The 72,089-nt window shown below is 38.6% G+C and overlaps 1 protein-coding gene and 3 long non-coding RNA genes across 4 annotated transcripts; 2 read left to right on the forward strand and 2 right to left on the reverse strand.

Moving 5' to 3' along the window:
- Window positions 1-21,916: 21,916 nt before the first annotated feature.
- Window positions 21,917-24,280, forward strand: LOC129421814 (uncharacterized). The gene is made up of 5 exons (XR_012359174.1): window positions 21,917-22,162; window positions 22,259-22,416; window positions 22,762-22,836; window positions 22,950-23,108; window positions 23,251-24,280. It is a non-coding gene; the product is annotated as an uncharacterized lncRNA (long non-coding RNA).
- A 10,707-nt stretch (window positions 24,281-34,987) lies between these two features.
- Window positions 34,988-36,784, reverse strand: LOC141350829 (zinc finger BED domain-containing protein 5-like). The gene has a single exon (XM_073856636.1). The coding sequence runs from the start codon at window positions 36,782-36,784 to the stop codon at window positions 34,988-34,990; it is 1,797 nt and encodes a 598-aa protein (XP_073712737.1).
- A 13,517-nt stretch (window positions 36,785-50,301) lies between these two features.
- Window positions 50,302-54,642, reverse strand: LOC129424709 (uncharacterized). The gene is made up of 3 exons (XR_012358979.1): window positions 54,440-54,642; window positions 51,148-51,288; window positions 50,302-50,778 (listed from the first exon to the last, which is right to left on the reverse strand). It is a non-coding gene; the product is annotated as an uncharacterized lncRNA (long non-coding RNA).
- A 9,993-nt stretch (window positions 54,643-64,635) lies between these two features.
- On the forward strand, window positions 64,636-66,553 carry LOC141351031 (uncharacterized). The gene is made up of 4 exons (XR_012359175.1): window positions 64,636-64,724; window positions 65,470-65,538; window positions 65,843-65,996; window positions 66,478-66,553. It is a non-coding gene; the product is annotated as an uncharacterized lncRNA (long non-coding RNA).
- Window positions 66,554-72,089: the final 5,536 nt, after the last annotated feature.

Consider the following 72,089-nt stretch of genomic DNA (forward strand, 5'->3'; position numbering starts at 1 on the left):
CATATGAGATGTTAATTGCCGTTGTATAGCCTACTCTCGTCTATAATATGGAAATCACATAGCAATGTGGTATACTGCAGTTACCCTGCTAATTTTAACATGGAGATAAATAAACATTTGCAAATCTGCTGATTTGATCCATTCATGTCCTGACCACCAGGCTAGAGATTTTAAACATCCTTAATCCACACTTACTAGTCTATCAAATAATATCACATGATCTATCATTATTTTTTGCTAGTTTTACTAAATTGTGTTTTTGGTTACCTGTGCAGTTGCATATGGAGTGTTTTATGGAGCGCTGCATTTAAAAATCTGTCATTCCAAAGTGAGATCTCAGTGTGTATTATTCATTGATGGTATAAATTAAGCCCTCTCAACAATTTCACATGCCCCTTAGTAATTTCATCCTGCAGCCGGGCCTGAACAGCATACATGTAAATTACATTTAAATCTTAATTAAAGCATTCATAAAAAGCCTGTATAAAAAGATATGTCTTAAGACGTTTTTTAAAAGTCAACAAGCACTCGTTATTGCGAACATCAAGGGGAAGGGAGTTCCATAGGCAGGGGGCAGCATAACTAAAAGATCTGGCACCCATGGTAGTAAGTCGAATCCGGGGTACCACAAGAGAAATTGAAGATTAAGATCTAAGTGCACGTGAAGGAGTGTGAACATGAAGAAGTTGTGTAAGATACTGTGGTGCAAGATTATGAAGTGCCTTATAAGTGAGTAGCAAGATTTTAAAATCTACTCTATACTTTACTGGAAGCCAGTGTAATTGCTGAAGAACCAGAGAGATGTGAGCAGTATGAGGTGTTCTAGAAAGAACACGAGCTGCAGAATTCTGAACCATCTGAAGCTTATGCAGCAATTTGGAAGGAATACCTGTGAAAAGAGCATTGCAGTAGTCTATACGTGAAGTGACTAGTGCGTGAATAAAACTGCAGTATTATTATTTGAAATAAAAGGGCGAAGACGGTTAAAATTATGCAGATGGAAATATGCAGTCCACGTAATATTATTTACTTGTGCTTCAAAGGACAGTGTGGTATCCATGATGACACCCAAGCTTTTAACCTGTTAGGAAGGACAGATTGTGTTATTATCAATGGTGAGAGAGAAGCAGTTAGGTTTAGACACAACATGTCTAGTGCCAACCAACAAAGCCTCAGTCTTATTGCCATTTACATTTAAGAAGTTTGCTGAAAGCCAATCTTTAATTTCAGACAAGCAGTTTGATAAGGATGCTGGAGGAAAAGAACCAGTGGGTTTGGCAGACAGGTAAAGTTGGGTGTCATCTGCATAGCAGTGAAAATTAACACCATATTTCCTTAAAATGTAGCCAAGAGGGAGCATATATATAATGAAATGAAGTGGGCCCAATACAGAGCCCTGTGGTACACCAGTAGTGACTGTTGATATTCTTGAACTAAAACCTTTTAATTGAATACGCTGACTGCGTCCAGATAAATATGACCTGAACCAACACAGAGTGGTGCCAGCAAAACCAATAGAAGTAACCTGTCAATAAGTATCCTATGTGAAATAATATCAAAGGCAGCGCTCAGGTCAAGAAGGACAAGGATACTTAGAATCCCAGAGTCAGCTGCCAACAGTAGATAATTGGTTATTCTGACAAGAGCAGTCTCAGTGCTGTGGTGGGGACGAAAACCAGATTGGAATTGTTCAAACAAGTCATTATTAGAAAGGTGTTCATGAATTTGAATTGCAATACACTTTTCCACTACCTTAGAGATAAATGGTAAATTTGAAATTGGACGAAAATTGTCAAAATTTAATGGGTCACCTCCTGGTTTCTTAAGTATGGGTGTAATAATAGCAGATTTAAGAGATGGAGATACAAGACCAGAACTAAGACCAGTTCTTGCCATGAATATAGCCATAGATACTGGAATGGCATTAAGAAGGAAAGGAAAACATGGCTATTTAGCACTGGTTTCCTGACATGAGCTTTACACCAGGGTTTCCAAAACCTTTACACCAGAAACCCTTAGGGGCGGTTTCCCTGACACAGTTTAAATTAATCCAAGACTAGGCCTTAGTTATAATGTGACATTTAAGTAGTCCTTACAAACAAACAAACCTTACAAAAAACAATACTAGTGTGCATCTTCAGACAAAATAATGGCACTAATATATGTTAAGATATGTCAGTACATGTTTTTTTAAATTAAGCCATCTCAAACATGTATTTTAGTTTGGGACTAGGATAAGCCCTGTCTGGAAAACCGCCCCATACAGACTTAATTAACCCCAAAACCACCCCCAAAAACTCGACACATTAAAATGTTGTACTTTTTGGGGTACAATATTATACCATACGGGACCTATTGTGTAAATTTATTGTGTACCAATTTGTATACTAAACATTAGGGATACAAAACATTAAACTGTACCTTTAAAGGTACACACTAGGTCTCTAAGGTACAGTAATGTGCCCAAAAAGGTACAACATTGTATTATATTTAGTATACATGTGTAAATAAATCTTAGGGTACCACCCCAGCAACAGAAAGGTAAGGGTTTTAAAACATTTTTCTGACAGTGTAGGGATTTTGCAATTTTTGACAGAACCCTAGAACCTTTTGTGAAACCCTGTACCACATAACTCACAGGTTTTGTATGTGGACTGCATTCTGATCCATACATGCTGAAATTAATGTATTTGTCACCGGGTGACTTAGGGCGGAACCGAAAATGGAGAGGAGAGGTTCCGCCCGGACAGAATTTTTAAACGCACCCTTCACTTCCTGGTCTCCAAGGCAACGCAAATTATGCAGAAACGAGCCACAGGTGCAGCACATTAAAGTAGCAGCTCTGATTGGAGGAAGAGATGAGGACGGGCCACATAAATGGAGCTGTAGCAGCACACAAGGGCAGAGTTGTTTCGGGCATGAGCTCCTTTTTATTGCCTAGGGCAGACTGAACCACACGCCCCGTCCTTGGAAGAGCCGGAGGGTGCCGTTGATCCAAAAGAGCACTTATAGCAAGAGGAAAGAGTGTGGCAGCCAGGAGAGGCGAAAAAGGACGGGGCTGTGAGTTAAAGGAGCACTGCACAGGAGGCTTTTTTTTTAAACGTTGATCCGTTGGTTCTGGTTGGTGTGTGTTGAAGCGCTGTGCTGGGCCGTGTTGGTACACTGCTGGTGGCTGGCTAACTCTCTCTCTCTCTCAGGTTGCATTAGTATACTTACGAAGGCATCCCGAACCTTAAAGGTTGAAAAACACGGAGTATTTGGTGAATTGAGACCAAGAGAAAATGGGGATTGAAACCGACATTGTTGTGAGTACCAAGTGCAAGTTGTAAATGCCTTGTGTATCGACCTAGCTGTATGTTAGATTCCTCCAGGAGGAAGAGAACGGCCCTACCCCTATTATAGCGTGGTGGGTGAGCCGAGTGGACGTTTTACTGAAGCAGTCACAACGACGACACCACTAGCTGGGCCGCATTATCCATCGCCAGACCTGACTGAAGTGAAGTAAAGGAAGACGGGAGTCCTTTTTGTGCACTGAGCGTGGTGGGTGAGTCTTTGTGCTGTGAAAACCTTTAAGTTTGACGTGGTGTTGTATATTGCTGTGGGTTGCTGTGGATTGCTGTATGTCTTGTCTGACAGACACCCGCCTTCACGCACTTCGCTAAGGGAAGACCAAGAGGCTGCTGGCCTTAGCTTGACTCAACCCTGCATATGTTGTGAGTGTGTTTCAGATCTCAGAAAGTAGCACGGTGCTCCGGGACGATCCTTTCCCGCCTAGACATTTGGTGGGTGGTGCGAGCGACAACGAAGAGCTGGAGAAGCAGCAGCATTGTGAGTACGATTTGTGGCTATTACCATTCAATACTGTAAACTGTGCGAGTTTTATTGTTGCAGAGAGCGAGGTGAAGTGATTCTCATCGTCCCGTGGCCTCTACAAAGGGGCGCCCCGTCCAGAGTTCGAACGTCTGACGGCAGCGAGGAAAAGGGAAGCGCTCGGCCCGGTGAGACGTTGAGTTATTCCACCCCCCTGCCACCGCACAGCCGTCGAGAGGGTTCGCCCCCGACGCCATGTAGGGACGACTTACTCCATCAGACGTTTCGCCCAAGCGGATACCTGTGAAGGAAAAAACAGAGAAAGTGAATAACCTGAGGAGAGATCGAAGAAACCTGTACTTACGGTACGCTGTGTCCAGCAGAGAAGTGAGAGCCATTCAAAGCCAATTAACTGTGCTTCTGTGTCCAAGTTGATACCTGTGAAGGAAAGAACAGAGAGAGTGAATAACCTGAGGAGAGATCGAAGAAACCTGTACTTACGGTACGCTGTGTCCAGCAGAGAGGTGAGAACTATTCAAAGCCGATTAACTGTGCTTTGTGCCTAAGTTGTTACCTGTGGAGAAGAAAGAGGAAATACTGAGTGACTCGATAAAACATTGTGAAAGTGCGAGGAAGAGCCCACACCAGGGAGACCCAGGTACACAGCCTAAATAAAAATCCACAACACTCATTCACTTTTGATTCTGCCTCCAGGAGGACAAAGGAGCGCGCCACGGGTAGTATAGACCAGGTTGTAGCCTGAGTCCCACGCCCCCCCCCTGGTCTTCAGTGGTCCAGGACATCCCGTTGCCCCTTGTTCCCTGTCCGTGGCCCACCTGGAGGGCAGAGACGGATATTAGTTTTAATTCCCCCCTCCCCATTTCCCAAGAACATTTTAAATATTTAATAAATCAATAAAGATTATTTTTATACTTACCTGTCCTTGTTGTTGTCTGGTCATTGGGTTGGCTTTGGGGACCTCCTCGAGGTGGAAGTTGAAGAGGGGCGTGGCTTTAGCCTATTGACAGCCAGCCCCTGGCCGTGACATATTTATTACTGTTTGTTGTTGATATGGCAGATATTATTTTGTGATTGTGACATTAGTTAGATTTCTGGATCTCATAAAACCTCAAACATCTGCAGCATGAACATAAGAATATGAATCTGTTTCAAAGAAATCTTGTGATGTAAGGATGTACATTAAAAGTAGAACAGCAAGTATAAATATAGCTGCATGCAGCAATTGCGGGGTCAAGCACCTTCAGCGCAATGAGGACCCAAAGCATAGCAAAAACCACACGACGCAGCAAATGCGCAAAGGGTAGAAAGCGCGCTATACAGAGCCCGAACCCGAAGCAAAGCAAATGCAGAGCAGAACCACTGCAACAACAGAAAAGATGGCAAAAATATAACACGTGTGGAAAACCAGACAGGTCGAGAAGAACGTGTTAAAGGGAACGCAAAAGGAAATCTCAATAAGTGAAAGTAAGAGCTGGGATTCGAACCCATGACCTCATGTTCCCAAAGCACGGCACTAACTGAATGCGCCACTGAGTAAACGATTAAACCACTGAGTTGGTGTGTCCAAGCTATAGAATACAGCTTTACAGCTATAAACATTGATATCCAGCAATTACCAAAAGTGTAGAAATGACAACAGAGAGCACAAATAACTGAAATACAATGTATAGTATGAGAATCACAAAACAAAATACCAATGCACATGGGATTTGAACCCATGACCTGAGAATCTCATGGCATGTCATTAACCAGATGTGCAACTCAGTTAACACAGCTCAAGGGGCAGCAAAAAAACAGCTGAGGTGCTTCAAGGATTGACATGTGCCAATCAACACAGATGCAGAACTGACAGTGCAGAGCAGAACTATCAGAAATACAATGTATATGAGAATCAAAAAGCTCAAATGAGATTGAAGACAAAAACATCATTCTGTATAGTAATGCTATACAATGTAATATACAGTCACATTAATTTACTATGACAAATAGACAACGTCACAGGCACAACGTCACAAAGTCAACTTTGGAGTGGTATTTCTAAGAAAGAGAACAGAATATCAAAAATCTGTTCGGTCATTTCTGTGCGGATTGCTCCAAACATTATACAAGCAGTACCTGGCATAAAATAAACAACATTTGTAAAAGGAGTAGCGAAAAAATCACCTACCATATGCTTTACAATAACACATGAACAGAATGTTGGAAAATGACAAACGAGGCATCGTTGCAATCGGCATAAACCAGTGAATACAATTTCACAAAGAAATTAATATCAGACAAAGTATTCAGAAGTTATAAGCAGTTCCATAAGAACTGTTATAGTTTATAACCCCTAGGTGGCGCTGTACTCTGACTTCCCAGGTACCTTCAGAACATCATGTCGAAGCTCCTTACTAATTTTTGCGCGGATATGTCCAATAGTTCAAAAAATATAACAAATTATGTGAAATTTCAAAATGGCGGACAGGCGGTTCAGTCAAACCCGGCATAATACACATCGACAGATGCGGCATGAGGTAAGCAATCCATAGACATTAAGATCATAATTTTCTGACAAACAGTTCAGAAGTTATGGGCAAAAATAGCCTATTTTATTATCTCATGACCCATAGGTGGCGCTGTCACCAAATTTGGCATGAACCCCAAAATTTCATTTCAATTGATCAAAGAATGACTGAGCTACAGCTTCAGAACCATTTTTGCGTCAACCTCGTTAAGTTTGTGCATTTATTACTTTTGAACAAAGATAAATATCAAAATTCGGTTCGGTCATTTCTATGCGGCTCACTCCAAAGATCACCTGTGCCAAATTTCATAACAATTGTACCAAATTTGAAGGAGGAGTAGCGAAAAAACAAAATACTGTACATTTCAAAATGGCTGCTACTGTAATGGGTGGAGTCTTACTGTAAGGTATTAAAAACAACAAGCATGAGGAGAGCAATCACGTGTACTAAGTAGAATTTTCATAGATCAAACAGATCTGCAGTTATAACCATTTGAACATTGAATTTTTGCACTGCTGGTGGCGCTATAGAGTTACTGCTAGAGACCCCATTTTTGGCCACCTGACTATTTATGACCACCACTACAACTGTGCCAAATTTCATCATTTTCCTACATACGGTTCATAGGGCTGCCATAGACACCAATGGCTAAGAAGAAGAAAAAAGTACAATTCCAATAGGTGTCTCAGCACCTTCGGTGCTTGACCCCTAATAATACTAACAATTCCAATAGGTGTCACAGCACCTTCGGTGCTTGACCCCTAATAATACTGACAAATATAGCTGCAAGCAGCAATTGCGGGGTCAAGCACCTTCAGCGCAATGAGGACCCAAAGCACAGCAAAAACCACACGACGCAGCAAATGCGCAAAGCGCAGAAAGCGCGCAATACAGAGCCCGAACCCGAAGCAAAGCAAATGCAGAGCAGAACCACTGCAGTGCGGAGCAACAACAGAAAAGATGGCAAAAATATAACACGTGTGGAAAACCAGACAGGTCGAGAAGAACGTGTTAAAGGGAACACAAAAGGAAATCTCAATAAGTGAAAGTAAGGCTGGGATTCGAAATTCATGACCTCATGTTCCCAAAGCACAGCACCAACCGCACGCGCCACTGAGTAAACATTTAAACCACTGTGTTGGTGTGTCCAAGCTATAGAATACAGCTTTACAGCTATAAACATTGATATCCAGCAACAGGGCTGGACTGGGACAAAAATTCGGCCCTGGCATTTTGGCCCAAACCGGCCCACACTACATATATTTACAAATACCACCCATCTTTGCACGCCTTTAAGCAATAGCAACTCCAATTCCATAAAACAACAAACACTTCTAGAACGTGTTATTTATTAATGCAGTAAAACTGTATAATCCACATGAATCCTTAAACAAGCTTCATCCTTCAAACATTTGTAAACATTTTTGTTAGGTCCTAAAAACACTATTCACTACACACCGTAGCCTATAATAAATAATGAACACAACAAAAATATTCCTATCTGATTAACTGTCATATTATATGTTGATTACAGTTTTTCTGAATTGCTAAAACACTAAACCCCAATCTCTGAACCAAATTCATAGCGGCCTAAACACATTCGTCATGCACTCTTTTGGCTAAACTCTAAACAAACTTCTGAGTAAAACACACATTTTACACTGCAATGAACTTGTTTTATAAATGCTAAACACAGGCAGGCTGCTAAAGATGAACACAACTACAACTCAGTTGTCATCAAGCAAACACAACAACTCAAAATTGTACACGCTTTTTTCTAATGGTATTCTTTACCAATTGTGTGGATTGTAAACAGTCTGAGAGGCAGATGAAGAGTACCCTATGATGAAGAACAGGACACCAGAGATGGTGCAATTGGCAAAATTTGCCATTGAATTGCTGACTTTTAACAAAATACAAGTGCTGCTTACAGTAATATTAAAAACTGATTATTACTTGCAGTACTTACAGGAAAGTATTCACTACTACATTCACTGAACTAAACTTGTGTGATTACAGTAATAGAGCTTTTTAACATTATCTGTCAATTGTGTTGTTATATACAATAAACATATATTTTGTCTGTAAGCAGATGTCCTGGATTGTTTGATTTTGCTTGAAGAGAAATGACACGTTTTGAAACAGACAATCAACAAAAAATCTACGAATTAGATACACTCTCGTAGTCACTAACACAGTCTCACTTGACCATTCGTCAATATGTGACGCGGAGGGTATACCTTTCGCGTCATTTTTTGACGAACTGGGGACTTCAATACTATTACGTCCGTTGCATTCTCTTCTCCTATTTTCTTACCATTTTCGCGTCGGTTTAGGGTTAGATTACGCAAAATTAAACCGTGTACGCGAAATTAAACAGTGTACGCGAAATTAAACAGTTGTCACCTGGCGTTGGGGTTAGAAACAATTGTCACCTGGCGTTGGGGTTAGAGTTAGGTTTGGGTAGGGATGTCATTATGTAAATCTAACCCTAAACCGACGCGAAAATGGTAAGAAAATATGAGAAGAGAATGCAACGGACGTAATAGTATTGAAGTCCCCAGTTCGTCAAAAAATGACGCGAAAGGTATACCCTCTGCGTCACGTGTTGACGAGTGGTCAAGTGTCGTGAAATGTTGACTGGGTTGTAGTCACAGAGCAAAGAGTGCAATTATTTTGTTGCAGCTTTATCACCATAATTGTGTGTTTTTGACTTGGTTTTATCAAGGGGTATCTATCTAAACTTGTGTTTTGAAAGCAGTTCTGCTTACCGCAACTCACTTCTCCCTCGTCTCTCTCTCCCTCTCCTCACTGACATTTTGCGTGCTGGTGCTGCCAGTGCCACGCGCCACCATCATCATCATCATCATCACCAGCGACGCGAGTTGAAGAAAACAGTTGTGTTATTTTCCAGCGTCTGCCTGAAGAGTCTGTTTCTTTTTGTCGCGCAGTTTTTCTGCACCTCCCTTGAGTTTTTTCTCCATCTCTCTCTCTCTATTTTGACACGTGAACTGACCGACGTTGCACGCTCGCTTGCACAGAGACCAAAGCGGTGATTGGGCCAGCTTTATGTCATTAAAAAAAATAACCAATTGGCTGCTGCTTAAATGTGAGTGGGCCGGTCTATTTAGGGTAAAAAAAGGACGATGACTGGGCTGGTCCGTCATTGGGCCAGCTTAATGTCGTTTAAAAAAAATAACCAATGGGCTGCTGCTTAAATGTCAGTGGGCCGGTCTGTCTAGGAAAAAAAAGACGCTAACTGGGCTGCTCAGACAAAAATAGTATGAGATGGATCGGCCCAAAAAGTACGTCGGCCCACCGGGAAACTGCCCGGTCTGCCAGATGGCCAGTCCGCCCCTGTCCAGCAATTACCAAACGTGCAGAAATGACAACAGAGCGCACAAATAACTGAAATACAATGTATTGTAAGAAAATCACAAAACTTAAGTGAGAAAAAAAAGTTAAGACAAAAACCCCTGCACATGGGATTCGAACCCATGAACTCAGGTTACCAAAGCACAGCAGTTCCCGCATGCGCCACTGAGTAAACGATTAAACCACTGAGTTGGTGTGTCCAAGCTATAGAATAGAGATTTAGAGCTGTAAACATTGATATCCAGCAATTACCAAAAGTGCAGAAATGACGAGAGAGAGCACAAATAACTGAAATACAATGTATTGTATGAAAATCACAAAACTTAAGTGAGAAAAAAGTTAAGACAAAATATCACTGTACATGGGATTCGAACCCATGACCTCAGGATCTCATGGCATCTGGTTAACCAGATGCGCAACTCAGTTAACACAGCCCAAAGGGCAGCAAAAAACAGCTTAGGTGCTGCAAGGATTGACATATGCCAGTCAACACAGATGCAGAACTGACAGTGCAGAGCAGAACTAACAGAAATACAATGTATATGAGAATCAAAAAGCTCAAGTGAGATTGAAGACAAGAACATCATTCTGTATAGTAATGCTATACAATGTAATATACAGTCACATTAATTTACTATGACAAATAGACAACGTCACAGGCACGGTCAACTTTGGAGTGGTATTTCTAAGAAAGAGAACAGAATATCAAAAATCTGTTCGGTCATTTTTGTGCGGATTGCTCCAAACATTATACGAGCAGCACCTGGCATAAAATAAACAAAATTTGTAAAAGGAGTAGCGAAAAAATCATGTACCAAATGCTTTACAATAACACATGAACAGAATGTTGGAAAATGACAAACGAGGTATCGTTGCAATCGGCATAAACCAGTGAATACAATTTCACAAAGAAATTAATATCAGACAAAGTATTCAGAAGTTATAAGCAGTTCCATAAGAACTGTTATAGTTTATAACCCCTAGGTGGCGCTGTACTCTGACTTCCCAGGTACCTTCAGGACATCATGTCGAAGCTCCTTACTAATTTTTGTGCGGATATGTCCAATAGTTCAAAAAATATAACAAATTATGTGAAATTTCAAAATGGCGGACAGGCGGTTCGGTCAAACCCGGCATAATACACATCGACAGATGCAGCATGAGGAAAGCAATCCATAGACATCAAGATCATAATTTTCTGACAAACAGTTCAGAAGTTATGGGCAAAAATAGCCTATTTTATTATCTCATGACCCATAGGTGGCGCTGTCACCAAATTTGGCATGAACCCCAAGTTCATGGTCCACATGAAGTGTACCAAATTTCATTTGAATTGATCAAAGAATGACTGAGCTACAGCTTCAGAACCATTTTTGCGTCAACCTCGTTAAATTTGCGCATTTACTACTTTTGAACAAAGATAAATATCAAAATTCTGTTTGGTCATTTCTGTGCGGCTCACTCCAAAGATCATCTGTGCCAAATCTCATAAGAATTGAACCACATTTGAAGGAGGAGTAGCGAAAAAACGAAATACTGTACTGTGACAGAGAGCTCTGTCACGGACTAAGACAACACTATTACTGACACGCACATATGTAGATATATATCTATCCAGTTTCAATATGCATTCAGTCTTAGCTGCTCTCGGGTGCACACGGGGGTTTGCTAATTATCTTGGTTCTCATACACACCGACATGTCCATGGTTATACATAAAATTCGCGTGGCAGATTTTTATTAGGAATACAAGGAAAATGCACACACCAGATGAGTTAAAACAAATGTCTTTATTTACTTATCTGAATCATTGTTAAGAGGTGTCTGTTTATGTTGGTAGTGTTCGTCATGTCTTCCGGGTGCAGCGCTTCCTGGGTATGGCAAGCACAAGGGACAAAACGCGATATGCGTCTTAGGGGTCCTTAAATGGAGGCGTCTCACGTGGCGCCTGCGCATTCCGCTGACACTGGGCTGTTCTATCTGTATGTTTGGTGTGGGTGAGTCATTGTCTATATAGAGACAAAGTTATTCTCAGTATAAGATAATAGGGCATACAATATGGTATGTTGAATACCTACCCATAAATATGTATAGATATTGTGATGTGTATGTAATTTCAAAGGAATTATAAATGATTTGTGTATGGTAAAATTATTATGTATTTACCTGTTTGTCTTTTTGGTTGGTTCCAAGTGGGCGGAGTCTTGTCTTTATAAGGGTGGCTCTCACTCTTTCTGGAGAGAGTTGGAGATGGTATGCTACTGAGGAGCAGTAAAAAGTTATGCCAGTTTTTCCTCTGAGTAGTAGGAAAGTGGCAGCCATTGTGCTGTGTAAATAGCTTTATGTATCTTCTTTAGTATAATTTTTTTTTTGTTTGTTTTGTTTGTTTTTGCAAATAATCTTTGGGGATTTTTGGAAAATAAAACACCCTTGCACTAAGGTACCGAAGTGTCTGAGCCATCATTCCTAGTGGAGGAGAGCGGTGTCACTAACACGCCTTATCACAGTACATTTCAAAATGGCCGCTACTGTAATGGGTGGAGTTTTACTGTAAAGTATCAAATTCAATAAGCGGTATGAGAGCAATCACGTGTACTAAGTAGAATTTTCATAGATCAAGCGGATCACCAGTTATAACCATTTGAACATTGAGTTTTTGCACTGCTGGTGGCGCTATAGAGTTAGAGCTAGAGACCCCATTTTTGGTCACTTCACTTTTCAGGACCACCTCTACAACTGTGCCAAATTTCATCATTTTCCTATGTACGGTTCATAGGGCTGCCATAGACTCCCATTGGGGAAAAATAATAATAATAATACTGACAATTCCAATAGGTGTCTCAGCACCTTCGGTGCTTGACCCCTAATAACAATAGGTGTCTCAGCACCTTCGGTGCTTGACCCCTAATAAACAGCACATATGGACAGATTGGATAAAGACACTTCATGTGTCATTGTATACCAAATGGCTTTAAAACATACTAAATGGTAATCTTTTTACAAACTAAAAAGTGGCAAACATTTTCTGTAAGGGTTAGGTTTTGGATATGGCTTGGGTCAGATAATTGTGAGGGATTGCAGGACAGATGAACCCAAATGCAGGCGGTGTCGGGGAAAAACAGAAAACACTTTATTTTTACAAACACAAAAACCCACGAGGGGGTACACAACATGAAACATTAAACTGACAGATACACTAAGACTAAGACTAAGACTATGACTATGACTATGACTATATAGCTAGACTTGAATGTACACGAAACACGAGCACACAACACAACACAATGATCCTGCACAGAACTAAAGAAACACTGACATTAAATAGAACAAACCAAACAAGATAACGAGCGGGGAACAGGTGATGGGAATAAGTAATAATTAACAATAAGCAGGAGGACGAGGGAGCGGGGACAAATGACAAGACACCGGAGGTACATGCCCAAACACAAAAACAAGGCATGAACCTCCACACAAGGCCAGGGACTGCCAGAACTCTGCCACCATGACAAAATACAAATATAACAAGACTTCAAGGCAGAGTCCTCACAGTAGCCCTCTCTCAAAGGACGCCACCTGGCGTCCAAAAAGGGAACACACAAGACAAGAACACATGACAGATAATATACAAGACTAGACTAAGAACATATCAGAATAGGACATAACAAAAGGTGCCAAAAACAGGATAAAAAACCAAACTAAATCATACACACATAAGTCCACGAGATACTAAACAGAACAGTCCACGGGGGTTTGGGGCGAGGACGCAGCTGGGACTGCGCGGGCTCCGGCTCTGGCTGCGCGGAAAGCGCGGGCTCCGGCTCTGGCTCTGGCTGCGCGGAAAGCGCGGGCTCCGGCTCTGGCTCTGGCTGCGCGGAAAGCGCGGGCTCCGGCTCTGGCTCTGGCTGCGCGGAAAGCGCGGGCTCCGGCTCTGGCTGCGCGGAAAGCGCGGGCTCCGGCTCTGGCTGCGCGGAAAGCGCGGGCTCCGGCTCTGGCTGCAGATGCGCCGGCGGCGCGGGCTCTGTCATCCCGTGAGGTGAAGTAACCCTCACAGCGGCCAAACCGAGGAATGGACCGAGCACGGCGGCAGACCTCTTGAGGAATGGCTCTGGCATGGCAATGGCTCTCCAGAGCGCATTGAAGAGTGCTGTGCGTGTCTTCTCCGTCAGCCAGTAAGGAGTTGGACGCACAGCAATGGGCAGCAGAACCGTGACTGGAGGCGATGCGACGGACCCCGACACCGTCGCTGGGTTCAGTTTTGGCAGGATCATTCTGTGAGGGATTGCAGGACAGATGAACCCAAATGCAGGCGGTGTCGGGGAAAAACAGAAAACACTTTATTTTTACAAACACAAAAACCCACGAGGGGGTACACAACATGAAACATTAAACTGACAGATACACTAAGACTAAGACTAAGACTATGACTATGACTATGACTATATAGCTAGACTTGAATGTACACGAAACACGAGCACACAACACAACACAATGATCCTGCACAGAACTAAAGAAACACTGACATTAAATAGAACAAACCAAACAAGATAACGAGCGGGGAACAGGTGATGGGAATAAGTAATAATTAACAATAAGCAGGAGGACGAGGGAGCGGGGACAAATGACAAGACACCGGAGGTACATGCCCAAACACAAAAACAAGGCATGAACCTCCACACAAGGCCAGGGACTGCCAGAACTCTGCCACCATGACAAAATACAAATATAACAAGACTTCAAGGCAGAGTCCTGACAATAATACAGTTTATAAAAGTCATTATGAGGAGTCATCATGCATGGATATGTTTATCTGACTCTATTCATCGAATGTAATCTACCCCACTGATCATAACCACATTTAGTAGAAATGCCAATCGCACAGAGGGAGCAATTCAGTGTTGTCACGAAAAATACACAGATGAAGAAAACCACACCAACATGATCATGTTGTTGACTGAATAATCTCTCAATAATAATGTCCTAGCTGAACACACACAACACCTGTATGGAGAGACTCCCAAGTGATATTATATCAAATATGTATTTATTAATGATAGATTTCATTTGCAAGCAGATTACCCTTACCCGCCAGTATTTGTGTTGTAGGACTCTCACTTCTATGATAATTTTTGGGCATTATCTGCATGCAATTTCTGTTCTTGAGGTAAATCATGTGCAAATGAATTGTTTTTTAAAGGATTATATTTCCGTTGTTGTTTTATAATATATATTGTAATATTGTATTGTTAAGTTAATATTTATTTAGGCTCCAGTGCTTGTCCCACTCATTATTTCAACATCAGCTGAAACTACAAAACATTTACATAAGACAATAAAACCTGGGCACACATTGCCCAAAATGTGTGTTTATATTTTAAATAATTTAAATAAATATTCATAGTGACAGAACAACAGTAAGAGGACAGCAAGCAGCAGGTGAAGCGTGTTTGTCACTCACAGTGTATACATTTGACCAAATGACAATAATACCAAAGTGAATCTTCATCCTCCACCAAAAGTATCTCAAACAGGTTTTTATTAAACTACTGGTTATGTACCTTTACTGGGTAACCTTTTGTCTTGCATTAGGCAGTAAGTATCTTTTAAATAGTAATCATTTGTGTTGTTTATTGTGTTTTTGTTATAGTTCTTAAATAAAACACATTTAGTTGAAAGCACCAATTTAAAGACACACTGTAAATGTTTTTACTGTTAAAACTTGTAGCAAGGTGTATTCTTGGTTTGGTTCTTGTCTGTGTAGTTTGCATCTGTGTGCCAGACCAAAAGTGTTAAGTAGAAAACTTTTAACAAAAACATACTTTGCTTACTGTTTGCTTGGTGATTATATTTCAGCTGTGTTAAACTAAGTGTCATGTTTGCTGGTTGGATGATGGAGAAATATGGAATTATAATGATTATTCCTCGGCTTATAGTAAACTGTCTGATGCTTTTGTCTCTTATGATATATTGATAAATCAGCCCATAACTGTTCATCAAGCCACTGTGGTTTCTGTGGTTTTGCTTGTGACCTCGATCACAGATGTGGTATGAGTCCAGCATGATTTACTCTCTTTATATGGATCATTACAGAATTTGAGATGTCAAGCAGTTCATCACTAAACATTTGCTTTTATATACAGAATGGGAAAGCTCAGACTATCTCAACAAAATTTAAAATGAGAACTGTAAGTGTTGTAAAACTCTTTAGTTACATTTTCACTGAAAACTCATAGGTCATAAATTATATAATTTTTTTATGTCAATCATCTCAAAGTTCAAACACTTTTGCAGCATTGGTGAATAAATGGTACCTTGAAGATGTTGTGACATTAACACATTTACAGTTCAAAAGGATTTATGTTGGACGTTGAAATTTACAAAGCAAAGTCTGCAATATTAGGACACAAACAACAAATGAGAAACACTTAAGCCACAACAAAATTGACAGTTTTTAACTTCTGGCAATATGAAACTTGTATGTTGATCAATATTAAAATAGATAAAAACATAAGGATATTTTTTATTTACTTACATTAAAGCCATGGCAGGCTCCCCTTGTTGTCAACATCACAGCCCTCATGAAAATTAACAATTATAGTAAAGGTGTAGTAACCATGGTTAATTTTTGTAAGGGATTTTCTGAAGCTGATTCTGAGATATCTGAAACTATTTTTGGTTCCCGGAAGAACCGTTCAGTCAGAGGTTCTTAAAGATAACCATTTCCTATCTTTCAGTCTAAAGCAGAGGTCCCCAACCACCGGGTCGTGACCCTGTACCGGGTCATGGACAAGTTGCCACCGGTTCACAAGAACGTCCCGAAAAAAATTTGTATAATAGCCACGTAATAGCTTAATCGGGTATTTTGTACTTTAAGAGCCGACTTCAAATAACAAATCATTTCTACTTTTTAACAGGGCCGTGCTCTCTCTCTCTCTCTTTTTCTCCGCCTCTCTCTCTCTACCAGTGCATCAGCGATCACATTGCTGTCATTAGAGTTGAGCATACAGTACTTCTAAAACACAATCGATCAAAGAATTGCGGAGGTATGACTTTATGAATCATTTGCAAATGTACGTCGCAAATGATGTACATATGCTGAGACGTTCAACTGTGTGACAGCGCAAATATGGAGATAATTTTATCTCATTAATAATTCACGCAAAAAACATGATTCACACATGCGTAGACTATTTCACATGCATGAAATCTAATTCACATACACAAAAATATATATATTCGCAAAAAAACGATGTACATACACAAAATAAAAATTAATATTCATAAAATATGCTTCACAAACGAAAAAAAATTCACAAATGTAGAACTGTGTACGAAGTTTTAAATTTTGAGTTTATCATGACTGTGAATGTACAAATCGTCTTTTTCGTGTGTGAATTGCTTTGAATTCGTGTGTGTGTTTTTTTGAGACTTTGGTGGCAGCGCGCTTCTCCAACGTGGGTCACTCGTACGCTTTAGCCAATCAGATGCAAGCTTACCATTCAACCAATCATAACCCGCTAAGAGCGCAGCACTCAAGGGGCTTAGCATTGCACACCTTTTGCGCAATCAACTGAAATGAAGCTTCACGTCATTAACCAAGCATGGCGAATGAAGTGCGGGATATACGTGTAAGTTATTACTTTATTTCATATTGTTTCATAATTTAATATTGCTAAAATAACACACATTACACTCGCTGTTTACAAAAGATTCCCGCGATTAACGTGAATGACGGTAATCGTGTTGCAAGACAGACTGTCTTACCTAACAGTACACTCTAAAAAAATAATCCGTAAAAAAACCGATAATGTCCTGGCAGAAAATTACCGGTACCTTTTCCGTTATGTTTACAGACATTTCCGTTTATTCAAAAACTGAACATTCTGTAGATTTATAGAACACTGTCCGTAGATTTACAGAACATTTTCCGTAGTCTTTAGGGACACTTCAATCCGCCTATGAAACGCAACAATGGTGACAATCAACAACAAAGCTTCATGCCGCAATGCATGCTGGGTACCAGGATTGTAGAACACTATTTCTTAACATTTACTCTCACCATCAGGGGCGGACTGGCCATCTGGCAGACCGGGCAGTTTCCCGGTGGGCCGACGTACTTTTTGGGCCGATCCATCTCATACTATTTTTGTCTGAGCAGCCCAGTTAGCGTCTTTTTTTTCCTAGACAGACCGGCCCACTGACATTTAATCAGCAGCCCATTGGTTATTTTTTTTAAACGACATTAAGCTGGCCCAATGACGGACCAGCCCAGTCATCGTCCTTTTTTTACCCTAAATAGACCGGCCCACTCACATTTAAGCAGCAGCCAATTGGTTATTTTTTTTAATGACATAAAGCTGGCCCAATCACCGCTTTGGTCTCTGTGCAAGCGAGCGTGCAACGTCGGTCAGTTCACGTGTCAAAATAGAGAGAGAGAGATGGAGAAAAAACTCAAGGGAGGTGAAGAAAAACTGCGCGACAAAAAGAAACAGACTCTTCAGGCAGACGCTGGAAAATAACACAACTGTTTTCTTCAACTCGCGTCGCTGGTGATGATGATGATGATGATGGTGGCGCGTGGCACTGGCAGCACCAGCACGCAAAATGTCAGTGAGGAGAGGGAGAGAGAGACGAGGGAGAAGTGAGTTGCGGTAAGCAGAACTGCTTTCAAAACACAAGTTTAGATAGATACCCCTTGATAAAACCAAGTCAAAAACACACAATTATGGTGATAAAGCTGCAACAAAATAATTGCACTCTTTGCTCTGTGACTACAACCCAGTCAATATTTGACGACACTTGACCATTCGTCAATATGTGACGCGGAGGGTATACCTTTCGCGTCATTTTTTGACGAACTGGGGACTTCAATACTATTACGTCCGTTGCATTCTCTTCTCATATTTTCTTACCATTTTCGCGTCGGTTTAGGGTTAGATTTACATAATGACATCCCTACCCAAACCTAACTCTAACCCCAACGCCAGGTGACAATTGTTTCTAACCCCAACGCCAGGTGACAACTGTTTAATTTCGCGTACACTGTTTAATTTCGCGTACACGGTTTAATTTTGCGTAATCTAACCCTAAACCGACGCGAAAATGGTAAGAAAATAGGAGAAGAGAATGCAACGGACGTAATAGTATTGAAGTCCCCAGTTCGTCAAAAAATGACGCGAAAGGTATACCCTCCGCGTCACATATTGACGAATGGTCAAGTGAGACTGTGTTAGTGACTACGAGAGTGTATCTAATTCGTAGATTTTTTGTTGATTGTCTGTTTCAAAACGTGTCATTTCTCTTCAAGCAAAATCAAACAATCCAGGACATCTGCTTACAGACAAAATATATGTTTATTGTATATAACAACACAATTGACAGATAATGTTAAAAAGCTCTATTACTGTAATCACACAAGTTTAGTTCAGTGAATGTAGTAGTGAATACTTTCCTGTAAGTACTGCAAGTAATAATCAGTTTTTAATATTACTGTAAGCAGCACTTGTATTTTGTTAAAAGTCAGCAATTCAATGGCAAATTTTGCCAATTGCACCATCTCTGGTGTCCTGTTCTTCATCATAGGGTACTCTTCATCTGCCTCTCAGACTGTTTACAATCCACACAATTGGTAAAGAATACCATTAGAAAAAAGCGTGTACAATTTTGAGTTGTTGTGTTTGCTTGATGACAACTGAGTTGTAGTTGTGTTCATCTTTAGCAGCCTGCCTGTGTTTAGCATTTATAAAACAAGTTCATTGCAGTGTAAAATGTGTGTTTTACTCAGAAGTTTGTTTAGACTTTAGCCAAAAGAGTGCATGACGAATGTGTTTAGGCCGCTATGAATTTGGTTCAGAGATTGGGGTTTAGTGTTTTAGCAATTCAGAAAAACTGTAATCAACATATAATATGACAGTTAATCAGATAGGAATATTTTTGTTGTGTTCATTATTTATTATAGGCTACGGTGTGTAGTGAATAGTGTTTTTAGGACCTAACAAAAATGTTTACAAATGTTTGAAGGATGAAGCTTGTTTAAGGATTCATGTGGATTATACAGTTTTACTGCATTAATAAATAACACGTTCTAGAAGTGTTTGTTGTTTTATGGAATTGGAGTTGCTATTGCTTAAAGGCGTGCAAAGATGGGTGGTATTTGTAAATATATGTAGTGTGGGCCGGTTTGGGCCAAAATGCCAGGGCCAAATTTTTGTCCCAGTCCAGCCCTGCTCACCATTGTTGAGATTTGTATCCAAAGTGTTGATATCTCTGAAGCAAAAACCACAGCTGACAGATTTACAGCAATCTTATTCAATACAGTGTGTTTTTAGATCGGCATAGAGTGTCACTTTTATACATTTCAGCTCATCATTTTTATTGTATCGTTTCATATTTAAATGTTAGGCAACATTACATAAAAACAATCAAGCTTAGATGACAACATAGACAATTCTCCTTCCTCAAGCAACAAACAAGTTGTAATTGCTACAAGCAAAAACACTGTTGCAATGTTAAAAGAGTAGAGTCAGTTCTGGAAGGTCAAGGGACAAAAGCCTAACTAAAGGGAACACTAATCTCCATAGTGGTGACTTCAAATGAATCTAAAACAAACACAAACTGTAGATTTAATGTGATAAATGTTGTGGTAAATATCCATTTGACTTACACGTCACATCAGAAAGAAGATTTGTCTACTAAATCACATATGTCAATGCTGGAATAGTTTAACACTTGTATCTTAATCTGACAGCATTTGTTTAGAAGTTAAACATCATCCATGTTAGAAAATAACTGCAAGCAAGTTGTAATTTTAGGTTTCAAACAGAGATGGTGATAGAGAGGCAAAAGTGAAAGATTGCAGCAGGAGTTATTGTACCCATAATGCAACATGTTATTAAAAAAACAGATAAATGCCTGTAAAACATAAATACGGAAAATTCCTTCATATTTACACAGTACTTTGTCCGTTTTTTTTACGGATTCTTTTTAGAGTGTAAGAAGGAGAAGTGTTTTTTAAAGTTAAATCAACAACTTTGAGAGTACGTTAAGTATTCTCATCTCATGCTAAATCCTCGTCTCTGTTTCTGACCAGTTAATATTGATCTTTGTATTATTTATCTATTTATTTAAATAGTAAACACTTACATTTTAAGCAGACGTTTTTGTGGGTTCTACATCTGTGCATAGACAGGCTAAATCTGTTCATAAGTGGACAGTAGCCTAGTAAAAAGAGTTTACATGTGTCATATTTAGAATCAGTTTACATATAACATTGATTCTTAATTCTTGATATTGTTTAATGTCATTTATTCACCGATTGTATTAAAGGACTCTCGTCGTATAATACTGTCACAGAGCAGTTGTTCTTGTGTTGCTGGGACAGCACGTTGTTGCACTACTCAGAGCTTGGCATCAGTGAAGTTCACATCTGTACTGAAACGGTTGTGAGCTGACACAGACCTAGAACAATGGTAATTTTTATTTAATCTACATTTTACTGTAATGTTGTATTCCAAACTTTGCTGTAATTTTTATTAATGTTAACATGACCACTGTGTGTTTTCTGTGTATTTTCAGAGGTTCTGTCTGCAAGACCCAAAGAAAGGAAGCTTGTCAATTCTTTGGTGGATTTTGGCTTTGGCAGAGTTTAGTATGGAAGTGTGCTGTCATACCAGCAGCAACAACACGCAACCTTAATCGCTATCAAGATGCCCCATAACTACAACCTCTGCAACTATTTGGCTACAGCCTTGACACATCTGTTGCTTGATAGTTATTTATATTTACATGTTTACATTTCTGAAGTTAAGGTAGTTATTTACAGTATATTACATACATACATTACTGCAATGTAAATGTTCGAAGTCATTTAGTTTTACATTCATGCAGTGCAGGCAACACTGTATGAAAGTTATTTACAGTATATTTAAATACATTACTGCATTGTAAATGTTCAAAGCCACATGTTTACATTCCTGCAGTGCATGCAACACTGAATAAAAGTTACTTACAGTATATTTTACGGTGGCCCTGTGGTGCAATTTTATTTACAAGATTTAAAACAAATTTACAAGTTTTTTTAACAAATTTACACGTTTTTTAACAAATTTACAAGTTTTTTTTAACAAATTTACAAGTTTTTTTTTTAACAAATTTACAATTTTTTAAATAAATGTACAAGTTTTTCAACAAATTTACAATGAGCGAACAAAATTACATGTTGTAAAACAAATTTACGTTTATTACGGAAAGGGTAGGTACAATACGCTGACGTCACGCATCCGGGACTCCGGTCACGTGGGAAGAAACCCGGAAGTATCGCCGTGAATCACATGAGAGTTGCAAATGCGATGTTGTGTATTAGGCTGTACATCATATTAACGTAAAGAGAGTGATAATATATATCCTTTCATCTATTCCCGAGTGACTCAAAGGGATATTGGACCTTATTTTCAGGTAAGTGAAATAGCTTTAGTTAGCTAACGCTAGCTTTCTAAGTTGCACACGTTTCGGATGGCAGTTATCAAAATAATTCACTGACTTTCTCATTAGATTACAGACAACACGAGAGGGTGCTCCAAACTTTTTAATCAGGACTGCATTGTTTGTTCGCTCCCGGGGTTACATAGACTGAAACGGGGAAGCGTGACGAGTTTGTTTACATGGTGCTGTAAACTCCAACCCAGGAGGACACTTCAGAGGAATCAAGGGTGCGTTAACTTGTTCGATGATATAATCTGAATAATCTTTAAAAGATTAAGATTTTATGTAATGAGACGATTTGTTAAAATTACCAAAATTTATACTATGAATTATATTTATATTTAATCCTCTCTAAATGTGATAGTACTGTAATGTTTTATCATATTACAAATACTCGAATGTTGCCTAAGCAAACTGACATTTATGTCAGATAGATAGATAGATAGATAGATAGATAGATAGATAGATAGATAGATAGATAGATAGATAGATAGATAGATAGATAGATAGATAGATAGATAGATAGATAGATAGACAGCCAAGACTGAAATCATGATTATGTTAATTTCCAGTGTCTGTGATGTTGAAACACTAAAGGAAGAAGAGGAGGACCACCATTTGTTTCCTGATCAGAACACAAGAGAAGAGTGAGAAAAAAATTAAGCAATTCATTGATGAAAATTAAAACATGTAAATAAATCTTATGACCTCCTTGATCTTTTTTTTTACATGCAATTTTCTCCTCTTTCTCAATACACAGATCTAACAGTGGTTTGGGGGCATTGCAAGACCATGATTACCTGGAAACATCTCCTATTATGGAAGAGCACAACATCATGCTCGCAACATTTGTGTCCTGGATCAGTTTTTCTTGTTTCTCTGCTGTATGAGGCAGGGGCTTCTTTCCGCAGATTTAGCTGTAAGGTTTAAAGGTCCCGTTTAACTAAACTTTAGTTAGTGTGTAATGTTGCTGTTAGAGCATAAATAATACCTGTAAATTATAAAGCTCAAAATTCAATGCCAAGCGATATATTTTCTTTAATAGAATTTCCCTTTTAAAGCATACAGCAAACGGACGGTTTGGACTACAGCCCTCTACTTCCCGATTGAATGACATCCAAAGAAGAGTTTTTTTTACTAACTCTCACCCACAGGAATACGTCAGTCGCAGGCAAAGCTCAAATGGCTCTGCTAAGCTAAGTTGCTGTTAAATCACAACACACTAAACAAACTACTACACAATCAAAACTCGATATATATTTCTGAAGGAGGGACTTCATAGAACAAGGAAGAAATCAGCCCGATTTTAGAACAGTGAAAACAGTGCTATAGAGATAAGTAATTGTGTGAAAAATACTGTGTTTTTTTACACACAAAACATGAACACACGCTATATTGCACACCATAAACACAATCATAGTTTAAAAACACAGGAAAAACAGGACTTTTAATCTGTCCAAGGCAACAGTCAGTCGAATATGCATAACATGGGCTAATGTCCAAACATCTTTTCACTTCACAAGAGGTGTAAAGTTTGGACTCTCATTCTCACGGCACCCATTCACTGCAGAGGATCCAATTGTAAGCAATGTAATGCTGAATTTCTCCAAATCTGTTCCAATGAAAAAGCAAATGCATCTATATATTGGGTGAAAAATTCCTTTAATCCCAAAAACAGACTTTTTTCATTTAAATGTTTTTACTTTGCTTTACTATTACAATTTGTACAGTAGATAGAAAATATACATTGGAACAAATTTATAAACAGTGGTGTGAAAAAGTGTTAGCCCCATCCAGATTTCTCATGTTATTGGATATTTGTCACACTTTTATGTTTCAGATCATCAAACAAATTTAAATATTAGTCAAAGAAGATAACACAACACATCATGCAGTTTTTAAATGAAGGCTTTTATTATTAAGGGAAAAAAAATCTAAACTACATGGCCCTGTGTAAAAAAGTGTATTAGTACCCATTGGCTTTTAATGTAAATATGATTGGTTCTAAAAATGTACATATATATATTTTTTCATACTTCATTTATAAATAAAACTATATTTTGAACAATGAGTGAAATGCAGTTTCTTTAATGTAAAATAGTTGTTCTAATAATGTACAGTTATTTACTTAACACGTCTCTAATGTGTGCGTAACATGTTTGTTAGAAGTGTGTGTGTGTTGTTCCTGGCTTTATAAGCTGTTGGGCAGCCATTAGTTAAAAAAAACAAGTCCAACTTAATTTTTACTGACTTCCATTTGTCTCCATCAAAGTAAATGCGTTCCAGGTGGATTCGGAAGTCAGTTCTGGTTTTGACAAAAAAAATCACACCATGTTATCCCTGTGATTCCTCTGAAGTGTCCTCCCGTAGTTGGAGTCCACAGCACCACGCAAACAAACCCGCCACGCCTCCCCGCCCCAGTCCACGCAACCCCGGGAGCGAACAAACAATGCAGTCCCGATCAAAAAGCCTGGAGCACCCTCTCGTGTTGTCTGTAATCTAATGAGAAAGTCAGTGAATTATTTTGATAACTGCCATCCGAAACGTGTGCAACTTGGAAAGCTAGCGTTAGCTAACTAAAGCTATTTCACTTACCTGAAAATAAGGTCCAATATCCCTTTGAGTCACTCGGGAATAGATGAAGGGATATATATTATCACTCTCTTTACGTTAATATGATGTACAGCCTAATACACAACATCGCATTTGCAACTCTCATGTGATTCACGGCGATACTTCCGGGTTTCTTCCCACGTGACCGGAGTCTCGGATGCGTGACGTCAGCGTATTGTACCTACCCTTTCCGTAATAAACGTAAATTTGTTTTACAACATGTAATTTTGTTCGCTCATTGTAAATTTGTTTAAACACTTTTGTAAATTTGTTTAAAAAAACTTGTACATTTGTTTACTTATTGTAAATATGTTAAAAAAAACTTGTAATTTTGTTTGCTCATTGTAAATTTGTTTAAAAAACTTGTACATTTATTTACTCATTGTAAATTTGTTTAAACACTTGTAAATTTGTTTAAACACTTGTAAATTTGTTAAACTTGTAAATTTGTTGAAAAACTTGTACATTTATTAAATTTTTTTTAAATTTGTTAAAAAAAACTTGTAAATTTGTTAAAAAACTTGTAAATTTGTTTTAAATCTTGTAAATAAAATTGCACCTCAGGGCCACCGTAATATTTACATTCATTACTGCATTGCAAATGTACAAAGTCATTTATATTTACATGTTTACATTCCTGCAGTGCATGCAACACTAAATAAAAGTTATTTACAGTATATTTACATTCATTACTGCATTGCAAATGTACAAAGTCATTTATATTTACATGTTTACATTCCTGCAGTGCATGCAACACTAAATAAAAGTTATTTACAGTATATTTAAATACATTACTGCATTGCAAATGTGTAAAGTCAATATTTACATTCCTGCAGTGCAGGCAACACTGAATAAAAGCTGATTATATACATGTCAATATTATTTATACCTGAACAAAACTAAATGCAATACTTGGTTCACTGGATAAGGCAACGTCCTTTCAAAGCCAGAGACGCACTTTAAGGCTCAATAGCACGATCAAATCATCACTTTTAAAATGACTGCAGATCCTTGTATGAGAAGTGATGTTAAATCGCTCGCGTTGAATGTTGTGAATCCATTTTCTGCGTGTTTTTTGTCCACAAAAAACATTTGGAAACTCATACAGATTTGAACTTTGAGGAGTCCTCACATAACTGGACACAGCAATGTTCAGCTTAACTACTTTCTTTCCGCTTTTGATATTTAAACTTTCTGGAAGCCATTACTAGAATGGTTAACTATATAATGCTATAAATATACTTTAGTTATAGATCGCTCTCAAATAAATTTTATGAAAGCATTTTGCTGCTAGTACACTCAGATACGAAATGTGCTAAGTAAATACGCTCAGATTTTTCCGGAAATACGTGAGGAGAGCCAGATTGCGCAAAAGGTGTGCAATGCTGAGCTCCTTGAGTGCTGCGCTCTTGGCGGGTTATGATTGGTTGAATGGTAAGCTTGCATCTGATTGGCTAAAGAGTACGAGTGACCCACGTTGGAGAGCGCGCTGCCAACAAAGTCTCAAAAAACACACACATGAATTCAAAGCAATTCACACACAAAAAAGACGATTCGTACATTCACAGTTATGATAAACTCAAAATGTAAAACTTTTCGTACACAGTTCTACATTTGTGAATTGTTTTTTTTTTCGTTTGTGAAACGTATTTTATGAATATGTATTTTTATTTTGTGTATGTACATCGTTTTTTGCGAATATATATATTTTTTGTGTATGTAAATTAGATTTCATGCATGTGAAATAGTCTACGCATGTGTGAATCATGTTTTTTGCGTGAATTTTTAATGAGATAAAATTATCTCCATAGCAAATGACTGAAAAGTAATTATTTTATTCTTCTTTAAAACAACTTCAGAATTATCCATCGATCGTAGCACCATGATCAAAATAAACTATTAGGCTAATAATATTTTAACAGCTACACTTTTAATGTAGGTTTGTCAATCATCATTAAAATCATGGTAAACGTAAGTCTCCGTGCCTCTGCGTACAGCCGCAATTCTTCTGGCATCTCTCCTCCTTCACTGGATTTTTCTTCTGTTCTGTTACTTGGAATTGGGTCTCCAACCCGACCAAGATTCGAGCTGCCTTCGAGAACAGCAAGCCAAGTTTGTTTAGGTTCAATTAATTATTAGGACTAAATGGGCAGGCAAACTAGTAAAAACAATGAAAGTAAAAAACAATCCGCCAAAATATGGTTTTACACGTCTATAGAAAATATACTATAGCCTAAATAAAGCATTTATTAATTTTCCTAATGCATGGAAGCCTGTGGCTGTGTGCGTCTCTTCTTTAAAGTCTGTGTCCAGAGGTGGGTAATCCATGTGCCAAGAGTAAAAGTCCTCTCTAGAATTTTGTTTCAATCACCTGGATTTGCTAATTAGCACAGTTTTTCAGCAGGAGGTGACCTCCTGGCTCGCTGGTGTTTAAAACCCTCAACGAAGCCTTCAAGGCAGCACTGCCGAAAGGGGTATAAACGGAGGTCGGAGCCAGCTGCAAATGGGTGTGTTAGCAGCAAGTGGGTGGAGCTTTAGCCGCAAGTGGGCTGTACAAACTTCCAGAGGATGTTTTCACGTATCCGTGGCACGACTTTCTTTCACGTATTGGTTATTCATTTTTCTTTCCTTTTTTCAAACCATTGTCAATTGGGATTTGGGTTAGATTTATGGTTTTCATCACATTTTTAAACTGTTTTCGCGCGAGGATAAAGTTGGGTTTGGGTTAGAATGGCAGTGGTTTATACGTTTATTTGTCAGAAATTTAAAATGTTCTTGCATGGAGTTGGGGTTAGAGTTGGATTAGGATGTCATTTTATGTAACAAAGTTGTTCTACCCCAATCCCAAGCAACAACGGTAAGAAAATAGGAAAAACAATTGAACAACCAATACGTGTCACGGACACATAAAAACGTGTCACTTAAATGCTTGAAATGTTTTGAGCTGAATTCAAAAACAGTCTCTTTCCTATCTTACCACATCTGCGCTACTCATCTGAACAACGGTGAGCTCGAACTGCTTCACTGCAGAAGCTGCCTTGGAGGCTCCGTCGAGGGCTTAAACCAGTAACGAGCATTTTGATTGGTCGTTTTTTATGAACCAATCACATTCTTTCTGCCCTCAGAACATGTTTGAGTAAGGGAAACTCCTACGTGCCGTGTGCGAGGCTTGATTTTTTTCCCAAACCAGTTCAGATAGGAGTTTTACTTAAACATGAGCTCAGGGGCAGAAAGAAATTTGATTGGTTCACAAAAATGACCAATGAAAGTCTTCAACCGGAGCCTTCAAGGCAGCTTCTGCAGTGAAGCAGTTCGAGCTCACCGTTGGTCAGGTGAGTAGCGCAGATGGTTAGATAGGAATGTGACTGGTTTTGAGTTCAGCTCGAAATGTTACATGCTTTTAAGTAACGTGTTTCCACGTTTTCATGTGGCATGACTTTCTTATTCGTGCCAGTTTAACGTAATGGATACTCAATTTTTGTCCTTTATTCAAACCTTTGTCGATTGGGGTTAGATATGTGTGATTCTTTCAATTTTAAACTTTTTTTTTTAAAGAAAGTCAATCCGTGGAAACATGGAAACATGTAAATTAAATGCTCAAAACATTTTGAGCTGAATTCAAAATCAGTCACATTCCTATCTAACCATCTGCGCTACTCACCTGACCAACGGTGAGTTCAAACTGCTTCACTGCAGAAGCTGCCTTGAAGGCTCCGGTTGGGGACTTTCATTGTCATTTTTGTGAACCAATCAAATTTCTTTCTGCCCCTGAGATCATGTTTAAGTAAAACGCCTATCTGAACTGGTTTGGGGAAAAAAATCATGCAAGTGTGAGTATCAAATGTGAATCAATTTTTATTTGAAAATTATATACAATCGTGATGCATTTCATTGAAAAGTTAACATAGCCGAAGTGATTGTGATTTGCTAAATATTCTTGAATGCATATCCATCATACGTAATATAGCAAGGCAAGTTTATTTGTGTAGCATTTCATTAACATGGGGTCATTCAACGTGCTTTACATAGAATAATGCTCTAAATGACTTGTTAGCACATTCGTTTAATTAAACTGTTGCATGAAAGCTTGTGTTGACTTAGTGACAGTACAAGAAAACTGTATTACGCTGGTTGTAAAAACTTGTTAGTTACTCGTTTTTTGTTATTTTTTTAGTTAAAATAATCTAAATGTTTTAGCTGTCACATGCTCACAGTCAGCATTTTTAACGTTACCAAACAATACATGAGTATGTCTCTTCATTTAGATGTGGTTTTATAATGTTCATTGAGACATGTGACATTTATAGTCAGACATAACAGTAGACCAGTGTTTCTCAAACTTTTTCAGCCCAAGGACCACTTTATCTTCCAATTTTTTTCTGAGGACCACCTAACAGAATCTCACTTTAACACGCACCCAAAAAACAACAAAATAGGAAGGATAAACTAAATTTATTTTTATAAATGTATTAACTGTTTCAAGTCAAAAACGAATTATTCAAACACACATGCAATGATATGATCAGAAAATAGTACATGCATTTTATTTAATTTGAAAAATTTAAGTTGAAATAAACTGCAGTTTAATATGAACAAAAACTGCAATTAAACATACTGTAACAACCCAGGTCCCACTTAATGTCATTCCAAAGAGCCATTAAGTGACTGAGGTGGTGGGTATATGAAGTGTAACTATGGTTCTATTTCCTTGGCTACAGACCGCCAGATGGACTGAGTGGATACCTTCCTCTTCTAATCGAGAACCCAATATAACAGCTGTCACCTGGTGACCTTAATGACGTGCCTGACTATAAATAGCTTCCTACACGTCATCACTTCCTCTTTCGTCTTCTCGTCTAGTTTGAGAACCTGCAGCGGTGCGAGTGCAGCTATCTAGGACAAAGTTCCACAAGCTGTATCCCTGCATAATTAGACAATTACTTAAGAGGGTGAGAGTGGTTTTTCCAAACCGCCCGTAGGAATTGATTGGCGTTAATTGTTATTGACAAAGGTAGTGGTGTTTCCAGTTACCTACAATTACCATGAGTTTGTCCGCGCGTCTTGTCAACAGCGCATGGAGCTCGAGGATGCTCATGATCAATGCCCGAGCTGTCTCGGCATTGATCATCTTAAAGAGGCGCTGGAGGATCCATGCATGCATTGCAGCGTGATGCCTCTAGAAGTAAGACGCGTTCGACTGGCGGCTTTTAAAAAGATTAAGGAGGGAGCTGTAAAACGAAAAGCATCGGCTTCCGCTCCTTGTCAAAAGAAAAAAGAAGCCAAGAAGGATCTTGCGCGTAGAGTAGATGAATTGGCTGATGGTATGGGAAAAATTCAGGAGTTTTTGGCTAAATTACAACCCCAGCCAGCTTCTGAGAATTTTGAATCGGGTAGGGAAGAGTCTGAAACCCCGTCCCTTCCACAACCTGATTATACAGTATCCTTGGATGAGTTTGACTGTGTCTCCGTGGCAGCAACAGACTCGCTGTTCTCGGAAGATCGGTTTCCTTTAGATAAAGAACCAGGGATGATTGATAGTGAGGATGAGGGGGACGATCATAGCGAAAGTTCGCTTTCATCTGACGATCTAGTTAAGATAATAAAGACTGCTTTAGCGCAGTTAGGCATGGACCCCACTTCAGCAACGGAAACCGCGCATACGAATCGCCTTTGCCATTCTTTGCCGCGCTCCAATGTGTTTAATATTCCTCAATCGCCAGATTTTACGGAGGTATTTTCACAAGCATTTAAATCGGCTCATTCAACCAGACTGGATCGTGTTTCACGTCTGTTGGCAGCAATGCAAGAGCCTGGTCCAATAGGACTAGGGGCAATGCCCACAGTACAACCTGCAGTGGCATCTTTAATTGTGCCACCCGATGAAGCATTAAGACAGGATCCGAGATGCCCGAATATGGAGTGCAGAAGGACAGATAATTTAATAGGGAAAATATATAACTCAACAGCCTGTTTAGGGAGAACTGTTAATACACTGGCACATGTCTTATTAGCAATCAATGCCTCGCTTAACTCACCTGAAGCTACAGCTGCAGAGCTGGTTAATGTAGCCCTTAGGTCTGTGGGATCAATAGCGGGTCACTGTGGGAAAGCCATGGGGTTGTTAGTTCAGGCTCGCAGTCAGGTATGGATCGCACAGTCGCCTTTTTCCGAACCTTGTAGAGCCGCCTTGCGTCAGCTTCCATTGGTTCCCGGTCAGATATTTGGGCCAGCGGCTCAAGAAGCGTTAGACCGTAGACTGGTTGCTTCAGAGGCACGGAATCAGTTGGGAAAACAACGCACGTCATTTAAAGCACCCGGCTATCCGCTCTATTCGTTCCGCCGGGGTAGGTCTGCGTTTTCCTCACGCCACCAGTTTCCCGGTCGAGAGCCGCAACCTAGCGGACCTTACAGAGGCCAGCAAACCCGTCCATATGGACCTCCGGCTAGAACATTGAATCGCTTGAGATATATGGGGGCCTCTGATAATCACCCCCCCAGAGATACAAAATCCTCACGTAGGCAGGGTTGACTCGTTGAGGCCGGTGGCGACGAACAAGTTTTCAGTTTCACAAATCCGTTTTTGGCATTCAATAACAACAAATCAATGGATTCTAAATACAATTTCACAAGGTTACAACCTACAGTTTCGTCGCCGGCCTCTCGTGAACACGGGGATTCGTCTTTCAATCACGACGAGCCCAGAAAAGCACAAAATTCTTTGCACAGAAATTCAATCATTACTGGTGAAAGACGCAATCGAAGAAGTAAAACCACCTGCGTCGACACAGGGGTTTTTCTCCGTTTACTTCGTCATTCCAAAAAAAGACGGAGGCTTTCGTCCTATATTGGATTTGAGGAATCTAAACAAGACTTTAAAATTCCTACCCTTTCGTATGCTGCGGCTGGCGGATGTTCTGCGGACAGTCGAGCCGCGAGATTGGATGGTGAAAGTAGATTTAAAGGACGCGTATTTTCACGTACCTATCGCGCCCCGACACCGTTGTTTCCTGCGATTCCGGTTCCAAGGAAAGACATTCCAATTCAAGGTACTCCCATTCGGGCTATCCTTAGCCCCAAGGGTGTTTTCCAAAATCGTTCAGACCGCTCTTGCACCCTTGCAACAAAGGGGCATTTGCGTGCTTCCATACCTAGACGATTGGCTGTTGTGTGCAGAGAACCCTTCAAAATTGACAGACAACTTGCAACAACTGTTAAATCACGTTGCGAATCTGGGATTTGTGGTCAATCGGGCCAAATGCCAGTTTACGCCGGCGCAAAGCATTAAATTTCTCGGGGTTCGGTTAAACTCTCGCGCAATGACGGCATCTCTTACAAAGATAAGAGCTCAAAACATTTTGAGCCTAATAACCGGGATGAAACAAGGCAGACGGGTGAGATATCTCACCCTGTTACGACTAGTGGGCATGCTGGCTGCAGCGACACCTGTGATCAGGTTGGGTATGCTGTACCTAAGACCAATTCAGCGCTGGCTGACGGGCAGACACCTGTCAGTAAAAACTCAGAAGTACACACTGGTGAGAGTGACGCACACTGCTCGACGGGCACTACAGCCTTGGCACAGCATGGAGTTCCTTCTTCGCGGGGTTCCTATGGGTCCACCCCCGGCGAAGAGGGTAATTGTTACCACAGATGCGAGTCAGCAGGGCTAAGGAGGAGTATGGAAACAGAGAGGAGTGAAAGGAATTTGGGGAGAGGAGCTCCGTTTTCAGCATATCAACTATCTAGAGTTGAAAGCAGCGTTCCTAACGCTACGATATTTTCAGAATCAGCTGATCCACGAACATGTGTTAATACGGTCGGACAATATGTCAGCAGTATTCAATATAAATCATCAGGGGGGCACGAGATCACTGAAGCTGCTACAGGCTGCGCACGAGCTCTGGTTATGGGCAGATATACATCTAGCCTCATTGAGGGCAGTTCACATTCCGGGGCAGATGAACACGGTAGCGGATGCTCTGTCACGGAGTATTCCGCTGTCAGGAGAATGGCAACTCCACCCAGAGATAATTCAGTTAATCTGGAACACATATGGCACGGCAGTGGTGGATCTGTTTGCCGACAGTCAGTCGGCTGTCTGTCCAAAGTTTTTCTCTCTGAGGAGGGAGACGGAGTCTCTAGGACAGGATGCATTAGCCCACAATTGGCCGAGTGGTCTCCTATATGCATTTCCCCCATTTCCCCTGATTTGGTTAGTTCTCAGTCGTATTCGTGTAACGAGCCAACCGCTATTATTAATAGCCCCGTGTTGGCCGAGCAGACCGTGGTTTCGTCTCCTTCAACGTCTCTTAACTGGTCCTCCAGTCCGGTTGCCGTGCAGCCCAGATCTTTTGACACAGCTGAATGGCAAACTACAGCACGACCAACCTCAAACTCTGAAATTGTGCGTTTGGCCGCTGGGGGCGACCCCAGCCTTTTGGTCTGTTCGCAGGGGGTCAGGGACACTATTATAAACGCTCGGGCACCGTCGACTAGAGCGCAGTATCAGAACAGGTGGAAACTGTTTTCGAGGTGGTGTAGCGAAAATCAAATAAATCCCCAGTCATGCACTATAACCAATATTCTGGAATTTTTGCAAACCTTGTTAACGTTGGGTCGGTCATACTCCACAATAAAGGTTTATGTGGCAGCATTATCAGCGCACAGAGGTCTCATAGACGGTATTTCTGTCGGGACGCATAAATTAGTGGTTGCTTTTTTGAGAGGTGTTAACCGACTAAACCCCCCTTGTAGAATTATGATTCCGCAATGGGATCTTAATATTGTCCTAGAAAGTCTTTGTACCTTGCCATTTGAACCACTGTCTACAGCTGATATAAAATGGCTTTCTTTAAAAACTGCTTTTTTGTTGGCCATTTCGTCGGCAAAACGTGTGAGTGAGTTACACGCACTCTCGGTGGCTTCGCAATGTTTAAAATGGGGTCCGGAAGACTCACAAGGTATGTTGTGGCCGAATCCCGCCTTTTTACCGAAGGTGTTGTCGAGTCATGTCGCTAACCCCCCTCTGATACTACCGGCATTTCACTCTGACAGGGGAATGAATCAGGAGCTTTGTCCTGTGAGATCGCTGCGTCTTTATGTGGACAGGACGGCTTCTTGGAGAACTACTGACCAGTTATTTGTTTGTTTTGCAGATCGAAGTAAAGGATCTCCCCTGTCAAAAGGGAGACTGGCTCATTGGATAACGGAGGTCATTACGTGCTCCTATGTCTCCGCTCACAGGGTTCTGCCTGATCCAGTGAAATGTCACTCCACCCGCTCTGTGGCAACATCTTGGGCGGCTTTGCGGGGGGTGCAGCTCGCAGATATTTGCGGAGCAGCAACTTGGGCTTCACCGTCCACGTTTTCCAGATTCTATAGACTTAATGTGGTTGATGTTCCAAATAATTGCGCAATAGCAGTGCTGGGCGAGGAAGCCAGTCTAAGAATGGGTTCATGCACATCTGGAGATAATCATTGAAACTGAGATATTAAAAATAAATGAAAGAATCTCATACTTCTGTGGTTTGGTTGTTTTATTGTCATTTACATTTATAACGTTTGACAGTTGATTCTATCAAGAACGACTTGCAGACCAGTATGGATACTGTTTAACTTTTGCTGTTATTACATTACCTGAATGACTTCTGTATAGGCAATCAAGTAACCATATTTAAGGATGTTGTATGTTCTTAGACCCTCGTGACAGATTTTATATTCGTCTTCCACTCAGTCCATCTGGCGGTCTGTAGCCAAGGAAATAGAACGTTGGTTACGTAGGTAACCGTGGTTCTATGACTGGCGGAAGACCGCCAGAGCCTCGAGTCACTCGGGTCACCGAGAAGACTTTAGAGGAAGTGATGACGTGTAGGAAGCTATTTATAGTCAGGCACGTCATTAAGGTCACCAGGTGACAGCTGTTATATTGGGTTCTCGATTAGAAGAGGAAGGTATCCACTCAGTCCATCTGGCGGTCTTCCGCCAGTCATAGAACCACGGTTACCTACGTAACCAACGTTGTAACTATGGTAACAATAACATGCTGGAAATTAATGTTCCCCTTAATGTCCACTATCAGTGAAATAACTGGAATTTTACAAATGAAACAAAAACTGGTAAATTACAAAACAAATAGATCTGTGGATTTTATTTTTTGAGATTTCCATCTAAAACTTAACGTGAATATTAATGAGACGAGTGGTGCTGCTTATCACACATCAGTTTCTGAATGTCTGGCTCCAAAGAGGAGAGTTTCAGTCTCATACTAGGCTCCACGTTTAGTCTGTTGCGCTGTTTTGTTTTCAAACCAACCAGTGTGGAAAACCCAACCTCACAGTTGTATGTAGTTGGGAAGGGCATAAGCACTTTGAGGGCAGATTCTGCAAGCTTTGGATGTTCAGGAAGGAGCTGAGCCCAGAAGTCTGTTAAGGGCTGTTGTTTGAATGACATTTTGAGACCTCCATCTGATGCAATGTCCGCAAGACTATTGCCTTCTTGTATTGAGAGCTTGGTACATTGCTCAATGATGTCACCAAATGGATTTCTGATCCACTCAAAGTCCACATCTAGCTCTGGAAAATATTTTTCCAGCTGCATGTGAATGCCTTGTAGATGTTCCTTTATGGCTGTGATGGTGTCGTCATCCAGAGTCTCTTTAGTTTCGAGAAGAAAGTCCGCTAGAGTGGGGAAACAGTCAAATTCACGGCGATCGATATGCGCGCACCAGAGCTTTAATTTGGTGCGCGCCCCTTTAATTTTGTCCTGTACATTAAAGACTGTGACCGCGTTTCCTTGCAGTGCTAAGTTGAGCGTATTGAGCGTGCTGAAAATATCTGCAAGATAGGCTAGTTTTGAAAGCCACATAAAGTCATGAATTCGATCATACAATTCATCAGCTTGGTGCAGAAATAATTTTACTTCATCGGGCAGTTCAAAGAGACGACACAGGACCTTGCCACGGGACAACCAGCGCACTTCAGTGTGGAACAGAAGTTTTGTGTGCTCACTCCCCATTTCCTCACACAGGACTTTAAAAAGACGCGAGTTGAGGGCCTTGCCTTTGATTGAGTTGACAATTTTAACTGCCTCGTCCAAAACAGTTTTAAGGCAACTTGGCATCTTTTTCACCGCGAGCTGTTCTCTATGAATGCAGCAATGCGTTGACACAGCGGATGGAGCAACATTACGCACACGCGTTACCAGGCCCTTGTGTTTGGCTGTCATCGCAGTTGCACCATCAGTGCAAACTCCAACACAACATTTCCAGTCAATTTTATTATGCACAATGAAGTCATTTAGTGCATCAAAGATCGCTTCTCCTGTTGTGTTCGTTGGAAGGGATTTACAGAAGAGAAAATCCTCATGAACTGAGCGCGCATGGATGTATCTGACAAAACACAGAAGATTTGCTTCGTTACCAATGTCCGTGGACTCGTCCAATTGAAGAGAAAAGAAGGGACTCTGGTGTAATCGTGTGATCAGCTGCTCTTGGATATTTTCGGACATTGAAGTTATGCGTCGTTGGACAGTGTCATTGGACAGAGGTACTTTGTGCATGTCATCACTAGCTTTCTTCCCTAGCATTACGTTTGCCATAACTTCGGCAGCAGGCTTAACTAGAGTCTCTCCAATTGAATGTGGTTTTCCAGTTTTTGCAATTAGTAGAGACACTTTGTATGATGCCTCCGTAGCCTTTGCATTTTCACCGGGCATAAAAAACTGTGAAGTGTTTTTACTCATGTGTCGCTCAAGCTCATCACGTTTTCTCTCAAAAAATGACACTGGTTTACCTGTACAATCTTTGTGCTTAGACTCGAAGTGACGCTTGAGTTTGGATGGTTTCATTGCTTCATTAGCCAATATTTCATAACACAAAACACAGTGAGGTCTAGCATCCTCAAGATCCCCAGTCCAGGAAAATCCAAACTTTATGTACTCATTGTTATATTTTCGCTTAACTTTCTCACATGGTTTTCGCTCCATGGTCGGCGGGAGTGTGGTGGCCAGTGGCCGTGACTCGGTGTCATCGATCCCGGCTTCAGTAGGCCTTTGTGATGCTGCTTTCAGGGGACGCTTGTTCTTTTCTTTTAACCTTTTTTTGGTTTAGCCACCGATCCATTATACGTTATTAAAACAGTCTTGCAAAAGCATTAAAAATCTTCTTAAATAAGAGATGATTTAAAAACACTTGCCTATAGGTCATCTTTTCGCGGACCACTAGGGGGCGACCACACTTTGAGAATTACTGCAGTAGACCATCATAATAATTGACTGTTAAAATACCACGTGTTAGATTGTGTCATGTACTGTGTTGTGTACCACTTTTAACAGCATTTTTGCTAATCGGTGATTATGTTCTTTATGTACTATTTCAGTGAAGTGGAGGAATTTAATCGAATCATAGACAAACAATTAAAAAAAAGAGGGGAGAGCATCCAGTTGCTGCTGCATACATCACAATGTGTGCTTTAAATATTTAATATTTATATTTATCCCTCTCTATAATTATTTTTTATCTGCTCAGATGTGCTTTATTGACATTAATGTTTCAAAAACCTTTGATCCTGTAATGAACAGTATGCAATATTAATATAAACATTACTTGATATGAAGATTGATATAATTTTGTATCGTATATAATGTGTGTGCTCTATGGTGACTAAGATCTTTAAAGTTTGAAGAAAAAAAAATTAAAGAGTTGTTGAACATGTTCAACTAAATGTTCCTGGTTTCATTCATTTCTTTATCTTTCTCTCACTTAGGAGCAGAGGTGTCAAATCCATGTGCCAGGAGTAAAAGTCCTCTCCAGTATTTTGTTCCAATCACCTGGATTTAATTAGCAGTTTTTCAGCAGGAGCTGACCTCCTGACTCGTTGGTGTTTTAAGCCCTCAACGAAGCCTTCAAGGCAGCGCTGCCTGGAAGGCACTCCCTGTGCCCCGAGCGTTTCAGCCAATCACAGCACTGGTGCTAGATATGGAGCCTTCCGCCAGCTTCTGGCAGTATGAGCTCACCGTTGGTCAGGTGAGTAGCGCAGATATGGTAAGATAGGAATGTGACTGTATTTGAGTTCAGCTCGAAATGTTTTGAGCGTTTAAGGGGTGTGTTACTGCGTTTTCACATGTCCATGGCACAATTTTTTTCGTGCCAGTTTCATGTATTGGTTGCGCAATTGTTTTTCCTATTTTTTTACCATTGTTGCTTGGGGCTTAGATTTGTGGCTTTCGTCTAATTTTTAGAATGTTTTCATGTGAGGATAAAGTTGCGTTTGGCATAAATGCGGATGTCATTTTAAGCATTGGTTTATATGTTTATTTAACAGAATAACCCAGGAGTTGGGGTTAAGGTGAGGATGTCATTTTATGTAACAGAAAGTTGTTCTAACCCCAATCACAAGCAACAATGGCAAACAAATAGGAAAAAGAATTTAGCAACCAATACGTGAAACTACCACAAAAAAACTTGTGCCATAGACATGTGACAACGCAAAAACACGTCACTTAAACGCTCAAAACATTTCGAGCTGGATTCAAACACAGTCACATTCCTATCTTAGCATATCTGCGCTACTCACCTGACCAACGGTGAGCTCATACTGCCAGAAGCTGGCGGAAGGCTCAATATCTAGCACCAATGCTGTGATTGGCTGAAACGCTCGGGGCACAGGGAGTGCCTTCCAGGCAGCGCTGCCTTGAAGGCTTCGTTGAGGGCTTAAAACACCAACGAGTCAGGAGGTCAGCTCCTGCTGAAAAACTGCTAATTAAATCCAGGTGATTGGAACAAAATACTGGAGAGGACTTTTACTCCTGGCACATGGATTTGACACCTCTGCTTAGGAGTCAGTGAAGATGTTGTCCATGCAGTTCTTCCTATGTTGTTCACGTCATGAACAAATTTGGGTAACACTTTACAATAAGGTTCATTAGTTAACATTAGTTAACTACATTAGTTAACATGGACTAATAATAAACTGCACTTATACAGCATTTAATAATATTTGTTAATGTTCATTTCAACAATTTGTAATACTTGATAGTTAGTTAATGCATTGTGAACTAACATGAAAAAAAAACAATTAAAAGCTTTATTTAGCTTAATAAAGATTAAGGTTAAGAAATACTGTAACAAATGTATTGCTCATGGTTTGTTCATGTTAATACATTAACTGTTAACTAATGAACCTTATTGTAAAGTGTTACACATTTTTTGTGTGTGTGTGTGTGTGTGTTTAAATTCAACTGTTGCAATATATAATTTTATAAATATACAAATTTAAATCTACCCCCAGAGTCATCCTTGTGTATTCCCTCTGTAGTTGAATATGTGATTGACTAAAAAGGCTATAGTACATGATTCCTTGTTTAATTTACTTGATGAGATATTAAATAAGGCAATGTAGAGCCAATAATTACTTAACATTCCTAAAAATCTGATTTAATGTCAATAAAGAAAGCAGTATTTGGGTGTAATAAACCTTTAAAAACATCTAAAACTTTAAAAGTAGTTTATATTGAGTGAAAATACTGCATTGGTGGCACTTTTTTTGAGTAGCATCTGCCTGCACCACCAGAGGCTACGGTTTCACTAGGTGGCGCTGTTACAAAAAACTTGGGTCCTAAAAATGTGGTTGTTACGTGGGAATGCATTTACATGTTGGTTGTGTTTGTCTAGGTTTCCTTTGTTGTGTTTTTCTCTCTTGTTACACTCTAACTATCATGACTCGCAGGTGGAGCTGATAACGAGTGACCTGATTGGAGACGGGAGTGATTGCTGCTAGTGTCTATTTAAGTCTCCTGAAGCATGGATCTAGAGCTCCCCGCTCTCATGGCTTCCTTGACTGGCAGCTCTGCTGTTGGGAACTGTTGTTATGTATTACTTTTCTAAGTTGATTTGTTATGTTGAACCTTTATGTTTATCCTAAATTCTAATCATTTGGAGTATAGTAGGGAGGTGGGTGCCTCTTTTATTTGTTATTAGTTTTCTCCTGTTTGTGATAAGTAGGGAGGTAAGATTTTGTATATTTTGTTTATTATTTGAATTCTAGGTTAGAATTCTTAATCTAGTTAGTTTTGTTTTGTTATTTGTTTTGGCTTTTCCCCCTCCTGAAATGTATATGCTCCTTACTATTTTATGTTTAATAAACTTTCTTTATATACTTTAAAGTATCTTGTGATTTGAAGCCTTGGGGGTGAGAGTGGGGACTCCAGGGGTCTTGTTTGGATCCCTGTTTACTTGTTATGAATGTTTCTTGTTCTCTTTGAGTATAGACATTATGATAATTCGTAACATAATGGGGGCTCGTCCGGGAATGGAATTCCACGAATGGAAGATTGCATAGATCGGGTTGGTCCTGCAAAATTTGTTACGAAATTAGATCTTCTTAAGGGGTACTGGCAAGTTCCTCTTACTTCCAGGGCCTCAGAGATTTCAGCATTTGTGACCCCTGATGATTTTATGCAGTACTCGGTTATGGCGTTCGGAATGCGAAATGCTCCATCTACTTTCCAACGTTTGATGCGTATCGTACTAAGTGGAGTACAGAAATGTGAGGCTTATCTAGACGATATTGTAATATATTCTTCTAGCTGGGAAGAACATTTAAGTTCCCTGCGTGAAGTGTTTTCACGTTTGTGTGATGCGTCTCTGACTTTGAACCTAGCTAAATGTGAATTTGCCAAGGCAACAGTGGTTTACTTGGGGAAAAGAGTTGGTCAGGGACAGGTATGCCCGGTTGACGCAAAGATTGCGTCTGTTATGAATGTTTCTTGTTCTCTTTGAGTAGAGACATTATGATAATTCGTAACATAATGGGGGCTCGTCCGCTTGTTTTTTTTATGTTGATATAAATAATGAATTGTTTTGTCTTTTCTCTCTCTGTTTTTTATTTAACAAGTGGAAGTGGCCGCTTGTCTAATTGTATGAGGAACGAACAAGTGTCTAATAATCCATGTACTGTCATCTTGGTGAGTGAAATGTATTCTGATTTTTGTCTTGCTGATTTAAAATATAAAGCAGTAATGATCAGTAATTATGGAGTTGGATGTTAAATGTGACCAGTCACGGAAAGTAGGGACACAAGTCGGATCTGGGGCATTTTGAGTTATTCATAGATTCTGAAAGTGCAGATTCTAAGCTTTCCAACGATGTGTAACACATGGAAATCTGATAAGATTTGGAGAAGTTGTGGCCATTTGAATGTAACACATTCAAGAAAGAGAATGCTGAGAAATTTGAGAAAGAAAAAAGTTAACACTTTCCCTTTTCCCTGGCTGGAGAGACAAAAGGGCTCATTTACATCTCATTTAGCTAAGCCATTCCCCCTGTAAAGCCGTTTTGAGATACAGCTGTTCTAGCAGCATATGTAGTATTTTATTACAGAAGTCCGAATGGCAAAATGCAAAAATAAACAGGACTTTTAACGTTACCTTTGCGGGGATCACAAGTCGAATCCAGTCTGTTTCAGATGTGTGAATCGTCCAATGATTTTTGTCCACAAATGCGTATAATCCGTGAAATAGATATATAGTCTATTTCGCATGAACTTCTGGTAATACAATATAATATACAATCTGAGGACTATTTACATCGTAACATGTAAGGGTATATCAGATTACACTCCGGTATTTACGTTCCGTTAAACACATGAACCCGCCTTCAAAGTTTGTATTTAAAATAATAGATAATCCAAAAACAGCACCGTCGAAAACGTGAAGTCCTTAAGAGATGTTACCAATCGCTCGCTTGTTCCTCCATCAGCCAATGACTTCATGGAAAATATTGATAGACAAAACATGAAGCCAATTATATAAATAATACAACGATCTCTGTGTAACTTCTGTGTGTTTGGACAAATAACAGTCAGCCGCATCACTGACTTTATGGGGCGCCGCAGTCGGATGACGTCAGAGTACCGCGAGAGCGAGTCGAAATTAAACTACTCCGTAAGATTTCTTAAAGAGCTCTCGCGGTACTTTGACGTCATCCGACTGCGGCGCCCCATAAAGTCAGTGACGCGGCTGACGTATATGCGGTTGACTGTTATTTGTTCCGCCCCAGCTTCTTTTATATTTCTTTTGTTTTGTGCGCCCGAGCTTCATTTACAGTCTGGGGAGACGCACGCTATAAGTTTAAAAAAAAATAAAAATAAAACTCAGCAAACATGTCTAAGGGACAGAGCAGCCACGTCACTACAGTCACGTGACTTCACGCTCGAGCCGGAAGAGAAGACAATGCTGAATAAAGTCGTAATTCTTGCTATTTTTGGACCAAACTGTATTTTCGATGCATCAACACAATTGTACTGACCCACTGATGTCACATGGACTACTTTGATAATGTTTTTATTACCTTTCTGGACATGGAAACCGTACATAGATTTTCAATGGAGGAGACAGAAAGCTCTCGGACTAAATCTAATGTTAAAACATCTTAAACTGTGTTCCGAAGATGAACGGAGGTCTTCCGAGTTTAGAACGACATAATGGTAAGTCATTAATGACATTATTTTCAGTTTTGGGCGAACTATCCTTATTCAGTAGTCACGCTGTTCCCCTTGGGGGCGGAGGCGAAAACACAAGCTTATACAGTATGTAAATATACACACAGACAATGACGCCCCCCGCTGCACGCTAGAATCTCCGGAAAACAAGCCTATTTTAACCGCAAAATGTACGCTTTTAAATATACATAAACTGCTATCTCAAACATGGAGAGGCTTCTTTGTGATCTCAACTAACAGATTCTGCAATAAAACGAAAATCACAAATTTTGAAAAAAAAACTTTGTTTCTCATTTTCTCGAAACTTGTGCTGCCGACTTGTGTCCCTGGTTTCCGTGACGGGTCACAAATCATTCATAGAAAAACCTACTATACAGCAGTTTGAGGCATTTAGAAAGAAAGATCTAATACAGATTGCTGAAATTTTGGATGTTTCTGTATTAAGCTCTTCATCTAAACAGGTAGTTAAAGCTGAAGTTTATGCTAAACTGGTGGAGCGAGGTTTTTTTTCTGCTGATATGGATAGCGAAACTGTAAAGAGTGATGTTTTAGAGACTGCTAAAACTGATTTGACATCTCAATCAGATACTTTGCTCTTGTTAAGATTAAAAGAAGTGGAGTTACAAATAAAACGTCAAGAACATGAGAATCGTACGTTACAGTTACGTGAATTAGAGATGGTCCACATGGAAAAGGAAAGGGAGCGTGCGTTTACTGCTGTTTCATCTGACATACCTTTACCTACACAGCCTGTTGCTGTTAGTTTGTTTGATCCAAGTAAATACATTAAGCTTGTGCCTCCTTTTCGGGAGTCAGAAGCTGATGCTTATTTCATTGCATTTGAGCGCATTGCTGTTAAGCTTAACTGGCCAAAAGATATGTGGGGGTTAATGCTACAATGCAGTTTAGTAGGTAAAGCTCAAGAAGTATGTTCTGCTTTGCCTATCGAGGAGTCTCTAAATTATGATTTGGTGAAAGCTGCTGTTTTGCGAGTTTACGAACTTGTACCTGAAGCGTATAGACAGAAGTTTCGTAACTATACTAAATCAGCTAAACAAACTTTTGTGCAGTTTGCACGTGATAAGAGGGCTCTGTTAGAGAAGTGGTGTGCCGCTTCTAAAACGACTACATTTGAGCAACTTCAAGAACTGATTCTGTTGGAGGATTTTAAAAACTGTTTTTCAGACAATTTAGTGATTTACCTAAATGAGCAAAAGGTTAATTCCCTCTCAGACGCTGCAGTGTTGGCGGATGAATATATTCTGACACACAAGACTGTGTTTTCTTCTGCTTCTAGCCCAAATAATAATACTCCAATGTTTTCAAGTGTGGAGAAACCTTTGACGTACACTCGTTCAACGAAACCAATGATGCGCTCTGCAGTGCAGGGTAAGGACCCAAGCAAAGGTGGTGAGACTAAAAGAGTTTGCTTTTATTGCTTGGATCCAAATCATCTTATTGTTGATTGTAATGCTTGGAAGAAAAAGAATGCTGCCGTTAAACCTAAAGGGGTAGCTAATATTGTTCTTGAGCAAATGTCTGGTGTTAAAGAGAACTCAGACAGTTCTGCATTTACTCCCTTTGTATTTACAGGTAGTGTGTCACTTTCTCTTGGAGGTGTTATGAAGTCAATTTCAATTTTGAGGGATACTGGGTCCGCTCAATCGTTTATATTGGAAAGTGCATTACCCTTCTCGGATGTGACATACACTGGAACTGATGTGTTGGTTCGTGGAATTGAATTGAACTGTGTTAAAGTTCCTCTTCACTCTGTGTTTTTGACTTCCGATTTAGTTACAGGTCCTGTTAAAGTGGGGTTACGCTCAAGGCTGCCTGTAGAGGGCGTAAGTCTAATCTTGGGAAATGACCTGGCGGGTGCTAAAGTTTTTCCTCACCCAATTGTAGCGAAGACTCCGGTTTGTGATGCCGAGCTTGCCAGTCAATTTCCTTCAACATTTTCAGCATGTGCTGTCACTCGTGCACAGGCACGCAAAAATGAGGATGTGATTGATCTGTCTGACACTTTTCTTGTTTCTCCAGATTCTCCCTCAGAGTTAAGGTTATCTGTACATCCTAGTGTGGGCATCAGTGATAGTGAGATTTCTGATCAAGAACCTTCTCTGACGATGGGGAGAGAGCAACTTGGGAAAACTCAAAAGTCTGACCCTTCTCTAATGCGCTGTGTTGAGGCCGTAGAGGGTAAAGTGAAAGGAGGTAATGCTGATGGGGTAAAGTATTTCTGGGACAGAGGTGTCTTAACGCGTGAGTGGTTGTCTCGTAATGCAAAGGAGGCTGGAGTAAGTCCAGATTATCAGATTGTATTACCTTCTGGTTACCGGAAGGCTGTGCTTAAACTTGCTCATGACCACCCACTGTCTGGTCATTTAGGCAGTACTAAAACCTTTATGCGAGTGGCTAAGTATTTTTATTGGCCTGGTTTAAGATCTGCTGTGTCAAGATATTGTCGTTCATGTCACGTGTGCCAAATTTCTGGTAAACCAAACCAAACAATTTGCCCGGCTCCTTTGCAGCCTATTCCGGTGATGGGAGAACCATTCGAGCGACTCATTCTTGACTGTGTTGGTCCCCTACCGAAATCGAAAGCAGGTCACCAGTATATTTTAACGTTAATGTGTGCCGCGACTCGTTTTCCTGAGGCAATACCATTGCGTAACATCAAAGCAAAAACCATTGTGAAGGAGTTGATTAAATTTTGTTCAACATTTGGGTTACCTCGTGTGATTCAGACTGATCAGGGAACAAATTTTAAATCTAAAATGTTTGAACAAGTGTTGAAAGGAATTTCCGTTAATCACGTAGTGTCGAGCGCATATCATCCGCAATCCCAGGGAGCTCTAGAGAGATTCCACCAGACGCTCAAATCAATGATGAGGGCGCACTGTGTGGAAGCCGGTAACGACTGGGCTGATGATCTCCCTTTGCTTTTGTTTGCGATAAGGGAAACCGTTCAAGAATCGTTGGGGTTTAGTCCTGCGGAGCTCATTTTTGGACACACGGTTCGGGGTCCTTTAAAATTACTACGTGAGCAACTTGTTAGTAATGACACCCCGCTTGTTCTCGTATCGGAGTATGTCCATTCTATTCGTGAACGTCTTCGTAGGACTGGTGCCCTTGCGAAGAAAAATTTGTCTGAGTCGCAAAACGAGATGAAGGAGTATTATGACCGTAAAACTGTCGCTCGTTCTTTTCATCCTGGTGAATCTGTTTTGCTATTAATGGCAGTGCCAGGGTCTGCTCTGCAACCAAGATTTTCAGGGCCTTATAGGGTGACGAAAAAGTTGACTGACACGAATTATCTGATTTGCACGCCTGATCGTCGGAGGACGTCGCGAATGGTTCATGTTAACATGTTAAAGTCTTATGTGCAAGATGAGTCTGCCATTGTTAAGCCAAGTGTCGTTGTTGAGTCAACTGTAGATGAGATTTTTCTGTACCTTGTGGTCATCTGTCAAACTCTGTAATACTGAATAAACTGGAATGTCACTTAAGTTATTTAGCTCCGAATCAAAAGAATGATATCGTTGAGTTAATGGAAAATCATCGTTCACTATTTGGTGACATTCCATCACAGACTACAGTACTTCAGCATGATATTGATGTCGGAAATGCGCAGCCAATAAGACAGCACCCTTTCCGGCTTAATCCGAGGAAGCGTGAGCTAATGAAAGCAGAGGTCGATTATTTACGTGAGAATAACTTTGCGAGACCCAGTTTGAGTGCGTGGAGTTCGCCTTGTTTGTTGGTTCCCAAGGCTGATTCATCGGTTCGGTTCTGCACTGACTATCGCAAAGTCAATGCAGTAACTAAACCTGACTCGTTCCCACTTACACGAATTGAAGATTGCATAGATCGGGTTGGTCCTGCAAAATTTGTTACGCAATTAGATCTTCTTAAGGGGTACTGGCAAGTTCCTCTTACTTCAAGGGCCTCAGAGATTTCAGCATTTGTGACCCCTGATGATTTTATGCAGTACTCGGTTATGGCGTTCGGAATGCGAAATGCTCCATCTACTTTCCAACGTTTGATGCGTATCGTACTAAGTGGAGTACAGAAATGTGAGGCTTATCTAGACGATATTGTAATATATTCTTCTAGCTGGGAAGAACATTTAAGTTCCCTGCGTGAAGTGTTTTCACGTTTGTGTGATGCGTCTCTGACTTTGAACCTAGCTAAATGTGAATTTGCCAAGGCAACAGTGGTTTACTTGGGGAAAAGAGTTGGTCAGGGACAGGTATGCCCGGTTGACGCAAAGATTGCGTCTGTTATGAAGTTTCCAGTACCAGTGAATAAAAGAGAACTGCGTTGATTTTTGGGGATGGCAGGTTATTACAGAGGCTTCTGTCGTAACTTTGCCAGTATTGTATCACCCTTAACCGATCTCCTCAGCACAGCTCGAGTATTTGTGTGGTCTCCTGCTTGTGAGGAAGCTTTTCGTGCAGCTAAAGATTTACTGTGTAACGCTCCTGTTTTGGCAGCGCCAGAGTTTACGCGCCCTTTTAAGCTGGAAGTGGATGCTTCTGCTACTGGTGCTGGTGCAGTTTTACTTCAAGAGAGTGAGTTTGATGTTGATCACCCAGTATGTTACTTCTCGAAAAAATTCACGTTATGTCAACGCAGATATAGTACCATCGAAAAAGAGGCTCTTGCGTTGTTATTAGCGTTGCAACATTTCGAGGTGTATCTGGGTGGAAGTTCATTTCCAGTTGTTGTTTACACGGACCACAACCCACTTGTGTTCTTGGCCCGGATGTCAAATTCAAATCAACGCCTAATGCGCTGGGCATTGATAGTTCAAGAGTTTGACTTGGATATCCGACATAAAAAAGGCTCACAGAATACTGTTGCGGATGCGCTGTCCCGCGTTTATGGTGCTGAAGTGTAGGATAAATGCGGTGGTGCAGTGTAGGTAATGCAAACTTCCTGTTAGCATTTTTTTTTGTGGGGAGGTGTTACGTGGGAATGCATTTACATGTTGGTTGTGTTTGTCTAGGTTTCCTTTGTTGTGTTTTTCTCTCTTGTTACACTCTAACTATCATGACTCGCAGGTGGAGCTGATAACGAGTGACCTGATTGGAGACGGGAGTGATTGCTGCTAGTGTCTATTTAAGTCTCCTGAAGCATGGATCTAGAGCTCCCCGCTCTCATGGCTTCCTTGACTGGCAGCTCTGCTGTTGGGAACTGTTGTTATGTATTACTTTTCTAAGTTGATTTGTTATGTTGAACCTTTATGTTTATCCTAAATTCTAATCATTTGGAGTATAGTAGGGAGGTGGGTGCCTCTTTTATTTGTTATTAGTTTTCTCCTGTTTGTGATAAGTAGGGAGGTAAGATTTTGTATATTTTGTTTATTATTTGAATTCTAGGTTAGAATTCTTAATCTAGTTAGTTTTGTTTTGTTATTTGTTTTGGCTTTTCCCCCTCCTGAAATGTATATGCTCCTTACTATTTTATGTTTAATAAACTTTCTTTATATACTTTAAAGTATCTTGTGATTTGAAGCCTTGGGGGTGAGAGTGGGGACTCCAGGGGTCTTGTTTGGATCCCTGTTTACTTGTTATGAATGTTTCTTGTTCTCTTTGAGTAGAGACATTATGATAATTCGTAACAGTGGTCTTAAAACTGCAGCCTCCGGTTGTGCAGACAGATAATGTTGGAAGTAACACACATCATGATATTCATTGCATCACCTACAGTCTATAAGCACCACTCTTCTGAATGCATGGTAAACACAAAACTCAAAGACGAAACAGAAACTCTTCTAAATCTCAAAGATAAATGAACAAATAAACACTAACAACTTCGACTTAAAAACACATAGAATTGCTTAAATTTTGAATTACTCTGTGGGCATAGGTCTCATTTACAGTGGGGATGCTGGGGACTTTTTAAAATGTCTGATTTTGTTCGCACCACTTTTTGAAAGCATTTGGTTACAGTGTTCTGAAAAATCAAGCGAACCAAGAAATATTAAAGGTTTATTTGCACAAAATAAAACATGCAATGCAGTTTATATACAGAAATAAGCAATGTATATTGTCCAAAAAAGTAACTTAAACAAAATAAACTATTACTGATTCTAAAATGACCCAAAAACATGCATGCACCGATCAGCAACTTTAACAAATTGTTGACACAGTGTCTTCTTGTCCAAGTTATTCATTCTCTCTTTGTGAACATGACAAACAATCACAGTGTTGAGTCAGGTTTGTGACATTGAAAAGCACAGCCAGGTGTCTCAAGGCACTGAAGCTTCTCTCTGCTTCAGCAGATGAGGCAGGAACAACGAGCAACAAACGCAGAAGTGCCTTAACTTGACTGAAGAGATCAAGGACCTCGGGAATTGTTGGCTATTGCTAAAAAATATAACCGTGTGACTAATGACTGGTTTTGTGGTCCAGTGTCACATATCTTGCGTTGTATGGGTATGCCCTACTGAAAAATCCAGCTAAGACCAGCACAAGCTGAGCTGGTTTTAGCTGGTCTCCCAGCTTGGTTTTAGCTGGTATTGCTGGTGTAGCAAGCTGGTCTAGCTGTCCTTTGGTCACTTTTTAAGCTGATCTAGCTGTGTTTTGATCACTTTTTAAGCTGGTCTAGCTGGAAGACTAGCTGACCCATCAGCTTGACCAGCTTTGCCAGGCTGGGAGGACCAGCTTAAACCAGCTACTGCCACCTTAAACTATTAGCATATGCTGGTCTTAGCTGAATTTCTCAGTAGGGTGGTGTGCAGGGGTGGAGTGGGACCCAAAAATCTACCGGGAAATTTTTATAGACCACCAGCCCTCTGTGGTCAAAAAAAGAAACAATAACAAGAAAATGGTTCCCTGTAAATAAGCAAATGCTGAAATCTAAAATTACAATAAAAGGACTGCACAACAACATGAAATACCAAGTGTAATAATTATTATTTAAAAGATCTTAAAGTCAAAAAAAGTTCCCTAGTTTTATGTAAGCTAAAGCTTAATTTGGCTGCAAAGTAGTTGCTTATAAATTATTAAGCCTGTTTGGAGAGAGATGCTTAATGTGACAAAATGTCACTCATGGTGTGATAACGAAAATATAACAAGGCTTAGACTAACTTGCATGTTCTGAGCAGGTGTTGTCAGTGAACAGGCTGTAAACTGTTGGCTAAGATACATACACTCATGAAAAACTGATGCTGATTATCTGGGAAACATTCTCTAACAGCAGTTAAGTTGTCATTGTTTGTGTCAAAGTTGTGCATTTGTTGTAACATTAAAACAGGAGATCAGACTTACTCTGTGCTGCTTAAAGTGATGCTCGGAGCTCCATTCCTCTGTGGGTGTGCGAGGCTATGCTTTTTTATTGGTTGTTGCGTTAAATCTTACCCAGATACAACAGTGCTATTTTCCGATTGGCTGTTGTGTGGCCTCTTTCTTTTTTTTTTGATTGGCTGATAAGCGGCACGTTCGACTAGAACTCCAGGGGAGACGGGCTTGATAGACAGAACGGTGCAGCCAGATACGGTACATTTTGAGCGCTGCAGGATATTAAATATATGATAAATCGTTTTTAGTGTGGCGGGAGTGCATGACTAAAGACTGAAAGCACGGCTATTATCAGACCGGCTCTTGCGGCCTCAAAACACTACCGGCCCACCGGGAAAAGTCCAGACTCTCCCGATTGCCACTCCGCCACTGGTGGTGTGTTTTCTTTTACATATGTAATGATTGTAATTTCATTGTGAAATATTGACATAACGCGGTTTTCTAGAGTGCGTTACACTAAGGAGAAAACATATCTGTTTTATATCAAACATCTTATACCAACCAACCTAGTGTCTCAAACAATCAATACCATCACAATAAAGTTAAACACTCGTTTTAAAACATTAAAACAATCAGAAAATATATCTTGCACTTTTCAGAGTTTATATAGCTCCACACTTATTAGAGTCAAATGCATTTTCAAGATAACATTTTTAACACTCACAAAAGTATTTTTAAGGTGTAAAATGAATCTTTAGTGTCCCCAGAGTGCATATTATGTGAAGTTTTAGCTCAAAATACCATATAGATATATACATATTATACATACACAGCATACACAGTAAAATTACTAGATTCAAATGTAACTCCAACTCTGAACAACAATTTACTCTAAATATGTTCATTTTACTCTTTGGGTGTTGAAGCTCAGAAATGTTTTACACTGAAATGTTAACTCTCCAATTCTTGCTGTGTATAAAAATATATTAAAATTGAAACCAAACCTTGCCCAGAAAGGTCAGAAACCCAATAACGATGATTATGTAAAGAACAGTAAATATCCCATTTACAATTCTTGCTGCTAAGGTCCAGCACGGTGAGACCTTTTCTTGATGTTGCTGAGTAAAAACCCAAAACTCCATGAGGATCTGCTTCAGCATGTCGGGCGTACATGTCATCTGTTCAGTTCTACCAGTAACTGTGTCTAGAGAGTAATGCAAGTATTTTACACCATCTGTGAAAAGAAGTACAAAGATTTTTATCTTTTTCTATTAAAATATTTTTACTTCTATAAGGCTGCATTGCTCCAATGCACATTGTGAAAAGTACAACAGAAATAAAATTAAGTTTTGATTTCCCATTAAAATACAAAAATATACTGCTGACCAGAAGATATATTAATTCAAAAATAAATTAAGTTAATCTTCTGTTGTCTATTCTGGCAATGTAGTTGGTGTGTCTTTTCTGGTTATGTAGTGATTACTACAATCAAGGTTGACGTTGTAGATGACTTTTGTTTGTATGGTGGCTTTTCAGTTTTACTGTAAGATTAAGACAAATTTAAGACAATGTTCTTATTTTTAATTGCTGGGTTTACACTTACCATGTTGAACGATTACATCTACTCCGCTTTCTGTTGGTGTTACTGATTTGGTCTCTTTTCCTTTTGCAATCAGAATGCTCACAAAGATGGTCTCCAGAATACTTATGCCGATAAGTGAGAAAACCCCAATGCAGTAAATCCCTGTGACAACAACAGCAAACCATTATAGCAAAAAATTAATACATAATTTAAAGTTACATTTCTCTCAAGCCCCTTTTCACACAAAAATTACAGAAAATACACAGAAAATGTGAGCAGGAGTAATAACGGGTTTGAAATTATCTAAAACTAATATTATGTAAGTATCACTGCACTGTAAAAAAATATTTTAAAAAAATTGTGGAAACTGACTCAACATATTGCTTTCAAATAAAAAAAAATATGCATTGTGGTAATTAAAACTTAAAGGGGACATATTATGAAAATCTGTATTTTTCCATGTTTAAGTGCTATAATTGTGTCCCCAGTGCTTCTATCAATCTAGAAAATGTGAAAAAGATCAACCCAGTAACTTAGTTTTGGTAAACCATTCTCTGCAAGCATGTGAAAAAATAGGTTATTGTAATTTGACTCCTATTGTGATGTCAGAATAGGATAATACCGTCCCCATTATCTGCACTATCCAACCACAGCACAGCCATTTAGTACAGAGAGAAAGAGAAAATAATTCACAGCACAATTGAGTTTCAATTGCAACAAACCACCATCATTGTGATCAGTGTTTGCACTTCATCAGCTCATTTGCATTTTAAATGACACACCCCACACGGCACACTTTTGCTCAGACCTAGATTTAGATTTAGTTTACATCTTAAAAATATCTCATAATATGTCCCCTTTAAGGTATTGGGGTAAAACAAAAATATATATTCACAGAACAAATTAAACTCTGCTCAGCCAATTTATCATGTCTGTCATGACTGGAATCGGGACGCATGTGCGAAGTTAACAATAAATAAATGACATTTATTAACAAACAGGAAACAACAATGGGCAGGTAATTACACCAGGAACACTGACGTAAAGCATAGGAACAGACGTGGAATGGCGACAATAACCTGGCAGTGAGTATGACAGAGACAAGGGTATAAATACACACGCGCTGCGTCCATACTATAGTAGGCAAAAAGCATTACTTCACCTACAGTACAGAGGCGGCCCTAGCTATGTTTCACCCATTTCAATTGAAACGGGCCCCGCCCTCCAAGGTGGGCCCCAGCCCAGTGCAAGAACGTTTGAATGGGGGGCTATGATTCCTGCACGGGGGAGCTCATAGTGTCAGTGCCAGTGGATGTTAAACAATCACATATCTTTCATTTTAAATCAATTAATTTCTGCTCTTTATTTTCTCTCGGACGTTCATACGCGCTTTAGCCTATAGAAATCGGATTATTAATATGAAATGAATGTATTTTATTTAGTCTACAATAAAAATGTAGAACTGCATTAATGTCATATGTCATTTAAATTATGTTTTTTAAAAGTCAATTCTTTAATTTTTATAAATCATTGTAGAATCGTTTACCACAGCATCACAGTGCATCATAAAAACTCTCAGAAAATGTGCACATGTGAATAATTCTAGAGGTTTAATTATTCTTTAGCATCGGGTTCACTAGAAGAGAGCTTAATAGCCTTATTTTTGTGAAAAACAACATTTCTTAATTGTGTTACCTGTCGTAGTTAGTCCGTGCGCATTCATTCCGACAAATTTACCATCACAAATGGAGAGAATACCAATTGGAAATACTCATCCCTATGCCCTATTCCCTTCGAAGATCAGAGCTGTGCATAGAGTTGCGTAATTGGGTCTCTCATCGGTGACTGTGACTGCTAAAATAGCCTTTGGAGAAAAGAGCAATGAAAACAACATCATTTTCATTTTATCTGGATTGAGTTTAAGCGGCGTTCCCTTCCCGAAGTGCCCTTCAAGGGCGCAAAAACGCAGTTTTGAATTAGACCAAGCTCTCTCTCATCAGGCTTGGCTGTGCAAGTGCGATTCCAGGTTTTAATAATACATTTTTTAGGGGCTGATTTCAATGGGGTTTTTTTTTAATAATATGATTGGATTTTATACTAACCTTAATGCAGTATTTCATTGTATTAAAAATATGTGTTTGAATTTACTCACTGCCTTTAATATATTTTGTGCATGACTGCATTTTCCAACGCAACATCCCCACAATGTTCCATTAAATGAACATAATGACCAAGAACTTTAGATAAACGAAGGTTGATTTTTTTTACTGTGGCTTGGAAATCTTCTTTTTTGTTTTACTCCCGCATCACAGTATGTAAACTGTTTTTATAATAGCCTATTGAACATAGATGCTGTCAGCTCTCGTTCAGATTTTAATTGACAAAATCGCTGGACAAAGATGAACTTATCAGGGCATCTCAGCACTCAAACACAGAAGGGTGGATTTCTAAAAAGGGCTCAGGTGAAATCTACGCCCCTGTCGCCAGGTGAGCTGTCTACGGTGCTGAAAAAACGCGGAGCCCATCGTTATTTATAAGTTCGGTTCAGTGTCAGTCCAGTCAGACACTTTTTCTTCTTTGCTTTTGTTAATTAATTAAATTTAAGTTATGGTAAGGTAGTGCAGATAAAGAGGGCGGTATTATTGTAATTCGCCTTGCTACCTACCTCACAAAACAGTTACTCAAATTAAGTTACTGGGTTGATCTTTATCACATTTTCTAGGTTGATAGAAGCACTGGGGTCCAATTTTCACGCTATGACCCCTTTAATGGAGGGTGCAAACCTGATATTGATTCAATGGTATTAACATTAACAACAATTTTTAACATTGTTTCAATGGTTGCATGCTATCTGGGTATAGTGCATTATTATATCCTTGGTTTCTGTGGTAGGGTTTGTTTGAAAGCACCTATTTTTGTGTCGTAAGTGATCTCAAGGTTATGTAACGTAACAATAAGCACCATCTTTAAGGGCGTCTGCATTCAACATCAACAGATTCTAATTTGGAAGAAATGCCATGCAGGCATGTTTGAAGTATGGTAAAGTGGCTTAGCATCACTAGTACAAGTATTCAAATCAAAGATTTTTAATTCATCTTTGTTGATGTTAATTTCAACAACTAATAATTCACTGTGAACTAACTTGAACAAACAAAGAACAGCTTTATTTCTATTAACTAACATTAACAAAGATTAATAATGACTGTAACAAATGTATTGCTCATGGTTTGTTTATGTTAGTTAATACCTTACTGAACCTTATTGTAAAGTGTAACCCAATTATTTTTTAATGTTTACTGTCATGTAGACTTACCAATCAGTGGCATTTCACTGGCAGTAGATGGCAGCTTGTCATTAAGAATCAGCAGTAACACAGATATGGACAGCAGTAAAGTCACTTTAAAGCCCAGCTTCTCTGTTCCAGATGCATTTGTGAAGAATGAGGCCACATCCAGCACAAGAAAACAAAATACTGGAAAAATTAAGTTGATGATATACAGCAGAGGTCTCCTCTTGATGGTGATCTGCAATATAAGAGTATTGTATGAACGATACAAAAAAAACAAATAATTTATGATGTTACAGCCTGCCTATCTGTCTGTCTATTCTGCAATGCTGAAACTGCCCAACTAGTTATCATCATGTAAGTTAAAAGTGAACATTTAGCCATAGAGGGTCAATTCAGCCATTTAATGACTTTATAATTATATACAGTATAAATACCAGCTTGTAGTATACTGTACTATAGATGGTTTCATTGCATGCCTGCACCTTGTCGCTTCTGGCCCATAGTTAACTTCCGCGCTCTGTTGGTTTACTAGTGGCGAAACTGACCTTTAGAACAAATACTGATAAAGATAGCAAATCTGCACAGTAAAATCCCCAGTGTTAAATTACCACTGCTTGGTGTTTATATAATCCACACCAAGATTGGTGTTAAAAAACACTCAATCAGTGTTAAAGTTAATAAGATAATGAAGTGATTGAGTCATTAATGGTGAACACCTGCTGGTCATTCCGTGTTAAATCAACTCAATTTTGGAATTGTTCCTGTCTTTAATTTTTTATTTTGTTGAGTCTTTTTCTGCAGAACGTAATACTAAAATGATGAAGAAAGCCAAAATATTAAATGAAAAAGACTAAATGCCTAGAGTTCAATGAACACTATCATCATCTCTGTTAGAAAACTAAAATTACAACTTGCTTGCAGAGTTACGTACATGGATTTTACCTTCTAAAGAACTGCTGTAAATCTGGTTAATAAAGTAAGTCACCATTGTGCCGATTAGTGGTTCCTTTAGTTGGGTACTTGGGTCTTAAAGTTTAGTGTTAGTTTTCTACAAAGCAAAAAAGCAGTACTATGCAGAGTGCAGAAATGAGAAAAATGACTTTAAAGTTATCCTATCCTATCCAGCCTGAGCAAATGACTACCGTTTTTCTCCAAAACGACACACATTTGAGATAAAATGTTTTGTCACATAACAAAGGATGTCTTGAATTTCATGAAAATTATATTCACTGTTTTTTTGTTTTGTAGAGCAGTATTCTGCTTTTACTATACTATCAAATATTATACTATACTATAATATACTGCACTACACTACACTACTGTATACTATACTATACTGCTAATTATGTGGACACCCCTTCTAGTGAACAGGTTTGGCTATTTCAGAAATTTCTGTGATAATAAATGAGCTGTATCTTACAACTACAGTGTGCACAGAGGCACTGTCATTTTGGGACAGAAGTGACCTTCTCCAAACTGTAGCGACATAACTGGACCATTTTATGATGCAGCATTACCATTTGTTTCATTGGAATTATAAAAATATAGACCCTTTTACAGCCCACGTGATCAAATAGCCTGCGCGTGCATTTTGGCAACAGAAGTGGTGTTGTTCCCCAGTGGTTCTAACGTGTTAGCAACTCAGAAAGTTTATCAAAATGATTTCCAAGCATCAAAATGTCTGCTTGTTGCATTTGGTTGCACTAATACAATATACTAGTATACGTGTACATGTATCTGGCCACTTTATATTTGGCCATCTGCTAACGTCTTTTGTCCAGTTCACTATAGTACATGGATCTGGTAGCTGTGTTAAAAAGTTGATGAAGTCAACTTTTTAAAATAACTTTCTCTGTCTGTGTTGCTTCACTGCTGATTCTTGCCATACTTCCGTTGCCAAAATGGCGCATATATGTTGCCACGTCATCATTGTGTACAAACAGTAAAGGGGTCTATATAGCCCTTTTAACTACCTGAAATATTTTGCAACTTTGTGAGAACCACAAAGTACTGGAATGAGCTATAGATGAACTTATATTGAGAAGTTCCCACTCTCCCTGGGTCTGAAAGTTCTCTCGAGATTGAAAAGTAAGAGACTGTGCATCAGTGAGGTGAAGAAAGACTAGCTCATAATCTGTGGGAAAATAAAAGCAAATAATCAAACATGCATTAGAATTTGATTAATATAAAGTTAAACAATTTATGTGTTTGTTTTACCTGTATAGACTAAAGATTGAAGTGTTAAATTGCAGCTTTGTGTGTCAAACGGAAACCTGTACAAGTCCATCTTACAGGCTGAGGTCACAGATAAAATATCTACTGTGAATAAAAAGCCTGCAGCATCTATCTGCACATATGGACACTCCTTTGATCCAAACTCTGAGTTGATGCTAAATGAACAAAACAAAATAAAAAATAATAATGACTGGAGACAAATATTAAAGAGAAATGAATGATTTGATTATTATCTTTTTTTATTTGAAGTTGACCGGTCATATCAGCAAAGCAAATTTAAAGCTGGCTTGTGCATCTTTTCACCTTCTTCTTACACACTGTAAAAATGCTCCATTAAGTTTAAACAACTTGGTTTGCAAGTCAATTCAACCTACTATTTTAAGTTTTCACTTGTGATAAGTTAGCATAACTTATAAAAAACATTTGAAATTGTTCAATTTGTTAGGCTAAAGGAACATACATATATGTTGATTTGACAAAAATGCTGCTTTTTTACAGTGTACTTATTTATTCATACTTTTTTATACCTACATACTTATTTATATAGCAAATGCATTTCTGTAAGGATTTATTGATCTTTGTTAATGTTAGTTAACACAAATACAATTGTTAGATCATTGTGCATTTACTATCAGAGGTGTCAAATCCATGTGCCGGGGGTGGAGGTCCTCTCCAGTGTTTTGTTCCAATCACCTGGATTTAATTAGCAGTTTTTCAGCAGGAGCTGACCTCCTGACTCGTTGGTGTTTTAAGCCCTCAACGAAGCCTTCAAGGCAGCGCTGCCTGGAAGGCACTCCCTGTGCCCCGAGTGTTTCAGCCAATCACAGCACTGGTGCTAGATATCGAGCCTTCCGCCAGCTTCTGGCAGTTTGAGCTCACCGTTGGTCAGGTGGGTCTCGCGGATGTGGTAGGATAGGAATGTGACTGTATTTGAGTTCAGCTCGAAATGTTTTGAGCGTTTAAGAGATGTGTTACGGCGTTTTCACATGTCCATAGCACAATTTTTTTCGTGCCAGTTTCATGTATTGGTTGCGCAATTGTCCCTCCCATTTTTTTACCATTGTTGCTTGGGGCTTAGATTTGTGGCTTTCGTCTAATTTTTAGAATGTTTTCATGCGAGGATAAAGTTGCGTTTGGCATAAATGCGGATGTCATTTTAAGCATTGGTTTATATGTTTATTTAACAGAATAACCCAGGAGTTGGGGTTAAGGTGAGGATGTCATTTTGTGTAACAGAAAGTTGTTCTAACCCCAATCACAAGCAACAATGGCAAACAAGTGGGAGGAAGAATTTAGCAACCAATATGTGAAACTGCCACAAAAAAACTTTTGCCGTGGACATGTGACAGCGCAAAAACACGTCACTTGAACGCTCGAAACATTTCGGGCTGGATTCAAACACAGTCACATTCCTATCTTAGCATATCTGCGCTACTCACCTGACCAACGGTGAGCTCATACTGCCAGAAGCTGGCGGAAGACTCAATATCTAGCACCAATGCTGTGATTGGCTGAAACGCTCGGGGCACAGGGAGTGCCTTCCAGGCAGCGCTGCCTTGAAGGCTTCGTTGAGGGCTTAAAACACCAACGAGTCAGGAGGTCAGCTCCTGCTGAAAAACTGCTAATTAAATCCAGGTGATTGGAACAAAATACTGGAGAGGACTTTTACTCCTGGCACATGGATTTGACACCTCTGGTTACTATGTTAAAAGACAAAACTTTTGAAATGCAGATGTTTATTGTTAGTTTAGGAACTTCATTTCATTCATTTCATTTCATTTATTTATTAAGCACAAATAAACACAACAAAAGTTGACCACTGTGCTGTACAGAACAAATAAAAATAGACTAAAATAAAATAGAAATCAGAACAGAAACCCAAAAACAATTGCTTCAGTCTTACTCTCATTTAAATGCAAGAAATTCATAGACACCCAAGAACGTACATCAGCTAGGCATGCAAGCAAGGTGTTTAGGCCTTGCTTGTCATTATGTTTTAAAGGTAAATAAATTTGGGTGTCATCTGCATAAAAATGAAAGGATACTCCATGCTTCCTAAAGATGGAACCTAATGGAAGCATGTAGAGTGAAAATAAAATGGGAGCCAGAATGGATCCTTGAGGAACTCCACAAGATACGGGTGCTATGGATGAAACCGCATGACCAATACCTACTGAGAAGGTTCTATTGCTAAGGTAAGATCTGAGCCAGCTTAGGGCAGTTCCTTGGATACCCACACACTTTTCCAGGCGTGATAGTAAAATTTTATGATCAACAGTATCAAAAGCTGCGCTCAAATCAAGGAGCACTAAAATTACTGAATTTCCAGAGTCAACAAATAATAAAATGTCATTTAATACTCTTAGTAGTGCAGACTCAGTACTATGTTTTTTCATAAATCCAGACTGGAATTTCTCAAAAACCCTATTCTTTACTAAAAACCCATGTAATTGCATGTAAACAAATGTAGTTAAAGCTATGGTCTACGATTTCAAAGATTGTTCATTATTAATGACCTTGTTTAGATGCTGATTATGGTTCTACAGTAAAATCCTAACAATATGAAGAGAAAAAAGAATGAAAAAATCCATTCACTCTATTGTATGTACAGGGGCAGAGAACTTGACCAATGTACATTGGTCGACTGCTCTCATCCAATCCCCACTACACTTGAAACTCCACCTTGCGCTCGCGTCTCCACCCCACCCCGCCCGTGACATGAAATTTCTGACAGTGTATCCCAGCTAACAGAAAAAAGTTCTAAGAACGTTCCCTGAAAGTTCCCAATGTTCCCAAAAATGTTCTGCCAACATAGAAAGTGTCCCGTTTTCTTGACGTTCTAAGAACGTTTTTGTGTTGTCTGAACGTTAGAGGAATGTTACATTTTACCATTTTTAAACGTTATGACAATGTCATGTTTTGGTGTTCACACAATGTTTGAAACAGCGGCTGTTTGTTGTGTTGACTTGTTTGGTTGTTGTGTAGATGATGGAGAATGATTGCATTTTGTTATTTTAGAGGACATTGTTTCTGAATGTTCAGTAAATATATTGCTGTAGAAAACACAATTCACTTATTAGGTTTAGATGTTGATGTTTGTTTCATTTTAAGTCACCGTTATTGTGATTAGTGTTTGTTTTAGTTGGACTCTTGACCCTTGACTTTTGTTTGCTATTTTTTTCCTGGTTGTGATAAGTTTTTGTTAATACACCACATTTATTATGAACATGTAAAGTTAATAGTGTAATTCTGTGGTGGTTGGTACATAATGATAAAGATCATCACCTAATTATTTTACTAATCAAAAGTGTATTTTTTGCCAATAATTTAAATGAGATCCAGCACTTTCACAGCAGTTTGTCATTAAGGAGTTTTAGAAACTTTGGACAAAAAATATCCGCTATGTGATTGGGATCCACAAACATCAAGAATCAGAGTATGAATCTCAACCATGGTGACAAATAAATGAAAAACTTCATGCTGGAATGCATGCTGGGTATCAACAAATTTCAAATCTCATCCAGGACTCCCATCATGCACTGCAGCATGGATAAATAATGATTTCTTTTACAATTTTATTTGTCACCATGGTTGAGATTCATACTCTGATTCTTGATGTTTGTGCGTCATACTTGAGAAATATGAAATATGTGAATATTAAATCATATAAAAAAATTTGTGGGGGTACTAGTGTAAATTAAGTGTAATTAATTTTCTTACAGTAAAACAGATATCAAAGTGATGCATATCTGCAGAAAGTAGAGAGTTTAAGCTTTCAAACAGTATTTCATAAGTGGTACTGGGTCCATGACAGACCATTAAAATTTAAAGTAATATTTTATATTATGTCAAAATAAGATAATTCTGGACCCCGTACAGGGTCCACAGAGTCAAACAAGTTAAACTTTTTCCAGTTTCAGTGCTATAATTGGGTCCCCAGTGCTTCTATCAACTTAAAATATGTGAAAAAGATAAACCTAACTTCATTTTGGTAAACAATTCTCTGCATGTGAAAAAATGTTATTGAAATGTGGCTCCCCTTGTGATGTCATGACTTTTTACATCTTTAAAAAGTCATGTCAAATGTCCCCTTTAAGGTGATACATTTGGCCAAGAAAAAACATTTTATTTTTACTTGAGCCTCTGACCCCCAAAATGAGTTGTAGTACCTCTGACTAAATAGTTCTGTGGGGGACCAAAAATAGTTACAGAAATCTCAGAAGCAGCATCAGAGAACCCCTTGCAACCATGTTACTACACTTTTACCTTATTCATAATGCCAGGAGAAGTTAAAAACAAACTACAATTGTCCAGTGGTTAGGCACACACAGCAAAATCAGCAGTGTTAAATCAACACTGCTGGTGTATGGGGACCACCAGGTCTGGTGTTACTCATATAAACACCAGCAGTGTTGATTTGTGGCTTAAGTGTTTTTCATTTGCTGTTTGGGTACTAATATTGCAAACTTTGCTGTGCTTTGTAAATTTTATAGTGTGCATCTAGACCACTGTAACTATTACTATTATAAAGTGGGAAAAATGCCAAAAATTACGTTTTAAAATGTTCTCACCTTTCTCTGATGGTAATGTCTGGAGTCCAAAGCAAATCTTTTTGAGCTGTAATTGTATATATATAACAATAATCTGCAGGCTCCCACAACCTTCCCGATGTTAACCAAAGCTGTGAAAGTGTTTGATAGAACTTATAACATTATATAATTTTTAATTATTTTTGTTTTGAGTAAAACAATAGAGTTTTAGAACACTTACAGTGATTATTTTTACTTGTGTTGAGATGCTCTGAGCTTTTTCATTCTGTGGATAAAAGCAAATGTGATGAACCACAACTGATCAGATTCGTACTGTATACACTGAAAAAAAATGATTAATTGAATTTAATAAAAAAATGTATGGTAAGTGGTTGCAATCAATTTATTTAAGCTACATTTAAACAAAAGTTTTATATTTACTTTACTTATCTTTTTTGTTTAAATGTAGCTTAAATAAATTGATTGCAACCACTTACCATAAAAACATTGATTAAATTCAATTAATCCTTTTTTTTCAGTGTACTGACTCATATAAAGAGAATAAATCAGGCTGGACTCATACCACATCTGTGATGGAGTTCACAAACAAGTCCACATAAACGAAGGTGACTGTATCTGTATATAAGGGTCGCGTGTTATTTAACAAATTGTCTTCCCTCGAGCTAAGCACATTAAAAAGTCTACGATTAGCTGAGGCAGTCTCATTAGCACTGCATGATTCTCCACCAGCAGACATCCAACCTGCAAATATGACACTTAATATTACACAGCTCAAATAAATTCATCAAGCAAAGAGTAAAACAAGTAGATTTTCTGTTAAATGTTTTATACTTTTTACATACTTTTGGTCGGCCACACAGACTGTATACAGACAAGTAACCAAATGTATATTATGTATAAAACTAAACATAATATACATTTCTATCAAAGTATTTTTAAATGTGTGTGTTGCTTTTAACTGAATGTGTTATATTTAAGAAAACTATTATAAAAACACAATACACAACACAAAAGATAAATATATTTTAAAAGATACTTACAGACTAATGCAAGAGAAAAGGTTACCCAGTGAAGGTACATTACCAGTAGTTTAATAAAAACCTGTCTGAGATACTTTTGCTGAAGCGTGAAGATTCACTTTTTTGTACCCATTATTGTCATTTGCTCGTATTTATACACTGTGAGTGACAAACACGCTCCACCTGCTGCTTGCTGTACTCTTACTGTTGTTCTGTCACTATAAAGATTTATTCAAATTATTTAAAATATAAACACACATTTGGGGCAATGCATGCTCAGGTTTTATTGTCTTATGTAAATGTTTTGTAGTTTCAGCTGATGTTGAACAAGAGTGGAACAAGCAATGGAGCCTAAATAAATATTAAGAAAACTTAAAAATACAATATTAAGACTTGTTTTGGTAAACAGGTTATTTGATATTTATCAAATAAGACCTGGGGCACACATGCTAAAAATTCAAACTGTTTTAATATAACTGTTCAAATATTTTTATTAATTTTTGTAAATATATGACGAAAACATAATCCTTTTAAGAACAATTCATTTCCAAATGATTTACAATAATGAAAGTATCATATATTTAAATATGTAGGGGTGACAACACAAACACTGGAGGGTACACTCTAAAAAAAAAGGTTCCTTGAGGTTCTATATAGAACTGTGGGGTTCTATACTTGGCCAATAAAACCTTTTACCAAAAAACGGGTTCCATATAGAACCCTTGGAAGGCAAAGAACCATTTTTTTAAAATGGTTCTATAATTCACGTTTTGTGACTGAAGTGTAAACTAAAGATTACACAATAATTGCAGACCTACACAACTCATTTACAAACCTACACAACTCATTCACAATTTTTTTTGTGTCAATAGGTTGTGGTCAAATAAAGAGCGAGTCAACAAATAGGCTACTAATATTTAGTGTACACTGTAAAAATGCAACTAATGAAATGTTGGACGGGCAAAAATATATAAGTTAAACCAATTTTTTTGTTTGAGCTAGTTGAGAAGACATTATGTATTTTAAGTCTAGATAAATCTGTGTTTAAAATATTAAATGAATGGTTATTTTCAAATCCAGTCAACATTCAGAATGGCTAGTGTTGACTGAACTAATTAAGACAAATCAGGTAAATATGTGGACTTATGACAGCTATGTTTCCTGACAACAAAATGCTCATAATATTACTGTTATTTGATCACAAAATGTAATTGTAAGAGTTGTTCATGCGTGAATGTATGTGCTTAAAGTTTAAATATGCGGTCGGTTAATAAAGATAGCGTCTATTTAAAAATGTGCTCGGACACTTTCGACGTAGATGAGCTCCATATGAGCTCCAGAAAATCACAGACACTTAAGCGCTCACACCCCGCCCAGCGCAGCCTCGCCTCGGCAAGCGCATCAGAAATCGACTGCTGGCTCTGACATCTCTGTGGCGTTTAAACGTGATTTAATTCATTTTAACTTCTCATACTTAACAATGAAAGGGTTATGTTTTAAATCATATTTTAGGATTGCACTTAATTGATATCGCTGTTGAGTGATGTTTCATATCTTTTACATTTGTTATAACCGGACTGCATGCGAATTTGAACTTCAGAGCTGAAGGAGCGGGTGGAGAAATAGTCCCAATATCATAACAATCTTAAATAAAACTTCTAAATATACCCGTGTGTGTACCCGTGTGTGCGCGCGCGTGCGCGCGACCCGCTCGCGCGCGCGTGTGTATGTACAGTATGTGCGTGAGTTTTTAATTTAAAATATCTTAACTTAACTCGGAAGGATCTGAATCACAGGTCATTTCATCTGAGATCATTCCGCATGTAACAGCCGGAATCACTCACTGTTTCCCACAAGTCATCAGCCGTTTCCTCAAGGTCACGTCAGGTAAGTGTTTGTAAATAAATGTTAATTTTAGACTATATTAATTGGCAAAGACGCAAATACTGGACGTTTTTGTAAACATATAAGTTATATAAAGGTGTGTTATGTTATGTGTCCGACTTAAAGTGTGTGTTATGTTATGTGTCCGAGTTAAAGTGGAGCTATTTTAGTTAAGATAATACCGGACAGGGTTTAGGACTCCGTCTTAATTATAATTGGGACATTTTTACAAACAAACCTTATAAAATACAATACTAGTGTGCATTTTGAGACAAAACAATAGCACTCATATGTTAACAGATGTCAGTATTTTAGTCAGTGATAAGTCCTGTCCGAGAAAACCGCCCAATAGTGTTTAATTCAATTACGTGTGATGTCTGAGGGAAATTTGGCAATTTTAGGGTATAAAATCTTTCACCGTCAAGCTTCATTATATTAAACATGTTATTTATGTATGTGTGTGTGTTTATATTCCTCTGTTTATTAAACCAGAGCGGTGATGATGTGGAGAGGCAGAGACCACCACCATACGCGAAGATGAGGCTCGAGGTGTGATAGTTATTTTTTCAAACTGAGGAGTTCGGACTCCGGACCGGCATTTCTGCTTGTTTGTACCCTGAGGTAAGTAAACTTTCTACATTTTTAAAACAATATTACTGAAATATTTAGTATAATTAGTTAATATTTATTTTGTTAGAGTAGGTCTTGTGCTAAATAGTGATACTAGAAGCTACATTTATAATATTTACCTCAGTTAAAAAATACTGCTGGTAACGTTAAAGCACTGACGGGCTTCGTCAACCGTCAGTTATAAAAGCTCTGTTAAATACATTTTGTTCTCGGTTTTAATGAATTACGTTACAGTCCTGCTTTATTTCTTTGTCATTTTAAATTAAATTGCCAAGCACAATAAGACAGCTGTGTTGTAAGGAGACGAAATTCGAGACAGGGGTGTTATTTCAATGAAGCGCGTGGTCAAAGGAACCGGGTGGAAGACGGTGGAAGGGAAATTATATGTAAATGTTTGTCGCAGTTTTACACATATTCCGTGAGTATTGTTCGCTTGTTCACGAGTGTTTTATCAGGGTTGGAGCTAAACCTTGAAGGAAAGTGGAAACTGCTGGCCACAGTTAAGAACTTTCTGCTGGTCTGTATTATAAATGCACGATTGCAGTGCAGCGTTCGTATCCGCAACACGTCTAGATATGCATGTTTTCTGTGATGCACACAATTAATTAATGTGATGGTTGCTGTTAAGACACTTACATTTAACATTCAAATGTTTTAAAAACCAAATGTGTTCAGGTTTTTATGTGTATTTGGTTTGTGAAGTGTAATTTATATGCTTTTTTCCTCTCCCTCACAGATAACCATGGTTAACAAATGGTCAGACACGTCACTGGCTTTAAAATATAAACCCCATTGATGCAAAAAGGTAAGGTGCTTAAAAGGACCTTGTAAGACTTCGTCACTAATGTTCATTAAAGAGAAAATAAAAAGAAATCTGTGTTTTGTAGCTTTAATGATAATTCTTACTGTATGTATTTCATTTAGAATTTAGCATTAAAGACTGTAAAGTGTTTGAGGATTTAATTTAAATTCTGTATATTTCACACTATTTTTTATTAAACATTGTGTTTTGAAAAATACATCACTAGTCAATTGCAACCTCAAGTTAATGTAGACTTTAAGGAACTTGTTTGTCTAAAAGTGGATATATAAAGATTTTGTGTTTTAAGATGCTGCATGGAATGACAATGAGGTTTGGAACAGACTTGGTGAAGAACATGGAAACATCTCTTAATAAAATGGCCCCAAACATCATCAGGAGTGCAAAAGAAGGAAGTAAAAAACATCTCTACGCCAATCTCATCGGAGAGGAAACCACAGAAGGTGCTTGTTCTTTGTCCAGTGTAAAGTAGCTTTATTTGCATTGTCAATGTAAAGGTTCTAGCACCTATAAATTGTATAAGTGAAAATATGAAAATAATGTTAGTATAAACTTTTTCCTTGCCATTGAAGAGTAAACTTGTTAATTAAGAGACGCTGGCTGAGAAAGAGTTAAAGTTTACCCACAAATTAAAATTGTCGTCACTTTCTTCAGCAGAACACAACAGAAGAAATTTTGAAAAAGTATGGTAATCGAACAACAATGGTGCCCATTGACCTGCATTGGTTTTGTGTCCATTAAATTGCTACCAGAGTTGTTCGATTACAGACATTCTTCAAAATCTTTTTTGTGTTAGTGTTCTGCTGAAGAAAGAAAGCTGTGAATGTTTGAAATAACGAGTGAGTGAATGAGTTTTCTTTTTTGAGTAAAATGTCCCTGTAATTGATATCTGTACCTAATGTACAATAATTTGTATCTTTGTAGGTCTGGTGAGGAATGCTGCACTTATGTTATTGTCAGCATTATTTCAAGAAAATCCCAGCTTCCTACTGTAATAGTGTAAGTATAGTCTTCTGTAATTTAGTTAGCATTTGAGGCACTTTATTTAAAGTAACATTCAATGCAAATATAAAAATATTACTCTGTTTACCCTTAAATAGCATACAGCTCCACATCAATTATTATGAGTCTTGTTGGTTCTTGAGTGTCGCTTGCCTACACAGCAAAATCCCCGGTGTTAAATAAACACTGTGGGTGTATATATAATCCACTCCCAGATGGGTGTGTATAAAGACTGGTGTTAAAATTTAACACTGAAGCAGTGTTAAAGTTAATGAGATAATGAAGTGATGATTAAGACATTAATGGTGAACACCTGCTGGTCATTCTGGGTCAAATCAACCTTAATTTTAGAATTTTCCCTGTCTTTAATTTTTTTATTTTAATGACTCTTTTTCTGGATAAAGTAATACTAAAATAATGCAGAAAGACAAAATATTTAAATGTAATAGATGAAATCCCCATAGTTAAATAAACACTATCATCATCTCTGTTTGAAAACTAAAATTACAACTTGCTTGCAGAGTTACATGGATAACTTCGATACAACTGCTGTAAATCTGGTTATAAAGTTAGTCACCATTGCTCCGATTAGTGTTTCCTTTAGTTGGGTACTTGGGTCTTAAAGTATATTGTTAGTTTTTTTCTGCTCATTGTGGCAGTTTGTTTATTAAACACTTCTGTTAGAGCAGAGAAAGATGAGATAAATGAAGTCTTAAACCGTTACAATGTTAATTATTATGACAACATAAGTGTTGTGATTCAATGTTCTCGTACAAAAAAATAATCACTGTATATAAGTGTATAATTTTATATTTGGTCCACCCCATGAAATCCATATAGCCTTAAGAGTTAATATTTTTCACCGAAATCTAATCTGTGGTATCAGTCAGACACACTGAGACATCAACAATCAGCCTATAAAACACAATCATGGTGACAATCAACAACAAAGCTTCATGCCGCAATGCATGCTGGGTACCAGGATTGTATAAAACTCATTCATAACTCCCATCATGCATTGTGACATGACAAAATTGTGCAAATTTCTTACCATTTACTGTCACCCTTGTTGAGATTTGTATCAGAAAAAAAAAAAAAACCAAAGCATTACAGCAGTCTTACAGAACAGTGTCTTTCACAGAGCATCTTTGTATTTGCATTGTTGTCTTTATCATTTATTTATGATCAAATGTTTTAATGATTGGTAAAGAATAAAATAAATAACCAATCTCAGATGCTATGAAAAGTTTTCCCTCTACATCAAGCAATGAACTAACAGTCTTAATAAAACAAGTTACCAGTGCTAAAAGAGGAAAATTAGTTTAGCGAAGGTTAAAGGAAGAATGCCTAACTAAAGGAAACGTTAATCACAATAATGGTGACTTCAAATGAACTCATAACAAACACAAACTTAAGATTTAATGTGATACATTCTGTGATTACATCACGTCAGAAAGAAGATTTGTCTACTAAATCGTGTGTGGATGCTTGTATTTTGTTCTGACAGCTGTTTAGAAGTTAAACTTATCATCCCGGTTTAGAAAATAACGCTGCAAGTTATAATTTTAGTTTTTTTTAACAGAGATGATGATAGAGAGGTAAACGTGAAAGATTGCAGCTTTTGGAGTCATAGACCCAACAATGTTCATTTAATACTGGGGATTTCGCTGTATTCATCTATTGCATTTTGTCTTTCTTCATCATTTTAGTATTACACAGCAAATTGCCCAGTGTTCATTTAACTCCACTGGTGTAAATTGTACACTTTTCAGGTGTATATATAGGTCCCACCAGCTTGGTGTTAAAGTAACACTTTTAACAGTGTTGAATATATACCCTTAAACAGTGTACATTATTTTACACCAAGAGTGTACAATATACTCCAGAGTACATTATGTTTTACTCCCCACAAGAGTGTATTAAACACACATTTAGAGTTTATTTTTACACTGAGGTAGTGAATGTAAAATCCCTACCACGCATTTATTTTAAAAACTGCACATTAATTAAGGTTAAAATCTGTTTTAACACCACGTAAGTAATGAACATTAATACATTTTTAAACTGTTTGCTACTTTTAACATATCCATACTCAAAATGATTGCAGTGTGTTAATAAACAGGTCATGAACATTTTTAAAACAATCAATATTTATTTTTTTCCAAGAATCAGTTTGTAACTGGTTTTCACAAATACATTCAGTACAGCATGTTTACTAAATACTGGGAACAAACACATTAGTTCAACAAAGCATTAAAGTTAATTAATTTTATATGACTGTCCATGTTTTGTGTGCAATTTCACATTTTCAACATATAGAAAACTGTAGAGGGATTAAGATTTGTGAAGGTCTACAACTTTACTTAAAAAGGTACATCCAAACAAGACCGGAGCACAAAAGCACTGTCTAAAATGAAGGCCTTTATATAAAAACATGTATAGGAACAATATAAAGGTCATTTTGCTGAAATCCATAAGATGTTTGAAGGTCAAAGGGCTTAAAGAAACGCAAGGTTTCCACATTCAAAATAGAGACATTCCTACAAAGCCCCTCTTGGACTTGAAATGAGTGTAGATGTTCAACAAAGCATAAAGTCTCAAAATCACAAGTCAACAAAAAATGTTGACCATCAAATCCAATTATATCAGTAATCTTACTGAAGACAGGAAGATCATCTTTCATATCTGAACAAACAAGAAGACCTGAACGGTATTCTGTCCCAAAACAAGAAATCCAAGTAAAAAGATCAACATAACAATCAATGTCGATTTGCAGTTTTTCTGCAATCAATTCACAGTTTAACAGGCTACAAAGCTGAACGCTTGATACAGGTCCACACTCAATACACTTAAATGGCTGAGATTCCCAGTGGTATGCAATAGACATCTGATGTTTTAGAGCTAATGACTTAGTAATATTTTTGAAATTTTTAATACTTTTTTTAAAAAAGCGATGTTTTGCTTCGAAACGCATCCCCCAAACATGAACAAGTGGCCCTATCTTCCTGATGCATCTGGGATAATGAACCATGAAGTGATGCTTAGGAGTAAGACTTCTTGAATAGAGCTCTTTGAACAGGGTGTGGTGTTCACAGATCAAATATTTCAGATAAACAGTCATTCCATCCGAGATGACCGGAGAAAACACAATATTTATTATCTGTAGTAAAAGAAGCAGTAAGCTCCAGTGTTTATTTTCTGGTTCAACCAGATCTCCAAAAATTAGAGGCAAATTTCTAATCAGGCAAAATGTCTGGATGGCATTGAGACCCACCCAGGGTCCGAAATTAACTTTTTGGCTCACCTGCCACGGGGACTGGTAGATGAAAAAATCTACCAGCCAAGCATATTTTTTACCGGCCAGAATAATAAACAGCCTTTTTTTGTCACATGTACATTAATTTCATTTGCTGTATTCATGGCATTGCTCGCAAAATTTCAAAATCCCTGGTAGCCCTTCGGGCAGGCACTCTTTAGTTTTTTGTAGCCCGAAATGAATGCAAGTAGCCAGAATAAAAAATACATTACTTTTAATGTAGAATATTAAAACAAAACATCTATCAAAACACAAATAACACATCAATTTACAGTACATATCAATCATCAGTTCAAAATTTTCTTCTAACCAAAGTGAAATATCTATACATCAGATTCTGAATCTGAAATATTAAATGAAGTCACAGATAAGAAAATGCCACTTGACTTTGTGGGCATAGCACAGGCTTATTCAATTAGTTTTACCTCAGGCCAAATTTTGCCAATACAATGCCAATAAGGCCTCTAACCACAATGTTTAATCTGCTATTCTTGTTGTTGTTTGGATGCTGTTGTTTTTTTAACAAACAAAGAGACTGGATTTCCATGTAAACCAGAGGCGATTCTAGGGTTAGAGCTTTAGGGGTGCTGAGCTCCGCTGCCACCACCCGCTCTTTTTTCCTACAGAAATATTGTAAAATAGCTTTCATTTTAACATTGGTTCAACTAACTCCAAAATAAAGATTTTTTGGAGACCTTTCAGGCATGAAAATGGGTTAGGGGTGAAAAAGATGAGAAGAATATTACCCCTAGGGTCCGGGAGCATGCTCCCCCTTAGAATTTTTTTAAAATGACATATTTTAAAGCATCAATCTGGTGAGTTTTCAGATGCATTTTTTGCCAACCTTTTTATTTCTAATTAATGGTGAGCTAGCACATTTTTGCCATTAATCCCATATTAAAGTCTCAGGACAAAAGGTGGGCTACACCAGCAGTGTGGGTATGGCTTTATGTGAATATACAGTGTATCGTTTGCCTTTGTCAATGACAAATCTCCTAATTTATAACTTTTATGCCTACAACATATGGTAGGTTTATTAATAGTTTGTTAATTTGCAGCTTTTCTTTTAACAGTCCTTTAATTGAACCATTACCTTTACTATATGTCTAAAACAAAACACTTGTGACTCCTGCACTAAGGGTTAAAGACGTTATCACCTTCATATTAGTCTACATGTGACAAACTAAAAAAAATATTTATTGTCTAGTTTGATAGTCAGACAGTTAGTGATTTCACACATAACTTACCGGTAGTCTACTGGTGGTATACAGTGATATGTAGTTTGTTTTCACTCTGTTCCAAACGTCATGTTTTCATGACGACTGACCAGAAAAGACGCCCGTGATGTCATGTTTACATGACAACCGATTGTTAAAATAAGTCTCAAATTAACGATAAATCATACAATAAACTTTAACAACGGAGACACACGTATGCAACTACCCACTGAGACGCACTGCATGCGTCTTGCGGAAGAACATTGTAACCGGCGCTACTTCTCTCCGTTTGAGTCTATGGACGAGTCACCCAGGTACTGTGCTACTCCGCAGCGCGCGGGTACCCGCCGGACTTAAATAATCCGAAAATAAACACTTATTATACGTGTACCATGGTGATTCATTATAAGACAAAAACACGACTTGAAAGATTGATTCGTGATGTACTCGCTCATTATAAACATAACGTAAACATTTTGTAAGATTTGAACAAAAAAGTTGCATCACAACACTATCTGATTCTCACTCTGCGTGTGTTTCACGCTTAATGACGGACGGGCTAGCGATGCAGGTACAGAGAAGTAGAAGAGGATGACACCAATTGCTAAGCGGGGAGGTTTTCATTTTCTACCTTATTATATATTTGAAACCACAAACTACGGAGTATGTTTTGGACATTATTTAACCTGGTCAAAGACGAACGAACATTTTAGAATAATTAAATTTCTTGCCCCAAGTTTTAGGGGTGCTGAGCTCCTTTTTAGGGGTGCTGAAGCACCCCTAAAAAGGGGCTAGCCTCGCCCATGATGTAAACCAACTTTTCCTGCTCATCCCCACACCAGATATACTCACCATTTAAAAATGGTTTAGTGGGTCACAAAACTCACAGTTTGGATCATCCAGTTACAGATTGGATAATTTTTTCGATCAGAAAAACAGGGGTTACTGTCGCTTTAAGAGCGATTGTGCAACAGTCACTCTCTTCACTGCCCGTACAATCT

This window comes from Misgurnus anguillicaudatus, chromosome 19 (assembly GCF_027580225.2).
Source record: "Misgurnus anguillicaudatus chromosome 19, ASM2758022v2, whole genome shotgun sequence".
In the NCBI taxonomy this organism is placed as follows: domain Eukaryota; kingdom Metazoa; phylum Chordata; class Actinopteri; order Cypriniformes; family Cobitidae; genus Misgurnus; species Misgurnus anguillicaudatus.

Excerpts from the sequence above, each read along its gene's own strand:
- LOC141350829 (XM_073856636.1), bottom strand. The coding sequence starts at position 36,784 with ATGGAGCGAAAACCATGTGAGAAAGTTAAGCGAAAATATAACAATGAG.